This window comes from Chenopodium album, chromosome 15, assembly GCF_948465745.1.
Source record: "Chenopodium album chromosome 15, dcCheAlbu1.1, whole genome shotgun sequence".
NCBI lineage: Eukaryota > Viridiplantae > Streptophyta > Magnoliopsida > Caryophyllales > Amaranthaceae > Chenopodium > Chenopodium album.
Window position 1 is genome coordinate 50,700,902 of NC_137848.1, and position 72,089 is coordinate 50,772,990.

A 72,089-nucleotide genomic window follows, 5' to 3' on the forward strand; every position below is an offset into this window, starting at 1 on the left:
ATACAATATTATTAGATTGGTCCATACTTATAATAGAAAATCTTATTTACCCCCTTTGGCATCTAATTATATACTGGATTTGTAGATCATATTTGACTTTAGCAATCAGTTACGAAGAAGTATTATATAGGGATGTGTCTTGTACGATTGTCTTTGTGAGAATCAATTCCAAAATCCCCTGAATCAAGTAGAAAGCTCTAATCACCTGAACTACCCCTCACTCTCAACTCTTTTGGAATTCATTTGTTACTCTGTGATTTTTTTTGTTGACAAGATTTCTTAAAATATGGGACATACACTCACTCTCCTATTATTAGCAACCTAAAACCATGTTCTAAAATCTCTCCAAATTTTCAAAGCCCAATTCCCACAATTCTATCATTTATCTTACTCTCATAATTGTTCAATCTTTCTTCTTCAATTGTCCATTTTTTCATATTTCTTCTACTACATTCATTAAGAGAGTAGTTTTTTTTTTCAGCAATGAGTTTAAATTGTATTTTTATGTTTATCTAAATTGTGTGTCGCCCTAAAAATTATTAGATATGTAGAGTTTATTTAATTCATAAAATTAAGGGCACAACATTTATTTTAAAACAAGATCTCTAGAATTTTCAGTACTGCATTGTTTTTATCACATCTTCATCAGATTTATAATATGCATTACTCCAACTATGCTGTAGGGTACGTTCTCTTTACCTTAAAAAAATTAGGTTTTAGGTCTAATAAATTTTGATAATAATTGAAACTAAACTAACCCTTGATAATATTTCGCCACAAAGTCAAATTTGATCTAATTTTTAGGTGCAAAAGTACAATGTTGGTGTTGATATTTTGTAACATGCTTTTCTCACAATAAATACTTTTGTTTTTAATTAATTTGCAAGCCTTTTTTTTTTAATGCTTGTCAACCACATTACCAAGTAAATTAGAAGCATATATCGTATTATAATTAATATAGCAAGATCCCACGTAACAATGCCTTTTCGTTCTTAGAAGTAAAAAAAAAAAAATAGTGCATCAATAGTGTTTTGTTACAACATAAAATAGGAAATTAAAGAAGCAATAATAATAAGTACAATGTTTTATGACAAATTTCCAAAATCATTTTTTCCTACTAAGACCCCGTTCTCTTCACCTTATTTTTACTGAACTAAAATTATTTTTACTGAAACAAAATTATATTTGCTGAAGTTAAATTATTTTTACTGAACTTAAATTAATTTTACTAAACTGAAATTATTTTTGCTGAACTGAAATTATTTTTACTGATTTTCTATTATAATTCTTCTTTAAGAAAACTGAATTTTACTGAACTGAACTTATTTTTACTGAACTGAAATTATTTTTACAAAACTGAAATTAATTTTACTGAACTGAACTTATTTTTACTGAACTGAAATTATTTTTACTTAATATTATTTTTTTAAGGTGAAGAAAACAGGGCCTAACATAGAGAATTGGAGAGTGAGAAATTGAAAATTGATGATCGTGATGAATATATTACTAGGAATAATCTTTTGATAAAAGTTGCAATATCTTTAACCATGAGTGATTATATTATGAATCTTAAGACAATGTGACAGCTAATTCGTGAATTAAAAATGGATTGGTAGTTGGTGAAGATCGAATGAAGTTTATAAGAAAATATACTAGTATATCCATCATCACTAGAACATAAGAAAGCTAAAAATAATAATGCAACGCAGTAATAAAACTGAGGGATAAGGTAGTGAATAATATCAATCACAATAATGGTGGGCCTCACTTCACACTCAGGCACCATGCACGTTCATTCACTGATCCTAGCTTTGTTGTTGCTTATAAATACCACCCTTCATTAAACTTCTTCTAGAACTCACAATAACTCTTAGCTTCATTCATTAAAACTTTAGATCAACAATGGATTTGGAGAAGAAATTAGATGTAAGATATGTTGAAGAAAAGATTGAAGATAGTCCTAAGAAGAAGAAGCGTGGTGGGATTCGAACATTGCCTTTCATTCTCGGTGAGTTTCTTAACAATTTCACATACATTACGAGTTACTTCCTCTGTCAACATGACTATTAATTCTGAATGGAAGTTTAAGTAGCAAATGGACACTTTGAATTCTGTTTATAAGTTAACAATCTTCTTTTACTATGTGTGGAATTTTGTAGTCTTGAGTTGGATTTGGATAATTGTTCTTACCATAATTTTAGTTTAACTTGCTAATCTAGAAGGACTTGAAAAAAATGTTGGCTTTTTTTAATGCTAATTTAATACGGCGAATAATTTATTAGTTGTTTATATTTTCCATGTTTCAACTTAAATTCGTCAACTTTTTCGCTATTTTTAAATCTTGCACCGAATACTGAAACTAGTTTCATGTGCACATTAACACGAGTGTTAAATTTTAGCTATGTGGCTAATTCAATTAGTGACAAAAGCTAGTACTAGTAGCATTATTGATTCATAAATGCTAACAGTTGAGTTATTTGTAATTTTGCAGCAAATGAAATATGCGACAGATTTGCTGGAGTTGGATTTCATGCAAATATGATAACATACTTGACCCAACAACTCAACATGCCTCTTGTACAAGCCTCCAATACACTCACCAATTTTGGGGGGACTGCTAGTTTTACTCCTCTTATTGGTGCTTTGATTGCCGACTCTTTTGCTGGCCAATTTTGGACTATTACTATTGGTTCTATCTTCTATCAATTGGTATTTTTTACTCGATCTTCAATCTCATCCTTTTATTTTATCGTCATTTATTTATTAGATACGGAATGATATCTATATGAACTGAGTCGAGAGGTGATACACGTATCTCTGAGAGTGGATTTATAGTCGACTCTCAAAGGACAATCATAAGTAGTTTCCGCCTTTTTGACATATATCTAATATTTTAACAAGTCATATAGTGTGACATATTTTGCACACCCATCTAAGAATTTGTAGTGACAAATCTTTTAAAGTGCACTAGAAAATAAGAAGACTTGCCAGTTATGATGGTATAATAAAGTTCATGTTTTATGTAGAAATTTGTTTTAGCCCTTTGAATTGTGTACACATAGTACAATTTCTAATGTCTCTAATGGTTGCAGGGGATGTTCAGTGTTACCATGACAGCCATTCTTCCGAAACTCCACCCTCCGCCGTGCCCAACACAAGTGAACTGCCAAGAAGCATCAACACAACAACTTTGGGTATTATACATGGCTCTCCTCCTAACAACTATAGGGACGGGTGGCATCCGGCCTTGCGTGGTGACATTCGCAGCCAACCAGTTTGACATGAGCAAGTCCGGCGTTGCAGGGCGCAAGTGGAACTACTTCAACTGGTATTACTTCTTCATGGGACTCGCCACACTAACTGCACTGACTGTTATAGTCTATATCCAGGACAATGTGGGCTGGGGTTGGGGGCTCGGAATCCCAACAATGGCTATGACAATTTCGGTTATAGCCTTTGTGATCGGATATCCGCTTTACCTCAAACATAAGCCTGCAGGAAGCCCTTTGGTTAGAATGTTTCAAGTTGCTGTTGCTGCTTGGAAGAAGAGGAATGCTCCGTTGCCTGCTGACCGTAGTTTGCTGTACCAAAACAAGGAGCTTGATGCTCTTATCTCTACTGATGGAAGACTTCTGCACTCTGAACAGTTCACGTAAGTTTATTATACAAATACCAGGATTATTTTGTTGATCCGAATCACTCTAGAGTCATATAAAGTACAATACTAGCTAAGAAAGTATATAATCACTACAAATCTCGAAATTTTACTAACACACATCAAATGTACTGCCAATAATATTGCAATTTTACAGAAAATCTGGCTGTATGTCCAATCAAAATATTTATGAAGTTTTATGTATATTATAATGGCACATTGCATATGTATGTAAAGTACATATATATTGCCATAACAAAGCTTCATCTTCGTTGAAAACTTACAGTTTAGAGTAATATTGGTCTTTTATCTGTAGGTGGCTCGACAAGGCAGCAATAGTAACAGAAGGAGAAGCAAAAGATTCAAAACCACCAAACTTATGGAGATTATCTACAGTCCATAGAGTGGAAGAGCTGAAATCTATCATCCGGGTGTTACCGATATGGGCAGCTGGAATTCTGCTAGTGACTGCATCATCTCATCAAGGCAGCTTTGTGCTCACACAAGCTCGGACAATGGACCGTCACCTCTCCCCTTCATTTCAAATACCTCCAGCTAGTCTTTCAATATTTAGCATTGGGACCATGCTCATTGGGCTCGTTGTCTATGAACGTGTTTTTGTTCCTTTTGTACGTAGATTCACAGGAAATCCAGTAGGCATATCATGTTTACAGCGGATGGGGATAGGATACGTGATCAACATAGTCGCAACTCTTGTAGCCTCTCTGGTTGAGAAGAAGAGGAAATCAGTTGCTACTCATTACCACCTTTTGGACAGTCCTATGGCTATTATTCCCATCAGTGTCTTTTGGTTAGTCCCACAATATTGCCTCCATGGATTAGCAGAAGTTTTCATGAATGTCGGTCATCTTGAGTTTCTGTACGATCAAGCACCTGAGAGCATGAGAAGCACCGCTGTTGCACTCTATTGCTTAACGACATCAGTAGGAAACTACTTAGGGACGATGGTAGTCTCGATGGTTCATGGTTACACAGGAAAAGAACACAATTGGCTTCCTGATAGGAACATCAACAAGGGAAGGTTGGAGTACTACTTCTTGCTTGTCTCCGGCATACAAGTAATAAATCTCATATATTATGTTATATGTGCATCGTTATACACATATAAGCCTTTGGAGCAGGTCAAAGACTCTGATGAGCAAGGGGAGGATTTATGTACCCATTCTCCATCGTCAAAAGTTTTAGTAGACAAGGATAGCAAAGTTGAACTCTCGAAAGGCAAATAGAATTCGATAAACTAGAAATAGCAGGGTTAAATGTATAATTGATAGAAATGTAATCATATTTCACGCTTAATTAGCACAAAACCTCTGCTTAGTCACCTGCATATAACTAGTTATAGCTTAATAACAAAGCAAATTTGTAAGTTGTGCAAGTATTATTATGATAAATGCATCTTCAACCTACAATATAGTACACCAGAACATGGATCTGTCTACGCACAAAATAGCGCAAACAGAGCAACCTACTTGGAGTTAAGATTTTCCGATTTAGAGAAATATCTGCATTCTTCAACAATCAAATCCAGAATATACACCGCTATCCCTTAACATTCTCTTTTCTTCTTCAACATAATTCTTTCCTCTACTAGTCTGGCCGAGGTCTCTCTTTCTCTTTTCTTTCTGGGCAAAAGTCTTCTTCTCTTTCTGAGTTATAGCAGTTGCAAGCTCTTCTCCATCTGCTAAAGCAGCTCTTGTTTTCTGACGCTCTTTGTATGATTCCTCACTCTCCTGATCTTTTTTCCTATCCTTGCCAGTAGACCAAGTCCAGTCTCGATTTGGATCCTCCTTTGGTGGAGGCACTTTCAGGACAGATAGGCCTCCTTTATAACCATGGCGGCTCAAAGCTTCAAAATCAATTCCACCGCTTTTTCGTTTTGCAGATTTCACTGCATATAAAGAGCTAAACTATGATATATAACAAGCAAATTCAGGAGAAATATTTACTTCGGGAGCTCAGACACAAGGATATGAACTGCTCTAAATCATTTGAGGTTTCCATGATCAGCACAAATCCTCATATTTTATACATTTCTCTGCCTCACATTGACCCTAATGCCATGATTTAGGGTTGTATTCTAGGAAGTTCACTTGAATTTAAGACCATAATTTAGGGTTGTATTCTAGGAAGTTCACTTGAATTCAGTAAAAACCCAGATGATCAATTTCCTTTATATAACATGAAAGAATTTTTCCAGCCATCTCAAAGACACTATCCATATGAGGAAAAAGAACTCTTTCCCCATCTTTTTGAAGCATATTATTTCACACCGATAAACAAAAAAGAATTGAAAACAACAAAAACTTAAGTACCTCCAGAAGGTTTTCGTGATGACTTTGACTTTCCAGGCTCATCCTCAGCCTCTGATTCAGTATCACTAGATGATGATTCGTCATCTGATGATTCATCTTCTTTATCACTCCATGGTCTTTTCATGGTTTTCTGAACCAAGAGGATCCATAAAAAAAATAATAATTAGAACATAAACACACAAACTAACACTGCATTTTTTATAACAAAAACATAAATCACAAATGAGTTGGATGGCATACGTAAAACTACCAAAGAAAATCAAAGTCCTTATGGCACAATAGAAGGTTGCACACATTGACCCAACGTCACCCAACGCATCACTAATAGCTCTACCCTCCCTATTCCACTAAAGCTGCCCTCCACTTCCATAATCCTTATTCAACCGAACCCTCAAATAGCACAACACAAAACTCACTAAAGCTTGCCTCCACTTCCATAATCCTTATTCTACCGAACCCTCAAATAGCACAGCACAAAACTCAGCTTCCCTCATATAGCACGGTATGAAAGCCATATGTTCCTCACCATAGCACAGATGCAATACATCCTCAATTACCATAGCACGGATGCAATACATCCTCAATTACCATAGCACGGATGCAATACATCCTCAATTACCATAGCACGGATGCAATACATCCCTCAATTACCACACAGCACAAAACCCTGACATCCTTGAAATAGCACATCATAAATGCCACAAAATCCTCGGTTAGCTGAGCACAAATGCCCGTCATCCCTCAATTACCACACAGCACAAAACCCCGACATCCCTGAAATAGCACATCATAAATGCCACAAAATCCTCAGTTAGCCGAGCACAAAAGCCCAACATCCCTCAGATAGCACAGCACAAACACCCGACATCCCTCAATCAGCACAACACGAAAACCCGACATCCCTCAAGTAGCACAGCACGAAATCCTGAAATGTCTAAATCCCAACAACACGAAAGCTCAATACTTTCACTTGCAGTTCATTTGGAACCCTCATTTCTCCTTTTATACTCAACAATTCATCATAGATTCTACATACCTTCTAATTTGACAACAAACTCATAGCATCACTCACATTTCAGTTTAAACCCGAAATCCAAAAATCCAAATTGACACTTAGCTTATTCTATCTCCTCTAAAAATCTCATTTTTCCAATTTTCTCATCATAGGAGAATACTTAGATAATACGAAGAACTTGTATAAGTCATAAGAATTCATCCATATCCGTTTTTTTTTTTTAAAAAAAAAATAAAAATAAAAATAAAAATTCATCCATTTCCCCAAAAAAATTAAACTCAATGTAATCTCCAAAAAATTCTATTGATAAAATTTCCCAATACTTTACGAACTAAATCTTACATATTTGAAAAAAAAAAAAAATAATAATAAATAGACTTCAAATTCGTAATTAATTGACATAAAGGCAATAATCGTACAAGTATATAATTGCAACTTTGCAAGAAAAAAGGAAGATTACCTCAACGAAAGAGAGAAGATGAAGATGTCTGATGAGATTTGGAGCGAAGAGTCGCAGATTAGGGTTTTCGATTTGTAGAAATTCGCGGATAGATGGTATACAAAAACGCTGTCATCTGATTGAATCATTATACGACGTCGTTTTTGTCATCACAATCATCTTCTTATGCAAAGACTTCAAATTCAAGTCAACCATTTATGGAGTAATTTAATACTTCCTCCATTTTTGAAAAATTTACCAATTGCAGCCATATAAATCATATATTTTGCCAATTACATTGAAAGTATAAATTTTGCCAATTTCAGCCATTTAAAAAAAATTTCAAATTACATCTCAAAAGTACTAATAACGTGTTAATTGTCTCATTTTTTTCCGATTTGTGTGCCAAAAAATGTTTTCATTAAGGTTTCTTTGATTAAAGGTCAAGACATTACAAGATACTTCAAACAGTCATAAGTAACTATTTACCATTACAAGATATTGATTGTCTCATGATCAACAACATACAAGATTAATATTAACTTATTGATGTACTTTTAATACATTATTAACTACTTTGTTTAAATTATCATATGAGGATCCATGTGAACTCATGGTTACTTCTGTTGCAAAGTTTCTCCAGTTTGCAACCTTCAACCCCATCTCTTTACCATTTTCTGTCTCCATCAACTCTTTCACCACCCTCTCAACATGATCTCTTTTAACTTGTTCACTCATCTTCATACCAATGCCAAGACAATTACAACAATACCAAGAATTAATCAATTGGTCTGAGGCCGATGGACAACAAATCATTGGCACCCCATAACTTATGCTCTCGATTGTCGAATTCCAACCACAATGTGTAAAGAACCCTCCAATGGAAGGATGCGCCAATACTTGCTCTTGGTCACACCAAGTGACTAGCACACCCCTACCATTTATCTCTTCCTTAAATCGATTGAATTCGATAGCACAACTCTTTTCAATGACTTGATCAGATCTCACAATCCATAAAAACTTTGTAAGACTATTTGCAAGCCCCCATGCAAGTTCAATAAATTCTTCTTGGTTTTTTCCAACAAGGGAGCCAAAACTTACATAAAGAACAGATTTAGGCTCTTGAGAATCAAGCCATTTCATATACTCATCACTATTCATAAGGGGTCCAATATTAATGGTATCCTTTTTAGATATATGATGATCCACCATCAAATTAAGGGGTCCAATTGGATAAATGTTAGGATAAATGGTGGAGAGATCTTCTAGAACATCTTGTTCCAAGGCATCAAATGTGTTGATGAGGATGGCTTGAGACTTGAGAGCTCTATTTGCATTTGACATAACAATATTGAGCATCATATGATTCATATCATTTGGGCTCAATGTTCTAATAAAACTTGGCATATCTTTTAAGGATATTCCCTTCAAACTTGGTATCCAATCTATTATTGTCTTTTCAAGATAACCATTTGTCAACCAACTTTTGTCTGAAAAATGACAAAATAATTATCAGATAAGTGTTTAAGCTGTATTGATATTCTTGACCATCATATATAGCCCACAAAAGATAACCTATACAATATAAAACTCTAATAGGTAAACATTCCTAATCTTAGACAATATTACTAAGATATATGGTTTCAAAAAAAAAAAAAAAAAACTAAAAATTAAGATATTTTATTACCTAAATATGAAACCATAAGATCTATATACATATATATATATATATATATATATATATATATATATATATATATAGAATCCTAACAGAAAATAAATTAGAGAACTTTTATAGTTAGGATAAAATTAAGAAAATACGCCTGGAAATCATAAGTATAGGACTTTAACACAAATATGTTAATTCTTTTATTCTTTTCACTTAAATATCACGACTACACATTAATTTAGCTAAAATATGCGAAGCATAACTATGTGTTATGTGACCTTTATTAATCCCTCCCCCCCCCCCCCCTCTTAAGTCAATTATATTATTATTATTATTATTATTATTTATATTATTATTATTTTGTTTGGTAGAAGCCAATTACTACCTCTGATTTTTTTTAGTTGCAACTTTGGGTATTATTCCAAAGTTGCAATTTAAAAAATTGGAGGTAGTATATTATTCTTATTTTCACATTATTACTCTTAATATCATTGTTAAAGTCAAATATCTAATATTTTTTTTTTAATTACAACATTTCCGTAAATGAAAACACTATCGCTCTCATCACATGGTCTTCACTTGTACCATACTCAGTAATTTTGTACTTTTTTTTTTCTTTCCCTTTCCTTACTTTTACATAACTATTCATCCACTAATACTATCACTTTTTTTTAATCATTTACTAGAATAGGTCCCGTGTCATGCACGGTTATTTCACTAAATTTAATAATAAAAGAAAAAATATATTAAAAAATAGCATAGACAAAATACATCTATAGCATATTTATTATTTTATTATTTTGCGTATATAATGACAGAACATGAAATATAACGGAAGAGTCAACTAGAGAAATGAGTATATTAAAACTACATCTACATGTTAGACCATATGAGTGTTTTAAAAATTCAATGATAAATTAGTATAAACTTTTCTTTTTATTAATCAAATAAGTATTTTAAAATTGTGTACTACACTTCATGGGCAGAAATGATAACCCTGTTTTGATATTTAGTCAATTTTTTCCCTAAATTAAAATACTATATGAAAGTATTGGAGATATAAATACAAAGTATTTAATCAAAATATCTTACATGATTACATGTATAGATAAAGTGTTTATAATGTTATGCTATGTTGCTAAACTCCTTTCATATTTTTATTAGGTTTTTCATATTATAATTAGGCGAAAACCAATTAAAGTATTAAAAAAAAAAAAAATCAAAATTCCAATTTGATAATAATTTGTGTAGTACAAATCTTTTATTTTATATAATCATCATTTAAATTATATGAATCAATTGCATGAGAAAAATTATGATGTATTAAACATTTGTCATACAGAGCAATATTTATGGAAAACGAAGTAATAACTAAAAAGAATATATTTACTATAAAAGATACGTATAAAATATTTGAAATAATATTATGATAGTTATATTATACCAAACTTCTCAGAGAAGATTTTAGCAAAAAAGGGAAGGGTTTTTTGGAGGGAAAAAACTACACCAGAAATTGACACGTGTCATTCCTGGTGTCTGTTTTAGTATTATGTTATTGATTGATTGATGATTAATTCCTTAACAAAACTCTACTGCAAAATATTTAACAAATTTAGATTAACTAGATAAAACTATATGCGGTAAAAATGTTTCAAATTAACAATAGCAGTGAAAATTTAATTTTTTTTTTTTTTTTTCAATTCACCTGTCTCCATCCATAGACTCCATTTGACTTATACATGATTTCAATGTTTTTTTTATTTGAAGCATCAATACCTTAAGAAAGTTTATTGTTAATTTTTTTAAAAGCAAACAAGATATCAGAAATGTATGTCTTTAATTTTTTATATAATTATCAATAGCTAGAGTATTGGATTTTGTTTACATTATTTAGGGTCTGCTCACATTTACTAAAGTGAGCTGAACTGAACTGAACTGAATTAAACTAAATAGAGCTTAAATGAATATTTTATAAGAGAAGGAAATTAGGAGCTGAACTGAATTAAACTAAATAGAGCTGAAATGAATATTTTATAAGAGAAGGAAATTAGGAGCTGAACTGAACTAAATAGAGCTGAAATGAATATTTAATAAGAGAAGAAAATTAGGAGCTGAATTGAACTGAACTGATTAGAGCTGAACTGAATTGAAATGAAATTAAGCTGAAGTGAACAGACCCTTAGTTTCTTTTTACTTAGCTTACGTTTGTTTTTATTTCCACATTTGTTCATGCACAATATAACTTCAATTGTTTATGTTATTAATAATTGTGTATCCGTTCAAATTATAAAAGTTAGATTTTAACAAAGCAAACGTTAAGACGAATCTAAATGATAAAGGGGTTTGGGCTGCACACGCCATAAGTGTCCACTTTATAAGTGCTAGGAGGTTTTACCTTAAAACCATATGACAATGAGCTAGAGGAATAGCCCCTTAGCTTTATAAAATTGACACATTTTTTTTTTTTTTTTTAATATGAGATACACATAACATCCTAACACTCCTCTACACTTTTTTAATATGGGACAACACTTTTATGGGCTCATCAAACAATCTCATATGACTACAATATTGAAGTGTTGCAATTAAAAAAAAATGAAAGAAATTTATAATACTTCTAAATGAAACAAATAAGAACATGGGAGACTTAAATAAAGACGGTGATGGATTAGGATAATGATAAGGGTGGTTGTGGTACAGAATAAATTTGGTGCTCGCATTCCAATTTGTTGTTGGTGCAGTACGCGTTGATTGGGGTTGTAATTGTAGGAAGGAAAGCATGTTTGATCTCCAATTGAGAGGGGATTTGAAAATAACCACTTAGAACTAAGCTAAATCTGAATTAAATCAAAGAGTAAGCCGGGTAGGAACATACAAAAAATAAAAAAAAAAAAAAAAAATAGAGGAATTTATCATATTATCGACTTTTATTCGATTCATGCATTGGCCCCTTGTTGCTCCAATTTTGTTCGGACATACTCTACATTCTGAAATTATGTTTAATAATAATCATTTGGAAATTTTGCGAACAACTACCGTAAAAGTTCCAACTTTTGTGAACAACTATCTTTACCTTTTTTTTTTTTTTTTTTTCGAACAACTACCACAAACTTTGTATTTGTTTTGTTACCACTACCAGTTAACGAGGGACGTTTGCTTGCCGTATGTGGGGCCCACCTTTCGTCATTTTTCCTCCAACTATCTCTCCTTTATATTAACGATCTTCCCCCTAATTAGATACTCTTTGTTTCTTTGAATGTTTGTCTTCGAAAAAATTTAGGGCATAGGTGAAATTGCTCACCTAGAGATCGAATTCATGCTATTAGGATTGAAAAATTAGGTCATATTCGTTCATTTTCTTAATCTTTCTTATGATTTCTGGTTAATTATTCATTTATTTGTATATTGAACGAATTAGGGTGGGCCCTACATACGGCAAGGAAACGTCCATCGTTAACTGGTAGTGTTAACAAAACAAATACAAAGTTTGGGGTATTTGTTTGAAAAAAAAATAAATAAAGATAGTTGTTCGCAAAAGTTGGCAAAAGTTGAAACTTTTGCGGTAGTTGTTCGTAAAATTTCCTAATCATTTTTATTTTTGAGAAAGTCGACCACGACATAATAATCAATTGATACCAGCCACAAGCCCACAATAATATATCTATCAAATTGCAAATAATATATCGTAAGATTATAGATAATTGCATCAATTAAATAAACTTAGACCATTAACTTCAAACAAATATATATTGCATCCATTTAGTAAATTACTTTTAGACCATTAAATTGAAACAATGCAAATTAGTGTGAATTATATTACTTGGTAAAATAAGAACTATTAAAAAAAAAACGTAGTACCTTGGAGGGGTATGATACCCTTGTCAAGAAGTTGGCGGCAATGTGAATAAGCTAGAACGCTACAAGCACTAGCAGTCTCAAGAAGCACAGCAGGAATCCCCAATTCTTCAGCCACTCTAAGTGTAAAGCATGACATAGTAACATCACTAATCATACAACTAACTCGCGGTTGTGAGAAATTACTATTACTATTACTATTATTACTACTATCAAGTTTTGTCGCTAGGAGTTCCTTAAGCGGGAGCTCCAGATTGTTAGCGACTATAGAGTTGATGACAGAAAGAAGATCTTTCGGGTCATTGTTTTCTGGAAATGACTCAAATTGAAAGAAGGGATGAGTCTTGTTATCGGAAGAAGAATGGTGATTTTTGAACAAGGTTTGGTGGATGTGGTACGTGTTTATAAAAGTTATGTTAAAATCAAATTTAAAATGGAGGAGGTTAGCAAGTTTTAGCATAGGCCGTATGTGACCTTGTGCTGGAAATGGTATGCAAACAACATGATTTTCCATTATTATAGACTATAGAAATATATGATCTCTTCGAATATTTTTGTGGTGGTGTTTACAATTTTGAAAGTGGAAGCAAAGAAGAGACGTGATATATATATATATATATATATATATATATATATATATATATATATATACGAGTATTTTTTTTCATACTCCCTTAGAATAATTGACACAACATACGTTCCTTCACCAAAAAAAAATAAAAAAAATAAATAAATAAATAAATAAATTTGACACAACATACATACCAATAGTCCAATACACTAGTTTGATCTAAATAAATATAAATAAAAAATTATATAAAAAGTTGATACTATGATCCGTATTATAAAACTTCATATTAATACTTATTTAAAAACATATTTTATGATAAAATTTATTTTAAATACGTTAGTGATTAATTAAAGTAAAAAAAAAAAAGTTCCAAAAACTTTTTCAAAAAAAAAAAAAAAATAGTCAAAGTGTTTACAATTTTAATTGGTTAATATGGAAAGGATAAGTTTACATTTTCTAGACAATAATTGTTTTATTATACTATTCGGAATTTCGGAGTAAGTAGACGTAGGGCTTGTTCATATTTACTGATTGGAGCTGAAGTGAACTGAATATTGCTAAAATGAATATTTTATGAGAGAAGGAAATTAGGAACTGAACTAAATTGATTGGAATTAAATTAAAGTAAACTGAAATTAAGCTGAAGTGAACAGGCCCGTAAACTTAAACCAAATACTCCGTAATTACAAAATATTTAATGCCTAGTAGGAGTAGTAGGTTTTACAATATATAACGTGAATTCTTGAAAAATTGTCTTTTCCAAAATGTTTCCCAACCCCACAACGGCCAACGGTGCTCCTTCACTCCTTGTAAAGTTGTAAACAAGCCATCCTGTTCACACCCGGGTTTTTGCCCTTTTTTTTTTCGAAGGAAATACTAGATAGGAATTTATTACAAATCAACCTCCACTAGTCTCAGAGTTATCACCCGTATCCCATCTAACTACTAGATGTACCGAATTTCCCTTCCGTTAACATGAGAAACCATAAAACTATTTAGAGATTAACTAAGCTTGTCTTAATTGCCTATATCATATCATAGTGAAGAAAATAGGGGAGTAGATCAAACTTGCCTATATCATCATAGAGAAGAAATAATTATGTTTTTACATTAATTTTCCACGTTAAAATATGTAATTACATTATTGTATTTCATTAATAAATGATTTAAGATTATGTTTGTTTATCATCATCTTGCATCTCAAAAATAAATAAATAAATGAAAAATAAAGAGGAGACAGGACCATAATGTCCCATGCAAATAATACTTTAATTTTATGATTAAGGGCTTATTTAGTTTATTTTATTTTTGTTGAGTTGTCTAATGTGATAAGATATGATTTGATTTGGTTTGATATGGTATAATATGATTTGGTTTGATCTGATCTAATTGTCTAATTATCTAATTTGACCAAACTTTGACCTTATGCATATGATAATCTGTAAAGAAGAAACATATCAATTAGGGTCTTGTTCGATTCGTAATAATGTGCATCCTTTTATAATGTAATTTTCATAATTTTTTTCATTACAAAATTTAAGATATTTAACAATAAAAATTATACATTCAATGATGGTCTGAATTTTTTTTTATATTTTTATTTTTTTTAATCTGATTTGATTTGATCTGAACTTTTTTTTTTTTCCTAAAATAAGTAAAAATAAGGTGAACTACACATGACCTAAGTATGCTTTGATTAATAAATTAAAATAAATGTCAATACGTTACAATATATTTCAAATATAATCATAATTAACTATTTTTGAGTTTAACGTAACCTTCCCATGATGGACAACATACAAGATTAAAAATCACTTATTGATTTTAGCTTTTAATACATCATTAACTATGTTGTTCAAATTATCGTACGAGGATCCATGTGAATTCATGGTTACTTGTATTGCAATGTTTCTCCACTTCGCAACCTTCCTCCCTATCTCTATACCATTTTTTGTCTCCATCAACTCTTTTACTACCCTTTGAACATAATCTCTTTTAACTTCTTCGCTCATCTTCATACCAATGCCAAGACGATTACAACAATGCCAAGAATTAGTTGATTGGTCCGCGACCAATGGCCAACAAATCATTGGCACCCCATAACTTATGCTCCCGATTGTTGAATTCCAACCACAATGCGTAAAGAATCCTCTAATAAAAGGGGTCCAATTGGATAAATGTTAGGAGAAATGGTGGAAAGCTCTTCTAAGACATCTTGTTCAAAGGCATCAAATGTGTTGATGAGGATGGCTTGAGACTTGAGAGCTCTATTTGCATTTGACATAACAATATTGAGCATCATATGATTAATATCGTTTGGCTCTATTGTTCTAATAAAAGTTGGCATGTCTTCTAAGGATATACCCTTCAAACTTAGTATCCAATCTATTGGCTTTTCAAGATAACCATTTGTGAGGCAACTTTGGTCTGAAAAATAAACATCAAAATTTTTATTTTTAGGACAAAATAAAAATATCAACTTGGAAATCATGCATAGTTTTGGACTTGAACACAATTCAAATATGTTACTCATTTATTATTATCACTTCATCATAAAGTACAACGACATACTTGTATAGTTGTATTATTTTCGTGGGAAAATGTGACATATATTATATTAGGCTAACGAGGCCTCAAAGAAAATAAATGTTTTGTTCGTTCAAAAGATGTATACGGAGTTTGAGGTGAATATGTATGTTGGGATTTTGTTGTAAGAAATAAAAATCAATGTGCAATTTTGATTTGTTAATAGGGAGGGTGTTGTATCACATGACATATACAATGGTTGTTGTCTTGTCGGTGTTTTTTTTTTTTTTTTTTCCAGTGCGATAATGTCGATCTCCTATAATTATACTCCCTCTGTCCCCAAATGATAGTCTCTTATGGGTAAATTTTAGTCCCAAAATGTTCACCCCATTTGCTTTTTCCAACAACCATAAATATTAATTTTTTACCAAAATTTTCTCCAATTTGCAACAATATTTGTTCAAATTTAACTTTTCCATGTAAATTTTGTTTTCCTATGTACTTTTATTACTTTCTGTTTTTACTTTTTTGCATATCCAATGTCAATTTACTTTTTCAATGTACTTAAACTATTTTTATTTGTGTTTATTAATTTCCGTGAAAAATGCCCATAAGAGACCTTTAAAAGGAGACGGAGGGAGTATAATTATATGACATGCATGGTGTCTACAATTTATATATATATATATTTTTTATTTTATTATTGTAACTCATCACTTAACTAATGTCCTTAGATAACTAATTTATATTGTTGGAATATGTATAAATTGCACCGCTACATAATTGAACTTTTAGACCATTCCCCTTCAAAAAAAAAAAAAAAGCCCTTTTAGACCATTAGATTGTAAACAATAATATAATTCATAAGTAACAGTAAAACAAAAAACAAATTAATTAAGGTGATTAAAATTCAAAACCAAAGTATATTACCTTGAAGGGGTATGATGCCCTTGTGAAGAAGTTGGCGACAATGGAAATAAGCCAAAAGGCTACAAGCACTAGCAGTCTGAAGAAGTACAGCAGGAATCCCCAATTCTTGAGCCACTCTTAAGTGTAAAAGAAGACATACCAACATCGCTAATCATGCAACTAACTCGCGGTTGCAAACAATTACTATTATAATTGTCTAGTTTTGTCACAAGGAGCTCCTTAAGCGGGAGCTCCATTTTGTTAGTGACAATAGAGTTGATGACAGAAAGAATATCTTTTGGATCATCGTCTTCTGGTAAAGACTCAAACCTAAAGAAGGGATGAGTCTTGTTACCAGAAGAACGATGGTGATCTTTGAACAAGGTTTGGTGTATGTGGTGCGTGTTTATGAAAGTTATGCTAAAATCGAATTTAAAACGAAGGAGTTGAGCAAGTTTTAGCATAGGCCTTATGTGACCTTGTGCGGGAAATGGTACACAAACAACATGATTTTCCATTATTAGTAAATTTACTATACTATAGACAATAAAATATATGAACAATATGATATCTTTGATTATTTTTGTAGTGGAGTTTGCAATTTCAGGAGAGAAAGAAGTGAAGCGAGTTGATAGTAGATCTGAACTACTCCGTAGCATTCATTTAGAGCAATAAATTATTGAGCAGGCCCCGGTTAAGATGTTCATCTAGGGGTATTCTGGTCATTTCCAGTTAAAAAGAAGGGGTATTATTGTAATTAGCTCGTGACAGTTAGAGTGAAACTCCTTGACCATAGTTAATGGTTTTACCTAACTGTCTTCGAAATTAGTGAAGATCTTCAATTGTTCTTCTCTGTTGAATTAACTACCTGAACTTCAATCTCAGGCCATGTTTGTTGTTGGGATCCGTCAATGTTTTGATTTGATCATTGGTGGCCCTGTAATTCGGAGTATATTCAAAGCTCAAAGGTAAGCGTTTGAAAAGCTATTGTGTCTGAATTGGTTTGATTTTGCTATTAATGACCCAATTACCCAAAATCATAACCAATTTTCCATATTTTGCTACTACGAGTAAGTACCAAGGAAACAAAATTACACAATTTTGACAGCTGAAGTAAACCACCGCCACAATTGGACAGCCACCGGAGTTAGATTACAAAGGCAAACCAACGCCACAATTGGAGAACCCACAATTGGTTCGAAATAACAAAGCCATCGCTTTGGTTTGCTTTGGTATGCACTGGAAACGCTACGCTGTTTCACGATGAACATTAGAGGATGTTGTAGGAGAGAGGGCAGGACAGTAAACTAGTAAAGAGGAGAGTAAGGGCATCCACAATAAGAGGTTTGTCATTGGGATTGTGGGAACAATTTTGAGGTTTGTTAACAAACCTCTTAGGCCCTGTTGTTTTGAGCTTATGGGTAGAGTAGAGCAGAGCAGAGCAGGGGTCAGTAGAGCAGAACAGATTAAATTTTAGCAGAGCAGATTTCAGGATAGCAGAGCAGAGCCGAGCCGAGCAGAGCAGATTTCAACATTATTATAAATGTTATTATTATTAATGTTGTTGTTGTTGTTGTTGTTGTTGTTGTTGTTGTTGTTGTTGTTGTTGTTGTTGTTGTTGTTGTTATTATTATTATTATTATTATTATTATTACTATTACTATTACTATTATTGCTATTGTTACTATTATTATTATTATTAATACTATTATTAATGTGATTATTATGAATGTTGTTATTATTATTATTATTAGGAAAATTTCACATTTGCTACCACTGAAAGCAGCATGTTTCACATTTGCTATCCATCAAAAATTTTATTTTATTATACTACCACTCAAACACACAAACTTTCATAATAACTACCACTTAACAGATTCTGTCAAAGAATCGTTAAGTGGGTCCCACTGACTTAACTAACTCTATCTAACTCTCTCTCTCTCCCCGTAACTCCTTCCTCCAAAACAAATCAGCAACTTCGCTGCTTCATCAAATGGGAATTAATCCCATGATTCTCACGCATCAAGCCTCAATCACCGAGTAATCCCAACCACTCATCATCATCAATCAACGGCCCAAAATTTAAGCTTCCAAGCCACGCACAAAACAGACCAAGCTACGTGCGGCCGTGGGGGCTGCGAATGCGGCCGCACCTGCTGAGGTTCGAATTAAAGGCGGTGCTGCTGGTGGTGATGCTGCTCGGAGTTGCTTGAGAGGCTGCGTGTGTGGAGGAGTGGCTGGTATTTGCTGCTGCTGCTGGAGGGTGGTGCGGTGGTGTTGCGTGAGGTGGCTGGAGTTGTTGGCGTTGCTGGAAGAGGTAGCTGTTGCGTGGTGGTAATTGTGGTGCGAATTAGAGGTAATTGCAGGTGGCGAAGGTGGTTGTTGGTAGTCGGAGGGTGCTGCTTTGTGTGGGCAGCAGGGGAGGCTGATTTGGTGGGAGGATTGAAGGTGATTTGGCGTTAATTGCAGGTGGGTGCTGCTGCCCTGTTGGTTGTCGTGGTGGTTGAGTGGTGGTGTGTAATTGGAGGTGGCAGCAGCTGGTGGATTTTGCGTGGCTAAGGGAGTTACGGGGGCTTACGGGGGAAGAGAGAGAATGGGAGGAAGGAGTTACGGGGAGAGAGAGGGAGTTAGATAGAGTTAGTTAAGTCAGTGGGACCCACTTAACGATTCTTTGACAGAATCTGTTAAGTGGTAGTTATTATGAAAGTTTGTGTGTTTGAGTGGTAGTATAATAAAATAAAATTTTTGATGGATAGCAAATGTGAAACATGCTGCTTTCAGTGGTAGCAAATGTGAAATTTTCCTTATTATTATTATTATTATTATTTATACTATTATTAATGTTATTATTATTAATGTTGTTGTTGTTATTATTATTACTATTACTATTACTATTACTATTACTATTACAAAGTGTATATATCATTGATTTAGGTGAGTGAAAACATAAATATATGTATACCATATTTAACATATGTTAATAGTAGAAAGATAAAATACAACAGTTTACTTATATTTATTTCACAAAAAATTTAAAATAAAATGATTTAATGAGTAATAATGATTTTACTTATAAATTTGTCTTAATCATATATTTTATACCCTAAATATAATAATGATATACAAAATACTATCTGAAAACAACCTTTTTTTTTTTTTAATTCTTAAATTGTATGGAAAGATTTGAAAAATAATTCAACTCAATGAACTAACAATCAATACCCACATATATATAATGTTTCTACACATTGTGATTCTAATATCAAATCTTTATAAAAGAAATTGTTATTAATTATTATTATTATTTATTTTTTTGAAAGAATTGTTATAATTATTAGAAATTATTAATTAATAATATTATTAAATATTAATTCTTCATAGTTTGAATTATTAAATATTAATAATGATAACTATTATTATTAATTATTATTATGATTAATAAATATTAATTATCATTAATATTAATAATTATGATAATTATTTTATTAATAATTATTATAATTATTTTATTAATAATTATTATAATTTTCAATATAATAAATTATTATCATCAATAGAATATTAATTATTATTTGAAAATAGAGTATAGCAGAGTAGAGCAGTGCAGAGCAGATTTCTTTTGAGCAGAGCAGAGCAGATTTTATTTGAGCAGAGCAGGGCTCAGCAGAGCAGAGCAGAGCCTTATTGTGGGAAGAGCAAAATGAGCAACAGGTTTGTATATACAAACCGGTTCATTTTTCTCCAAATGGCCCACTTTCTCCTTTTTTTTTTAAAAAAAAATTAAATCTTATTAGGGCCTATTTTATTGTTTAGATAAATTTAATGAGTTGTAAGTAGGTCTCATATACCTTTGAACAGTTTGTTTATTGTTGATTAGAGGTTTGTTAAGTGTGGGGTTTGTATGATGATGATGTGGCAAGTAAACAAACCTCTTAGAGGTTTATTCTATTGCTCATGCCCTAACCCACTAACTCCCGTCTGAGTAATTTGAAATAATTTTAACTCAATTGGATACAGACAAAATATACCATGGGTTAAAGTTAGACACTACTCCCTAAAATCGTTAGAATGCACCGTGAAGTAGCTTTAGTAATGCCAGCTAGACGAAAGTGAGCAAAAATATTTGTTTAACTAGCATAGTATCCATGCGATACACGTCTTACAAATCTTATTATTTATATCAATTTCATAAAATTTTAAGATAAAACGATTTAATGAGTAATAATGAATTTATTTACATAGATGTCTTAATCATACATTTTTAACCTCTTAAAATAATGATATCTACTTTATAGACAACTTTTTTATTCTTAAATGGAATGTAAAGTTTTTAAATATAATTCAACTCAATCAATGAACTACTGATAATCAATCCCTACATTAAGTCATTTTTTTTTCTCATTTCTACTTGAGTCACTGGCCACCTCATTTTAAAAATGTTTAAACTCTGTCCATTAACTCAATATATACAACGCTTTTTTTGTGTGACTGGCACGACTGACACACGCCAAAACACGAGTAATCTCTAACCGAGTAACCCCAAACTGACCAAGTGACCCTTGACCGATCGAATAACCCTTGACCAAATAACCCTTAACCGACCGAGTAACCCATGACCAAGTAATCTTGGCCACATGGAATAGCCAACCAGATATGAAACTTTGTGAACTCAATATATGCTTGGAAAAATAATTTCTATTATAAAACAATATAATCATTGTATTAATATTGTATTTCGTATATCATAAATAATGTCATATCTTTTTTCTCTATAACCTCAAAAACACTTGAAATTTAAACATGTAACTTCTAAAAATGGTAATTTTTATATTCACATATAACATGAATATAGTCACATCTTTTTATAGACATTTGATATGTTTATCACAATTTTTTGTATGTGGCCTGCTGTACCGTGCGACAGGGGTTACTCGAGTTACTCGGTCAGGGGTTACTTGAGTTGTCGAGGTTACTCAAGTTACTCGATCAGGGGTTACTCGAGTTACTCCTGACTGAGTAACTCCTCAAGTAACCCCTCAAGTAATCTATGACCGAACCCCTTAAGTAACCCCTAATTGAGTAACCCCTCAAGTTACCCCTAACTCCTTAAATAACCCTTAACTAAATTACTCGAGTATGTAACCCTTGATCGAACTCCTTAAATAATCCTGACCTAGTAACTTGAGTAACCCCTGACCGAGTAACTCGAGTAACTCATGATCGAGTAACCCCTTGAGTAACCCTTCAAGTAACCTTAGAACCGAGTGAACTCCTCGAGTAACCCCTGTCCGAACCCCTCATGTAACCCCTGACCGAGTAACTCGAGTAACCCTTGACTGAATAACTCGGGTAACCTCTAATAAAATAACTTGGGTAACCCCTGCCACACGGTATGGCATGCTGCACCAAAAAGTTGTTGTAGTTTTATTATGTATGTAAATATTAGTTCTCATATTTTTCTTTCCCTTGTGGAGAATAAAAAATATGAAATTCTCTTGTCTCTTCACCTACTAAATTTTATCACATGATAAATCAACCTTATCACCACACACATATTGCATCTTCCACATCCAAAAATTTACACGTCTAAAAATCTGAAAAGCCACTGCTTAGTATAATTCTTTTTTTTCAAAAATTGTAACCTTTAGCTATATACGACCATAGAAGGATGCGTAGGCTTGTCCTTAATTGTTTGATTAATTGTCTTTTTTTTTAATAATAATAATTATTATTATTATTATATGTAATCAATTGATATTTTTATTGCACATACAAGTATATAATAGTAAAAAAAAAAATATATATGTACACAGATATAAGAGAAGTAAAAAAATGCATATTACTCTTACATATCACTCGTGACGACATATACAAAATATACAATGCATTTTCTATGCGACTGGTACACCGTGTGACCTTTTGTAAAAAGAAATAGTAACGCCTATGATACCGACAAGTTAACCCCTATTTTACTAACATATTAGAGTAGCCCCTTATTATACTTATTAAGTAACTCTTAAATAATTAACAAATAAAGTATCCCCTACAACACTCACAGTGTAACCATTATAACACTTACTAATAGGTAAGCCCTATATTTTCCTCAAAAAAAAAAAGTAAGCCCTATATCACTATTTGAGTGACCTCTATAACAATAACTGAGTAACCCTATGGTGGCTGCCCACATTGATGAATAACCAACACAATCAAACTTTGCATACATGTCAATGCAATAGTTTGACTTAGTTTTTATATAATTAAATATCAATAAAAGTTATATTCTTTATAATTATAAAACATTACATCAATATCTATTTAACAACTTAAAATGATAAAATATTAATATATTACATTTATATAAAAAAAAGCAAAATAAATAAACTACAATCAATGTTAATATTATAGATAGTGAAAAAAAAGTCTAACGTGTCAGTTATAATAGAAAGAATTGAGTAAAATTAGTGTCGAACTCTGTATTTAAAAATGAGAATTATAGTTTATAGAGAATTATATATCAATCAACTTTTTTACAATTTGTAGATGTTATGCATGAGTGTGTTGTGACTTTAGTTGTCGAATAAATGGTTTGTTTATAGATTTAGCAAAAGTTTAAAAACTTGTTATAATAATTCAGAGATTTCGCGTTTAGGAGTTCTGTAACAAAATATTATAGCAAATGAATTATATATAGCATGTATAATTTTTTTTTTTTAAAAAAAAAATTAAGTATGATATACCTAAAATCATATGGTAGAAAATTAGTAAAGTCATTATAATTGTATTGCAATTTACATTTATTTTTTTTAGAGAAAACACAATCTACATATTTATACGATTCACAGCATGTCTATTGTTTAAATATAAGCTAGAAAGCGCATTATTATCAAGTTTGATCTTATTAGATTAAAATTGTTATAACTTTTCAATATATTAACTTTGTATAATTTAAATTAATGCAAAATTATATAAGAAAAAAATTAATGGTAAAAAAAAATCCTTTTAAAGCAATCATGAGGGGTATTACAGGAATGGTGTTAGTAGTCATAGGAATAATGTGGGCAGGAAAAAAAAATAGGTTGAAGAAATAACCTGCTCTAATATAGCTGTACGTGTGCTAATAAGGAAACATAAAATATAACATACGGAGTACAAAATAACAAAATATATTTTCCTTGAATTAAGCAATCTAAAGTCAAATGATATGGTGCTGAAAATCCATGAATAATATTAATTGAGAAACAATATTAAGAAAGTCAAGATATTATCTCGGATTATCTTTAATAATAGAATCTTTGACAATTATACATCTTAAAAAAAAAAACCCTAAAACAGGAACACGTGGCAGCCATGGAGCTAGTGTACCCTGTTTTAGTATAATATATAAATAGATAGATAGATAGATAGATTAGATTTCGCTGCGTTTTTATTACAATTCTGCCACTAAATAAACATGGCAAGTTTATCTAGGAGATTAACTTGAATTTTCTCATAATTATTGTTTCATATATTATTCAGATTAAGTTGACTATTACAAAAACATCAGTCCGTCATGATTCATGAATGTACGTAGTAGTTAATTTTACAATATAAAATAAAACTTGTGAATTCATGAAAAATCAATTTTGTCTTGCATGCAAATAATTAACGTATATAAATAAGCGATCTGTTTCACATGTTTGACCTGGATTTTGTCTCTTTTCGACCGTTTGATTATGATTTAATTCTCCATTTTATATTATACGTACCATATTATTAAAAATACTTAAAAAAAAATAAAATTATACGCAAGAATACATTTTTTAATTATTAGAAAAAAAAAAATTCGAAATAAAAATTATATACATTCTCTATTCCATGTTATACGCAAGACATACTTTTTTTAATTAGAAAAGTTTTTGATATACAAAGTATACTTTGTATAAATCAACATTGTAATTAATATTGTTTACATGTGAATATGTGATTTAGATCTATCCTCCTCCTCAAGTCCTCAATATGTGAACTAGTATAAATTCTTAAATGGACTTGGTTCACACTAATTTATTGTGGACCACTAACATTAGAGAAATTATGACTATTTTATTTATAAAAAAAAAGTCACTATGATAAAATGAAGGTCACTATGTTGAAAATAAAAGTCATTTTTGTAATATATAGGCTATAAGAGGTTAAATTTTTTAATGATATATTTTATAAGGTCAATATAAATAATAATGGTCACTATGATAAAAATAGGATCATAACGTCAGACTTCAAGTTCATAATAGTATTAAACATTATACAACTTTTAATAAAGGTTACTATGTTAAAAATAAGGTTACTATGTTAAAAATAAGGGTCACTATGTTCAATGTAATGTCAGTTGCGTGTGTATAAAGCTCGGGTCCACAATAATATTATTGTGGACCAGGTCCACGCAAGTATTTCTGGTGAACTAGATGATGTAACTCCAATCCTATGTACATTATCCATATATATCTTAATAGATTGTACTCCTATTATTAATTTATTATACTCTGTATCATTTCGACTAGATACGTTTGATAATGCATTGCTTTGACCATTAATATATCTTAAATTATGCTTTAACATAATTACCAAAAAAAATATTTTTGAAAATAAAAAATGAGATTAACTCAACAACAATCAAAATAATAATATTTATTATAAATTTATACTACCTATTAAAAAGTGTTTCTAAACAAGCTTAAGTGTCAGGTGACGCTTTTCCTTAATTTATTTAGTTTTTCATTTTGTGTGTTAAGATATGTGAATTAAACAAGTTAAGATTTGAACCCACAATCTTAAGTTTAATAAAAAATAAAGTTTTAACCAACTTCTAAACTATTGCCATACATATTACTTTTTAGTTCTTACTCTTTCAACATATAAGGATTTAGATTATAGAATTTATGCGGTATCTCAGGATGTTGCCCGAGCCTAAAAGCTACAGATCAGAGTAGTTATTAGTAATAAAATGTGTTTAAAGTTAATATAGGAAAAATGTCAAAAGCCAATATAATTATGAGACTGATTATCGACGTATATATTTTGCACTATTGTTAGAATAAGGCCCCGTTTATTTTACCTTATTTTTGCTGAATTGAAATTATTTATACTGAACTGAAATTATTTTTGCTGAACTTAAATTGTTTTTACTCAACTGAATTAATTTTATTGAACTTAAATTATTTTTACTGAACTGAAATTATTTTTACTGATTCTCTATTATATTTTCTTCTTAAAGGTACTAATTTTACTGAAATGAACTTATTTTTATTGATATAAAATTATTTTTGCTAAACTGAATTTATTTTTGTAAGGTGAAGTGAACAGAGCCTAAATAAAACATATTTTATTATAATAAAGGGCTAAAGAGTAATAACAACCCATATTTTTATATTACACGGTACGATAGCATCGATCGTTATAAAGAATTTAATACATGCGTTCTAATAAAGTAAATGCGACACGATTACTCCTTTTATGATGAGGAAAATGCTAAACATTTCTCGCGTGATTAATATGATTTAATTTGAAAGAAGTATGTCATTGACTACGTTCTCTAAATTAACATATGAAGATCCATGTGGACTCATGGTTGCTTCTTTTGCCAAATGCCTCCACTCCATGGCTTTCTTTTTCATCATCTCCTTGCCATTTTCTTCCTCCATCAACTCTTTCACAACCCTCTCAACATCATCTCTTTTCGTGGCTTCACTCATACTTACACCGATGCCTAGATGATTACAACAATACCAACTATTAGTACCTTGCTCGGCGAAAAATGGGCAACAAATCATTGGAACCCCATTGCTTATGCTCTCAATCATCGAATTCCACCCACAATGTGTCACGAACCCTCCTATAGAAGGATGACCTAACACTTTCTCTTGGGCACACCAACTTGTCAATAAGCCTCTTTCCTTAATCTCTTCCACAAATTCAATAAGAAAATGATTATTATTATTATTATTATTATTATTTGACCCACCAAAAACTATATCGGATTTTACAACCCAAAAGAAATTATGATGACTATTTGCAAGGCCCCATGCAAACTCAACAAGTTTTTCTTGGGTCAAAACTACAAGTGTCCCAAAATTTACATACAAAACTGAATTGGGCTCTTTGGAGTCAAGCCATTGGATGTAGTCAACATCTTCCTTAGGGCTAGGCCCAATGGGCCTAATATTCTCATCTATTGGAACTAAGTGGTCCACTAATAAATTAAGTTGGGTAGATATTTGGTGAAATGGATGAGAGATCCTTTAGAACATCTTGCTCTAAAGCATCAAATGAGTTGATGATGATAGCTTGTGAGTTGTGAGCTCTATGCTCACTTGAAATCATATAATTCATCATCTTATCATTTGGGTCTGTGGTCCTAATAGAGGTCGGCATGTCTTTTAATCTTATTCCCTTCAAACTCGGTATCCAATCGATAGTCTTATCAAGGTAGCCATTTGTGAGGTAACTTGAGTCTGTGTATGAAAAATTGAAAACAAAATAAAAAACGCGTATTAGATTATAAGTGGCAAGACTGTAATTAAGTCAAAACCTTTTACATATACCCAGGTGTACAAAGTGCACCTAAAGATGGTTTTTTACTCATTTGATATATTTTTTTTTACTCATTATAAGATTTTAAACGAACAAAAAAAAAAAAAAAAAAAATCAAATGAGTAGATAGTAGATTATACCCTTTGGTGCACCTTGCACTCGGGTGTATATAAAAAAATTTCACAATTCTATAGAAGCAATATACTCCTTCTGTAACATACATAAAGTCCCATTATACTCCGTATATACAGTACTTCATACTGTTGAATTTAGAGAACAATGAAATCAAGTAAAGTACGTAAAACGTCAAAGATCCAATTTATCTAAAGTATACAGCATAACGATAATTAATTATAAATAAAAATTTAAATTAATATGTGATCATGAAAGGAGAATAATATATTTATGTATTCTCTCAATAAGCTACATAGAATTGACTACTTTAATTTTTTCAAAGTTTAGCGGCGATTAATAGTTTGTATATTGGTAATATATGACAATTTATAATCTTCAGAATTCACAAGAGTCTTAGTTGATAATAACAGCAATAATAGCATTATTATCTTCATTCACATATTCAAATCCTACTAGCTAATTAGTCAAAAGTTAACCTACAAGTTGGAGAACCCTCTTTCTACGTAATTAAATTCATTTTTATTTTGTTGGTCAAATATTCAACAAAATAAAGTTATAGGAAAGAATTGACTCATACATACCTTTGAGAGGTATAATGCCCTTGTCTGAAAGCTGACGATGTTGCAAGTAACCCATCATTCCACAACCACTACACGTCTGCAACGCCACGGCCGGAACCCCCATCTCATCGGCCACGTCAAGGGTGAACATCGACATGCCAACATCGGAAACCATGCACGTCACCGGTGGCCTCAAATCGTCCTTAGGCAAACATTGGTAGTAGTCCTTACTACCAAGTTTTAAAAGGAGTTTCTTAAGAGGAGGTCCCAAATGATTATTTAAAATAGAGTTGATCACGGACATGATATCTTTCGGGTTGGTGGTGTTGTTGTCGTCGTCGTTGTCGTCATCGTTACATACAGGTATGGACTCCAATCGAAAGGTAGGACTAGTAATACTTTGATGATAATATTGTTGTGATTGAAATAGGGTTTGGTGACTGTGTAGAGTATTGATGAAGGTAATGTGGAAACCAAATTTAAAATGAAGATTTTAGCTAATTTTAGCATGGGCCTTATATGACCTTGTGATGGAAATGGTATGCAAACTACATGATTTTTTTTTTTTTTTTTTCAGCTAGTTTTTATGTTTTTTGCTTCTATGATAATGATATATATTTATACTTGCTAAGGACTAATGGAGTCTAGTGTAAGGGTAACATTTTTTTTTCTTCCAATGATTGTTATAAAAATGTTAGTGCATTAGTACTAAGTAAGTCAAAAGGTCTAATGTTGACACACTACCTAAGGATTTTAATATTTTATGAATTATGATAGATTGATAGCCATTTTATCTCTACTACTATTTACTAATGTACAAAAACCTTTAATTTCTATTTACTATTTCAATTTGAATAACAACAAAAATGATGTAACTATTTTGCAATGGATGTTTCAAGTATTTTATTTATCCTTTAATCAATTAAACTGTACATTTTTTTTTTTTTAATAATATTCCTAACTAATCAATCAAAACCTCATTCAAGCAATATATTTTTTTTATTTATTATACATGTTAAGAAAACGTGACTTTATTTTATAGGGGATGTTATTTTAAAAATGTATAAAGGTCGGAATTAGAATAAAGGCGGTGACAAAAAAATTCCTCTAAATCGCCCCACTCACCACCAAAAATCCACCCAACCACCCTCGAAATTCTCTCCAACAATAAAAAATAATAATAAAAAAAATCCTAACCTTCTCAAACACCTGACCACCCTAAGATAAGGTGAAGAGGGAGAGTGGGAAGGGAGGGGGGGGGGGGGGGGGGGGGAGGGATTGGGGAAGACATAGCAAGACGAAGGAGGGGAAAAGTAAAAGAATTAGGTCTGTTCTTACAAGACGATTTTCTTTGTTTTTTTTAAAAAAAAAAAAAATAGTCTACAACAAAAACACAATTTTCAAAAGGTGATTTCTAACAAAATTTTTATAATTACATGATTAACTAAGAAAAAATTAAAAAGCATAAAACATTTACATAAACCAACAACTAGCAAAAAACAAATACGCACTCGTAGTCGGCAGAAAAAACGAATTGTAATTTGTAATATAGGAAGTGGAGTAATTGAAATCCAAGCATTAGTGTGTAATCTAATGCAAAGCAAGGTTGATCACAAGTACACAAGGACCATTTATAGAAAGAAGAATGCGACACTTGACCAGCTAGGCAGCTTCACCTCCGCATGGTGGCAAAACAATTTCCTTTTCACAATCACGACTCGACCAGCTTGGCATTCTTAGTAGCTCTGGTTCACAATGAGCACTTTGCTAAATGCCTAATATGTAAGTGCCTCACATTAATAAAAGAAGAGAGAGTTAAAAACTTTACAAGTCAGGGTATAATCCTCCTATTGTCATATGATTTTGGGATGTAACCTCCTTGAAGTTGGGAGTGAACTCTCTCTCTTGGTTACAAGTGCGGCCCAAACACATATTTAACAATGTGCGAACATGTAAGGTCAAATTGGATGTTTTAGTAGCTAGTACCAAATGTATTTGACTATTTGTAGTTTGTATAAACATAGTTTTCTCAAGCAACACATATAAATGTCCTGATGAAATAAGAGGGATTTGAAAACTTCATAAGGTTAAGGTGCTACTTCTTTAGCGTTCTTTAATTGTCATACTCTGCATGGTTTTGACAGTCTGATAGAAAATAGATAGGATCTACGCTACCTCTTTCTTTTATGTACATTTACCTTTTAAATAAACACAAATACTAGTAAATTCCCTATAATCATATTAGGCATTTGTTACAGTTATTATTATTATTTTTTTATTTATTTTTTGACATAAGCCATTTGTTACAGTTAGGCATTAGAACTTCCTCGTCATAAAAAATATAGGGAAGTATTGGTAAAGTCTAGGCATATTATTTTTTTCCTCGCTTTTATATGTTGTTCTACAATAATAAATTACCAATTACGTTGGTTGTCTACGGAGTATTTTTTTTGTTGGCAAAAGCTAATGAGAATTAAAAGTGGAAATATCAGAATAAAACTAACATTAATTACACCGAACGACTCATGATTTTGTCATGTATTCCTAACTCAATACTAATTCAACCAATATAATTATTCCTTATCTAACGTCCCGAGACGCTCGTTAGCAATATCCTTTTTAGTTTGGTTTCTCACAATTCAAAATATATTTTGAATTTAAATGAGTCACCACTTAATCCTTCACAACTTTCAGAATACCCCAATTTATTTTAAAAAAAAAACTGCATATATATACAAAGAAAGTTTACATTAAAAAAAAATTAAATTAATTGCTTCTAGTTTTAAATACTTGTTCGTTTTTAAGCAGACCAAAATTGCAATTTTTTTAATCTTTAAATATAGGAAAATGATAAACATAGCCCTTAGGGCTATGTATAAGGAGCTAAAAAAGGAAATATTAAGGTTAAATTTACATTAATTATACCGATTTACGCGTGATTTTGTCATGAATGCCCAACTTAATTCCATTTTAGAAAGTATATTTAATGCTTATACATAGCCCTTAGAGCTATATATATCATTACCCATAAATATATATACATGTATGCAAGTTTGATTTAAGCACTGTACAAATGCATTCAAAATTCATACATATATGCATTTTTATTTTTTTATACATTTCTTAAGATGATTGTGGTCTTGTGAATTTTTTTTTTAAAGGTACATAAAAGTTGGACAATAATTAAATCTCTTCTTTTAGGCATGTGGAATTTCATGCTTGAGGGGGTAGTATAATCATATAAGATATCGACCTCTCAACCAAAGAGAATATACAAATATTTGCTATTAAGATAAGATTTTTCAAGTGTTCACAACTTCACTTTCTCTTGCTTAATGTGACAGGCAAGCCATTTTTCATCCTTAGTGTCAGTGACAATATGTAATCTGGGCGTTTCTCTTTCCCTAACACATCCACGTCATATTGTTCCAACACACTAGCCACTATAGACTTCATTTGGATATAAGCCATATCCTTACCCAAACAAACCCTTGGCCCGGCATGGAAAACCGGGTACCTAAACGGACTATCCGGCTTAAAAACCCCGTTTTCCAACCACCTTTCAGGCTTAAACTCAGAGCAATCTTTTCCCCAAATACCCTCAATCCGGCCCATTGCAAATATATGGTACATAACAAACCAACCTTTTTTAACCCTCGTCCCATCAGGCAAAACATCATCTTCTAAACACGCTTTTGTATCAACAGGTACGGGTGGATATAATCGTAGCGATTCAGATATCACCGCGTGTAAGTAATGCATTTCTTGTAACTCCTCAAAATCATAGGTACTTCCTATCACTTTCTTGTTTCGAACCCGAATATTATCGATTTCCACCCGAATTTTCTCAACAACATCCGGATTATGTGACAATAACCAAAACAACCAGCTTAAACCCGTGGACGTGGTATCTTTTCCAGCTAATATAACACTTATCACAACATCCCTCAAAAATTTAGTTGAATTTGTAACAAAATTTTGACTATTATCTTCCATAGCATCAATAAAACGGGATAATAAATCATCATATTTGTTACCTTTATTTGACTTTTTCTCCTCCAATCTCAACCGTATGATATCGTCAGCGTACTCGTGTACGGTTACGATTGATTCCATCAATTTATTTTCCGACCCAAAATAAAAAAACCTCTTTATTTTCCACAACATAGGAAGTGCATACAAGAAACGTCCCGAACTAAGTTCCGTGGCATCATTAAAAGCCCGCATAAACTCGGACTCGCTTGAACCGGACCGGTTTAAGCAGCCCGGGTCCACATTAAATGACAACTTACAAACATTATCGAAAGCAAACTGCTCGAGGACGTCTTGTAGGTCCAAAACCCGGTTTGAACCCGAGGCCTCTTCTAATATCGGATTAAGCCAATTAATAATCTCAACTTGAACCGAGTTCAATAGGAAGTTTCTTAAGGAGCGCATGTTAAACGCAAAACTCGCAGTTTTGCGTTGCAAGCGCCACAATAGGCCATCGGCATTAAAAATGCCGGTGCCTAAGAAGTCTTGTAGGATTGTGAGAAACCGGGACCCTTTCGGATAATTCTCAATCCGGATTTTGAGAATGTGTTCGATGTTGGCGGGGTCCGCGGTAAGCACACCATGGATCCCGCCAAAGGAGCGGTAGAATACCGAGGTGTAAGTAGGGATAGTAGACAAAACATCGGTAGTCCATTCGAGAAAACGATGGCGATTACGTAAAAAGACTGGGATCGTACCGAAAATCGGGTAGTTCTTAAAGCCATAAGGGATTGTTTTAGGTTTAAGGAGGATGAAATAAAGTAAAGGAACAAGGAAAAGAGTTGTAATAGAGAGGATAACAAGATTGATTTCCATGGTTTGTTATGCTGTTAGAAAATATTGTGGTAAATAGGGTTGGTGTCATGTATTAGTGTGTAAAATTATATACTTAAATTAGAAAAAATATCTGTCAAAAAAAGATTGAAACCAATTAAAAGATTGTGGGAAATTGTAGTGTTTTTGAATCAAAGTTTAGTGTTTATCGTTTTGGTCTTATTGGAGTAATCAAAATGTATACACTTGGCAATTGCAAATTTGCAATACAAGCAAATGGTCTTGGAAGAAAAGGTAAGTGTTGCTTTTTTTTGGAAATTACAAAAAGTTGAATTGTGTGGAGTAAAAAAAATGTAAGCTTGCATTTTTTATAAGAACGAATAATGTTGTATTATTTTTAATAAAAAGTTATATTCACTAAAATTTCATCTATTGTAATCTGGTTAAAATTGTTGGAAAAAAAAATGAAATAATTACAACAAATTAGCCACTTTAAAAGCTGTGTTGGTAGAGAGAATATTGTAAATATCTTTGATCACCTCACAAAATCTGTTGTTAATAAAGAATCTGAACATGTAACAAAGAAAATGTAATATATTTTCAATTAAACAAAGTGAAAAGAAAACGAAATTTTATAAGTGTAATAGCCATTAGCCCAATAATAAGGTGGAATCGTGGATGAATATAATCATAAGCATAAGAAATCATGCACTTTCACTTTTACAATTCATGCACCATATAAGGTACAACCTATTATAAAATTTCTATTAAAATGAGTGAAAATCATAAAATTTCTATTTCAAATTTTCAACCGATTACAATATGAGCACTGTAATTGTTAATGCAATTAAAAAAATAACTTTATTTATTTCTATTTCAATGAGTGAAAATCACTTGCATTGGTTCGGGCATGTAAGACGGAGACAACATGGTGCCCGGATATGAAGAGTGAAAAAAATGAGATCATAGCTAGAGAGGTTAAACGAGGTAGCTAGAGAGAGACCAAAAATGACTTGGTTGGAAGGAGTTAGTAAGGATATGAAACATATGAATTTGCATGAGAATGAAGTATTTGATCGTAAAAATGGAAGAGGAAGATTTTTGTGGATGACTATATGGAATAATCACTTTTAATTCATGTAACCAATTCCACTTATGAGATTAAAGCTTTGATTGAATGAGTGAAAATAGATTACAATAGATGTTATAAATAAGGTGATTTGAAGACCAAAAATAGATGTTGTGGGCATATACTTTGAGGTGAAGTATATCTTAATATCTTTGTATCAATTACAAGTAAATTCTTTTGAGCTTTTGTAAGTTTCATCAGAGTTAATTAAATACATATTCCATTCTAAAAAATTGATAGAGTATAAAACATATTCCTGGGCCTCAACCAAAAGCTTAAGCTGATGGTTGAGGCCCAAGAATATGTTTTATACTCTATCAAAAATTGTACATAGATTAATTATCTACTATCTTAATATCTTTATATCAAATACAACTATTTTCTGAGCTTTCTTCGTAATTTTCATAAGACAAGATTAATTAATAAATAAGCTTAGAAACTTTGTTGTATCATTATATGATCGCACCAAAAAAAAAAAAAAAAAAAAAAAAAGAAAAGAAAAAAGATAAAAGAGGTTACAATATATGTTAAGCTCATTATATTTGCGATATTGCTTCCTCGGCCCATTAAGTTTGTCTCGCCTTTACTTTAACAGGAAGTCCATCTTTCACCCTTAGAGTTAGTGACATCAAATATTGAGGACATTTCTCCTTTTCTACCATGTCCACATCAAATTGTTCCACCACACAAGCTACTATGGACTTCATTTGTAGATATGCCATCTCCTTCCCTAAACAAATCCTTGGACCCGCATGAAAAACTGGATACTTAAACGGATTCTCCGATTTATAACAACCATTTTCATCTATCCATCGTTCGGGTCGAAACACTAAGCAATCCTTACCCCATATGCTCTCCATTCTCCCCATACCATACGTGCTATACGTGACAAACCAATCCTTCTTAATCTTTGTACCATCAGGAAACACATCATCTTCCAAACATGTTCTAGTATCTATAGGTACTGGAGGGTATAATCGTAGACTCTCAGATAATGCTGCATGTAAGTAATTCATTTCTCTTAGATCATCAAAATCATACATATCCCCGACTTTTTTACTAGCTCTAGTCCGAACCTCACCAATTTCAGACCGAATCTTTGTCAAAACGCTGGGATGGTTGGATAACAACCAAAAAAACCAACTTAATCCCGATGACGTAGTATCCCTCCCAGCTAGGATAATACTTATCACAACATCCCTTAGAAAATTATTACCATCATGTTGTTTACTTATTTCATCGGCAGATATAAAACGTGACAACAAATCTTGGGAATTCATATTACTAATATTTTCTCTTGATATTTCTTCTAACCTCGTCCAAATAATCTTATCAGCAAATCCATGGACGGTCTTAATTGACTCTCTTAACCTCTTTTCTGATCCTATATTACAAAATCTCTTAATTTTCCATATTAAAGGGAGCGCGCACATGAAACGTTGGGCACTAAGTGAAGCGGCATCCTCAAAAGCCCGCATAAATTCGGACTCATCCGACCCGTCACCTGCCAAGCAACCCGGGTCAAAATCAAAGGCCAACTTACAAACATTATCAAAAGCAAACCGCTCGAGAATATCTTGTAAGTCCAGAACCCGGTCAGAACCGGAAGCTTCTTTAAAAATAGGAATAAGCCGTGTTTTAATCTCAAACCTTACACTCTCTAGGACAAAGTTTTTAAGAGAACGTTTATTAAACTCAAAGCTGGCAGTTTTACGTTGATGACGCCAAAGGTGGTCGTCAGAGTTAAATATGCCGGTACCGAGGAAGTCATAAAGTAAAGAGTTGAAGCGAGCGCCTTTAGGGTAGTTGTCGAAACGGGTTTTAAGGAAATGTTCGACGTTAGGAGGGTACGCGGTGATGACACCGTGCACTTTGCCAGGGCGGAAGAAGATGGAGGTGTGTGTGGGGATGGGAGAAAGGATTTCGAAGCTCCAATCGAGAAAACGGTGCCGGTTCAGTAGGAACTCTGGTAAGGTGCCTAGGATAGGGTATGTTTTGAAACCAAGGGGTTGTTTCTTGGTGTTTGGAAGGTGGTATAGTGTGAAATATAGTGAAAAGAGAATGATAGAGAAGAGAGTAAAAGATGGGAATAGAGAAGATAAGGAGGAGATGATTTGCTCCATTATTTGATTTTTGGAAAAAACATGGATGAGGAATTAATAATTAAAGTCTATGATGTTAATATATAAATAATGAACTAAATTTGGAAATAGTGGCAATAAACGCTTGTACGTAGCTTTTGTTGTTTGTTTCTTTTTCTTTTGTTACGAATCCCACAAAGTGATTTTTTTTTTTTTTTCCTTTTTATTAAAAGGCTACAAAATGATGGATATTGATGTAGGGCCTGTTCACATTTATTGAACTGGGCTGAATTGAGCTGATTGGAGCTGAACTGAATTGAACTGAACTGATTGGAGCTGAACTGAATAGAGCTGAAATGAATATTTTATGAGAGAAGGAAATTAGGAGCTGAACTGAAATGAACTAAATTGATTGGAGTTGAACAGAACTGATTAGAGCTGAACTGAACTAAACTGAACTGAAATTAAGCTGAAGTGAACAGGCCCGTAGTTGGAATTCAATTCTAGTTTGATACCTTGATTAGTTGATATGAGGATATCATGAATTGTAACCTTACCTCACCTCAAAATAGCTCAAACAAACTAGCTACTTCGTGTGTTTGAGATCTAATAAGAAGGATTTTAAAATAGGAAGGATGAGAAGTAAGGGTTGAGATCTAATAAGAAGGATTTTAAAATAGGAAGAATGAGAAGTAATCTAAACCATCAAAATCTAATCATCGGACGCTAACAATCAACTCAAATATAATAAGTAATGAAACGTGAGATCCCCAGCTACTGACTTCGATTCTTTTGTCCATGAGCAATACTCAGTATCTGTGTACACCCTCCCCCACTCCTCTGTCAATTTGTCATTGTTTATTTTGCTCCAAATTATTTACAGTTTGCCCCGCCATATCTATATAGCTAGGTTTCTCTCTCCTCTCAATAAGTGAGAATTAAAGTAGAAATCTGCAACTAATAAATTTTGATCTTTTACTTCTACTTTCATATGTCAGAGTAAATCAATTTTAAAAGTTGACAGTGAACACTAATCATTCATATTGCATTCAACGAAATAGTACTATAGTATAGTAGTAAATATGAAAATTAGATAATTGAATATTTCCAAATCTCATATTATCTAATTAATTGTTTCAAATTTATGCACATTTAATTGTAAAAAATCTGTAGATCCAAAATCAAGAAATCTCATCGTGAAATGATGAGTGTAGAATTACAGAGTGAATCATGAGAGGTTTGTAGGTTATCTTGAGTAATTGAGTATGTCATCTTACCGTAAAAAAACAATGCACATTCATGTAATAAATTTTGCATATTTAAACAATAAATTATGCACATTGTGTGAAAAAACTTTGCATATTCAATATATAATTTATGCATATATTTACTTAAGAAAATATGCACATTGGATAATAAAAATATGCACATACAGTTTAAGAAATATACACATTTGATTATGAGGGTTGGATTTTATCATAGCCGTTGGATAAAAATATGAATGGTGAGCATTCCTTCCCATTCTTCTCATTTTAAGACCCTTCTCATTTGACTCTATATATATATATATATATATAGTCACTTGTAAGTTGTCTATGGATAGAGACAGACGTTAATGTAGACGAAATTTAATTTTAAATTTTAGTCACCATTCGAGGTCGAGATTTTTAACAATCATTCACGTTAATTATCTTGTTTGGATTTGAAAAAAATTGTGGCATGAAAACAAAAACGTACATACTTTAATAAAGTAGCTTTGGATTTTATGTTGTCATTGAGAAATATTTTAGATTGAATTGCTTTTGCGGAGTATCAATATGTGTGGATGAAGGCTTGATATGCAAAGCACAAAGCTAAAAATGAGAAAAAGTACTCTCTATAATATAGCTTCTTTAGCCCGTAAGAACCATAAAATAGGTGTAGAAATATGTATATATATGTATAGTATTTGTATAGCTATACTTAGTGCAGTAGTAGTTTTGTTTTTGTCTGTTTCTATCCTTGACAGTAGCCATGAGCTGTATCTTTTGTCTTGTAGTGATCAAGGTATGGAATAGAAACTCATAATGGAGGGTAAGCAAGTTGTTCCTTATGCTGATCCTTATTATTTGGGAAGCTCGGATAACTCAAACACACCATTGGGAACGATTGTCTTCAATGGAAGGAACTATGTCAACTGGAGCAGAAGTGTGAGGATGGCTCTGGGGGCAAAGAACAAGCTTGGATTCATCGAGGGTAAGATAATTAAACCAAATGTATCTTCTGATGATTATAATCAGGGATAAGGAATGATTGCATGATTAGATGTTGGTTATCTGCTAGTGTAACACCACAAATTGCTGAACAAATGTTGACAGTGAACTCGTCTAGAGAGTTTTGGACCGAATTAGCTGAGAGATTTGGGCAGTCAAATGCTCTTGAAATCTATATGCTTAGGAAAGAATTGAATGGGTTGAAACAGAACAACATGAGTGTTTCTGAATATTTTGGGAAGCTTAAGGCTGGATGGGATCAGCTTAGTAGTCTGGAAGGAATGCCTGAATGCACATGTGGTGTTTTCAATAAATGCACATGTAGTGTAATGAAGAAGTTGATGGAATGAGAAGAGAAGAAGAAGGTGATGGATTTTCAGATGGGATTGAATGTTGGTTATGATAACCAGAAAGAAAACATCATAGGCATGGATCCATTGCCTAGTGTTAATAGAGCACATCAGATGGTTTTACAAGTTGAAAAGCAGAATGAGATATCGGGATTGGATGAAATAGGCTCAGAGGCAAGTGCTTTACTAGCCGCTAAACCTTTCCATGAAAATAGGCAGAACAACAATCAGAATCACAGGAATAATTACCAGAATGGTAATTATCAGAGAAGAGAGACCAAGGAAGAAAAAGAAAAGAAGTGGTGTGAAAATTGCAAAATGAAGGGACATACAATAGATGGATGCTTCAAGATTTATGGGTATCCAGATTAGTTTAAGAACAATCCAAAGAGAAAGGCAGGAGTAAAATATGCTGCAAATGTGTCTGGAACAGGACAGTGCATTGAGGATGTTTCTCTTGAATCATTTGAATAAGGACAGTCAAGCAACGGAGAGAAACCAGATTTTGAGATGTTGAATGCAGTGGTGCAGCAGGTAATGAGAGTGATGAATCAGAAGCAGCAAGGTCAGACAAGCAGTTCAAGTAATGCAGTAAGTATGAGCAATTTTGCAAGTATGGTCTCAACCTCAAATGCTTGTGCATTTTATGAGAATGTCGATAAAAGTTGTTGGTTGATAGACTCAGGGGCATCTGATCACATGGCTAGTGATAGTAAACTATTTTGTGACATAAGAAGTTTAAGAAAGCATGTTAGTGTTGGAATACCTGATGGAACAATTAGAAATGTGAAAGAAATGGGAACTGTGAAACTGAGTAAACATATAATTCTTAGAAATGTGTTGCATATACCTGAGTTCAAGCATAATTTACTGTCAGTAAGTAAGTTGATGGAGCAAACAAATTTGAAGGTGATATTCACTGATCATGGGTGTCTATTTCAGGACCCTTCTAGTAGAGAGGTAGTTGGATATGGAAAGAAGAGTGGAGGACTTTACAAGCTAAAGCTGGATAAAAGATCTGGGAGAACTGAAAAAGAAAGAAGTGAAGCAGAGAAGGAGCAGAATAAGGCTAATGTAATGGCTTGTAAGAAAAAAGTTTTGAGTAGTAAATCTAGAGAAAATTTAGATTTATTACATGCAAGATTAGGACATACTTCTTTATCCAAGATGAAACATTTGAGTATTTGTGATTGTAATGGGGTTTCTGAATATTTTTGTGATACATGTTGTTTGGCAAAACACCACAAGTTACCTTTTAATTCAAGTTCTTCAATTGCAAATGCTGTTTTTGATTTGGTTCATATGGATTTGTGGGGACCATATAGAACTAAAAATGTCACGGGAGAAAGTTATTTCCTCACAATCTTGGATGATCATTCAAGAGTGACTTGGACTTATTTGATGTCAAATAAGGAACAGGTTAGACAGGTGCTGCAAATGTTCATTGTATATGTGCAGAATTATTTTAATACTTCTATTAAGGTGATGAGAAGTGACAATGGGACTGAAATATTTCAGTCAGAGTGTTCCATAATAATGAAAGAAATCAAAGGGGTGTTGCAGGAAACCCATAGCAGAATGGAAGAGTTGAAAGAAAACATAGGCATTTGATAGAGACAATAAGGGCAATGAGAATACATGTTGTAGACACCTAAAAATGTCTCCCCGAAATCAAACCCGATGATGAACAACTTTTCATTGTCATTATTGGTCGGGTTGAGTATTTAATCCCGGGAGTGCTTAAAATTCATATTCAATCAAACTCAGTTCATAAAATCAATCCTAATGTTTAGTCAAAGCATAGTCCAATTTTTATTTTGGCCCAAACCTTTTTTATTCATTTCATATTATTTATTATTTTAGCCCAATAAATAAATAATAAACATAAATAGCCCGAAATTATGAAACGACACATAAAAATGCTGAGCGTAATTAGGGTTAAAATGTATCGAGACGTGAAAATGGAAGCAGGATCCGCCGCGTCACGGGAAATGTTGCCGCGCCACGGCATATTTTCCCGTGCCACGGTGCATATACCGTGACACGGGATTGCTCCGTGTTTTCTCCGCGTAATCCTTAAACGTGTTTTATGTTCTATATCTGTTTTCTGTCCCGCGTCACACTATTTTTCCCCGTGTCACGGGATTCTACACCGTGTCGCGGCATTGTTTTTTAGGGTTTTTATCTTTTTAGGGTTCTGTGTGTTCCCTCTGCTCATTTTACCTATAAATACCCCCTCAGTTCTGTTGTTCGGGGTATCAATTTACATTCTCTTCTCTCTTCTATGCTCTAGCCTAAACACTAGCCTACCTTATTCTTCCAAAATACATTCCTTAAGCACTCCAAGGAGTCCGTACTTTACCCGAGGTTCTGTCCTTAAACCAAGGCGTGAAAGGTAGAACTGTTTGAGGGTTTGGCCCCAAATCAACTCTATTTAATTTAATTTTAATTATTGTTTTATTATTTCCTTGAAGTTACTAACTCGTTTATTGTTTTATAGTTGCAAGCAAGCAAAATCAAAGTAAGGAATCATGTTCCTTTTATTTTTATTATTTTTCTAACGATTTTATATTGTTGGATTTATTGTTAAATTACTTCCAATATTAATGTTTGTTCTATTATTTATGATCACAATATTGCATGTTTAAAGAGAATGTTTAATTGAAAATCACGCCTAATAAGATAATTTGGACAACCGGTTTAGGTTCCATTTTAATCTTGTTATAATTCAAGTGATCACGATATTTTATAATTATATGTTGCATTAATATTCAACCAATTTAGCATAATAATAGTTTGGAGCAAATTGAATCTTTGTTTGCATGCCTTTGAGATCGCATGAATCACTTTTCGCTATAAGAATCGAGTAGAGGCCAATACGGGCGAATGTGACTCCATGACTCACTTCGTACCATCATCCCCGATCCTCCTTTCGTGATTCCGAACCATATGGAGTTAGTAATCTCATGGATTATGAATAGGGTGTAACCTTCACGGGTCAATCATTGTTGCCTTTCGTTCTTAATCGTAGTTGCCTTTTATGATCCGTGAACGGTTTACAAGTTCCTTAAAAACTTCTTGGCGGCTCCCTACTTTATTTGTCCCTATTCTTTGATATGAATATGGAAAATCTTACCTCTCTTGGAACCTTCGATATTTAGTAGTTTAATTGTTATTTTAGATTTTGCTTACAAGTTTTTACCTTTCACTTGAAAGGGATTTTCTTGTTTTAAGCGGTTAGGATTTATTTTCTTATTTTAATCTTTTATTTTGATTAGTTTTTGAGTTTAGGAAATTTTATCTTTTAAATAGTTCTATCTTTATTAGAAGTGTGTTTAGGAATTTGGCTAGTTGATTTATCTAGGACTTCTAATGTAATTAGAAATCTTAGTACTTATTTGTAGCCTATATAATGGCATTTAGGCTCTAAATAAAAATCAGTTTTTGTCAATTTGAAATTTATAAAGTTTTACGTAAGCTTGTGCTTGTGTATTCTTGGCCTAGTTTAGGTTTAAAGCTCGTACTGCTTAGCGTTTCTTGACCGAGACTCAAGATTCCAAACCTCTCAACTGCGATTGAAGGTTATATCCATTAAAATCCATATTGGTGTGGCTGCAGTTTGACGAGGGACGAGTTTGATAATTTGTGTCAAAAAACTCAGTTTCGAAGTTCATATTGATCGAGTTGGTTCTCCTTCGTTTCTAAAGATTTTTAGGTGATTCTTCTTTTCAAATTGGTTAATTTTTTGTCTAGTTTTCACTTGAAAAATTTGAGAAATTTTCTAGGAGCATAGCTATTAAACCGGGTTCGTTTTCTACAACTGGTCAAAAATCAACCTAATCTGGCAGTGTTGAGAAAAAAATAAACTTCAATCACTTGGCTGGGAATTTTTTGCTGAATTTTTGGTCGAGTCTTTTAGACAGATAGGGCTAGCAGTATACAAAATTTCATAATTTTTCGAGGTGTTTTCATTGGGTTTTGGTCCTTGTACTTTCGATCAATTTCTGGACTGGTTTTGTGTGTTTAATCATTAACTTAAACACGGTGAATCAAGCTGAATTTGCGGCATTGTTGGATGAGCTCAAGAAGATTAATGCTTGGTTGGATAAGTCGGAAGAATTTACTGCTTTACTCCAGCAAGAACTACATAATCGTGAACCAACTCCGCACATACGCAATCACACAGTTGAGGAGATAAAGCTTGCTGATCTGCCTAGCTTTGATGGTGATGGTGATCCAGACTTATACTTGGATTGGGAGAGGAGAATGGAGCGTATCTTTGCACACAAAAATCTGGATGATCACAAACGTTTTAATCATGCTATCCTCAAGATCACAAGGTATGCTTCCCTTTGGTTTGATTCCATGCAAAATAAACGTGAAATAGAGGGTAAGCCACAACTCTCTACTTGGACAGATTTAAAGGCTAAGATGAAAAACGATTTGTTCCACGATCTTATAAGCAAGACTTATATTTGAAATTAAATTCTTTGACACAAGGATATATGTCGGTTGCTAATTATATCAAAGAATTCGAAAGACTTTATACTGCTTGTGATTGCAAGGATGAAGAGGAACAAAATATTGCAAAATTTGTGATTGGTTTGAATACTTCTCTACGTAATCAAGTTGAAGTACTACCCTTGACTACATTTGATGATGTTTGTATGATTGCTTGCAAGTTATAGAAACAAAAGAAGCCATACCCTTCTTTTAAACCGCAAACCAAAAATTTTGATATTGCTCCTAGTTCACTAGATGCCACGTCTAAGCATGACAAACTTGTGTCTAACTTAAAGCAAGGGCAATCTTCTTTGCCTCAAAGTCAACAAAAGATGAAACAAATTGTTTGTTTTAAGTGTCAGGGTATGGGGCATGGGGCATCTCGCTAAGCAATGTCCAAACAAGGCACTTATTACTAAGGAGGAATACTACACGTTTTTATCTCAAAACGTGGGTGAATCGGAGGTGCTTGAACAACAACACCAACAAGCCTTAGTTAAAGACAAATCGCAAGATGTAACGGATTCTTATTTTTGGCAAAATCAACAGGTTTGCTATGTAGAAAATGAGCCTAAGAGCTTGATTTTTAAGGAGGTCTTTATTAGCCACGCATGATGAGAAAGAAGATGAGCAAAGGTCTAATCTTTTCCATTCTAAGTGCCTAATTAATGGTAAAGTTTGCTCTTTTATAATTGATAGTGGCTCTTGTACAAATTCTTGTGCTTTGTCTATGGTGGATTCGCTTCAATTACCTACAAGAAAGCACCCTCAGTCATACAAATTGAGTTAGTTTAATGATGACAATGGTGTGTGGGTTAAAAAACAAGCTTTGATTGGTTTTAAAGTAGGTGACTATGTGGATCAAATTTGGTGCGATGCCGTCCCAATGACCGCATGTTCTTTCCTTCTTGGACGACCTTGGCAAAGTGATAGACACGTTTTTCACAATGGTAAGACTAATGTCTATTCGGTTCTTATTGGAGACAAACGTTTAGCCTTGCATCCCTTACCTCCTATACGTCCACCTATGCCTAAAGAACAACAAGGAGGCGTTGCTCATGTGTGTTTTAGCTCGTGCCATCATGAGGTACTTGATTGTTCAAAAGATAAGAGAGAACGAAGGGAAAAATTGCTCCAAATGTGCAAAGGAACTAATTTGCAAGAGGGATCGAAAGTGTGGTTGTCCTTAAATGCTCAACGTATGTATATTGATCACAAGAATGGTGAACCAATGGATGAGGGACCGTTTGACATTGTTGAGAAGGTTGGCTATGAAACATTCAAGGTTCTTCTAGGGAATGGAGTTTGTGCTACTCTTCCTTCATCCGATTTGGTACCTTGCTTTGATGATGAAACTTGAGGTTAAGTTTCTTTTCAAGAGGGGGAGTATGATATGGAATAATAATGGAAAATCTTACCTCTCTTGGAACCTTCGATATTTGGTAGTTTAATTGTTATTTTAGATTTTTCTTACAAGTTTTTACCTTTCACTTGAAAGGGATTTTCTTGTTTTAAGCGGTTAGGATTTATTTCCTTATTTTAATCTTTTTCTTTGATTAGTTTTTGAGTTTAGGATTAAGTTTAGGAAATTTTATCTTTTAAATAGTTCTATCTTTATTAGAAGTGTGTTTAGGAATTTGGCTAGTTGATTTATCTAGGACTTCTAATGTAATTAGAAATCTTAGTACTTATTTGTAGCCTATATAATGGCATTTAGGCTCTAAATAAAAATCAGTTTTTGTCAATTTAAAATTTATAAAGTTTTACGTAAGCTTGTGCTTGTGTATTCTTGGCCTAGTTTAGGTTTAAAGCTCATGTTGCTTAGCGTTTCTTGACCGAGACTCAAGATTCCAAACCTCTTAACTACGATTGAAGGTTATATCCATTAAAATCCATATCAATCGTATACGTCAATTCCCACTTCCTATGAGTGCCAAGCATATTCACTACATGCTTAACGTAGGCGCACTTCGCACGAAGCCTACACATGCTAGGTTACCTAAGAATATGTGGGGAGAGTGTGTGCTTGCAGCAACTTATATCATCAACTTACTTCCTAGTGCAGTGTTGAAATGGGAGATACCTTTTAAGAGACTGATGAAGAGAAAGGCAATATATGAGCATCTGAAAGTGATAGGGTGCCTATGTTATGCTAGTAACAAGCATAGAAAAGGGGATAAGTTTGTTGCTAAGGCAACTAGATGTGTTCTGATTGGATATCCTAGTGATCAAAAGGGATACAAAGTATTTGATCTAGGGTCAAAGAAAATATTTGTATCTAGAGATGTAATCTTTAAAGAAAATATTTTTCCTTGTAAACAAAGTGATAAAGAAAATGCTGAAATCCCTAGAAGTATTGACCTAAATTTTGAGACATCGGATGAGATGTCTACTGACAATATTTTGCAAGAAATTCCTTTTAGAGAAGAGAAAGATCAAGGTGAAATTGTGCCTGAAGTGCAACATGAAGTGTTAGAACAAGAGGTTCAGACACTAGAAGAAGACATGAATGAAGAAATGGAAGGTCAAGAGCAGAATGATCATAGAGATTAGGAACAGAAAATAGAACAAGAAGCTTTGAGAAGATCTATAAGAGACAGAAGACCACCTTGAAAATTTAAGGGTTTTGAATGTGATGAAAGGCTGCAACAGTTGAAAGATATAAAACAAGAACCAAGAGATGTCAATCTAGTACATGTTAATCTTAATAACAAGGAGTATTATACACCAGATTACATTGTGTCTCTTAACAATGTGATGAAGATAGATCAACCAAACACATATAGAGAAGCTTCAAAGGATCTAAGATGGGTGAAAGCAATGCAAGAAGTGTTATAGAAAATAGACAACAATGGAACATGGGAGATAGTTGATCTGCCAAAGGGAAAGAAAGCTATTGATAGTAAATGGGTTTATGCTATGAAATTGGATCCAAATGGGAAGATTGTGAGACTGAAAGCAAGGTTAGTAGCCAGAGGAGATAGACAAGTGGCAGGAAAGGATTACAAGGCCATATTTTCACCAGTGGCTAAATTTGCAAGTGTAAGACTCATAATTGCATTATCAACTGCAAGAAACTGGAATTTACATCAATTGGATGTAAATAATGCATTTTTGCATGGATACTTAGAAGAAGAAGTATATTTGAAGATTCCAAAAGGGTATAGGAATGGAACAAAGGATAAAGTTTGCAAATTGAGAAAGAGTTTGTATGGTTTAAAGCAAGCTTCGAGACAATGGAATATTGAGCTCAAATAATTTTTGATAGAAAATGGTTTCAAGTAATGTAGAAGAGATTACTCCTTATTTGTGAGAACAGTGAATGGTAAAACCTGTATCATTTTGGTGTATGTTGATGATTTGATTATCACCGGTGATGATGAAGAAACAATTGCTTCTATGAAAAGAAACTGGATAGTGCCTTTACTATAAAGAATTTGGGATTCTTGAGATACTTCTTGGGAATTGAGATAGCTTGTAACACCCCCAAATCTCCCTCTACGGAAATACTAGTATAATACGTATAATTATACCGTATAGATAGACTTAGGTGTATTACCGCCGCGTGATTACGCAAGGCTACTCAAAATACTTAACTCAATAACAAAACTTGCAGCAAAAACTCAACTTTCTTTTATTAATACTTATAAAAATAGTAACATTGTTATGAGTACTCAAATAAAGACGTAATCAACATTCCTAAACTAGGTAAAGCAAATCCCAGGACTCCCATATGCTCATTCATGACTCCACTTGAAAATAGTCAACACTGCTTACCATTACGGTAAACAGGGCGAACCAAAACAAATAGGAAATATAGATTAGCAAAATATGCTAAGTACAATAAGTGCAAGATAATGTAAACTCAATTTATTTGCAAACATGGTTTAAAAATCAATTCCAATAATTAATCCAATAAATTCCAAACTCATTATTCCAAAACCGATTCCAATGATTCAATATTCAAAATAATAGTTAATAAAACCAATTCCTTTATTAAGAACCAATTTCTTTTAATCCAATTCCTCACCCAAGTGTGCACACCCCCCAAGCTAGTCTCCTTATATTACAAAGCTATTCTTGAGGAAAGACCCGGTCATACAAAGTCCAAGGCCTTATCAATAAACCAAATCCGCATAGTGGGATTACCAACATGCTTATAAAGCATTAATAATAATAATTCAATGGTTCAATAAATCCTTTTAATATTCAATAGTTCCCATATAATTCAAAATCCTTTTAATAATTCCACATACTTTCAAAATCAAAACCTTTTAAATAAATACTTGAGAATAAAATCTCATATTAATAACTTTTCAAAATCAATAACTCTTCCTTGAAAAACCTTTTATTTAATTCAACAAACCTTTTAAAATCAAATCCTTTATTTAAACACCATAAGTAATTCAAACCATTCAAAACATGATTTAAAAATCAATCATTCAAAATTCTTTTATTAAAATCAATACCTTCAAACATAATTTATTTCAAAATCATAATTCAAATCAATTTAATTCAATCACCAATCAAATCATGTAAAACATGTTATTCAAACTAATCACTTCCAAAGGTATCGTACCTTGATCCTTGCTAGAAAAACCACACAAAAAGGACCTCAAGAACCTTGATTCTGAATATCAATCAACAATTCGCACTTTCAAAGTTCAATCACGAATACACCTTGCAAATAACATAACCATAAGGTTATCACAACATAAACTCAAATCTAATGTGCATGGACTATAAAAATCTTTTAAAATAATACTATAATATAAATTATAGCTTTGAAATAGGTATTTGTATTTTGAAAAACTAACCATGAAGAAGATAAAAGAATAGGATTAAAGAGAATTGAATTTTCGTTTGAAAGAATAGGCAGAACTTGCAGAGGTCATAACTCCTTCAATACAACTCCGAATTGGGTGATTCTTGAGCCTAACCTCAAGGATTTTTCGAGAGGAACAATCTTCTGCGAAACACCAATACCCCAAAAACTGACCAGAAGTGCCCAAAAACTGGCTTCAAAGGTATACGGGATAATATTTGTATGAAAAGAGGAGAAGAAAAGTATGAAAAGGTTTAGGGAAAAGAAGAAGAAGAGAGAAGAAGAGAATTGGGTTTTTGGTGTGAAGAATATGAGAGGTATGAAGGGGTATTTATAGGCTAACTCATGCAAGAATTATAGCAAGAGAATGTGGGAAGAATTATGGCAAGTAGGGTTTAAGAGATTACTTGGAGAAGAGAGTAAAGAATTAAGGAAAGTTTGGATATTAAGGTGATTGTGTATAATTGAATATGGAATGTATGTATGTCATGAAAAATAATAGGGAAATTAGAATTACTTGGGGAATAATTAAGAAGAATGAATGGCAAGAAAATATGATGATTAGATATTAAAAAGATGGAGAAATAGAATTAAGAAAAATAAGAGATTTTGAGGAGATAATTAAAAATATAATTTACCAAAATAAGTCACCCAAAAATCCATCATGGTGGCTTTAAATATTTAGGGAATTAATTTGCTTGTTTTAAGGAATTAAAAATAATTGTGTAAATAATATTTATTGTGTAAAATAATTAATTAATAAAATTCCAATTATTCACTAAATAAAATAACTAAGAAAATCAGATTTTCTACACATAGAAAATCCGAAAATCATAGTTAATAATTTAGGAATTTTCGTCCCTTTTAAATAAATAATAAAATATAATTTTGTTTAATTAAAATATCCGAAATATATATAAATAAGCCGGTTTTTTAAATAAAATAAATGGATAATAAATCTTATCCAAAAATAATAATTGAGTTTTAAAATACTTTTGGTGCCAAAATTCAAATATCATTTTGACTCCAAAATTCAAATAGAAAAATAAATTACTTAAAATACCCTTTTTAGAAATTACTAATTAATTAATTAATTAGAAAATACGTTTCAAAAATACGGGGTATTACATAGCTAGAGGTGAAAGGGGTACAATGATCAACCAAAGAAAATATGCTCTAGACATTGTGAGAGATAGTGGAATGGAGGGATGTACACCGTGTACATTTCCTTTTCCAAAGGGAGTAAAGTTATCAATAGAAACGGGAGAATTGCTTGAGGATCCAGAGAGTTATAGGAGATTGGTGGGAAGATTGCTATATTTGAACTTATCTAGACCTGATCTATCCTTCTCAGTTCAACAACTAAGTCAATATTTGAGTTGTCCTAGAAAGCCACATATGCAGGCTGTTCTGCAGGTTGTGAAATACATTAAAGGAACAGTTGATCTAGGATTGTTTTATCCTAGTAACACTGATCATACACTGTCAACCTATAGTGATGCAAACTGGGGAAGTTGTGCTTTTAGTGGAAGATCCTTGACAGGATTTTGTGTATTCTTGGGAGGTGCTTTGGTTTCATGGAAAACGAAGAAGCAAAAGGTAGTCTCAAAATCATCTTGTGAAGCAGAGTTTCAAAGTATGTCACAAACCACAAGTAAGATAGCATGGATAGTTGGTTTATTTGAGGATTTGGGACAGGACTTGCCTCTTCCTGTCACCTTATTTTGTGATAATAAATCAGCAGAATATATTGCGCATAATCCAGCACTCTATGATAGAACAAAGCATCTCAAATTGGCTGGTATTATATTCGAGATAACATTGAAGATGGTACCATTACTACCTGTCATGTTAAATCTTCCCTACAATTGGCTGACATTCTTACTAAATCTCTCCCTGCACATCAACATTGGTTTATATCGTCTAAGTTAGGACTTGCTACTTTGTCCCAAGTCCAACTTGAAGGGGGGTGTAGAAATATGTATATATATGTATAGTATTTGTATAGCTATACTTAGTGCAGGAGTAGTTTTGTTTTTGTTTGTTTCTATCCTAAACAGCAACCATGAGTTGTATCTTTTGTCTTGTAGTGATCAAGGTGTGTATATATATGAGAAGCAGATCTATCTAGGGTTGAGAGCCCCTAAAATTATTCTTCCGCCTCCATTCAGTAGTAAAACATTCTTGTTGAACACACAAAATCAAATATACTATGATTTTCTTCAATAGGTAAATAACGGAGATAAATATCATACAAGATAGTCAACAATAATGATAAGGATATATTATCCTAAAAAGTAGCAAAATTTTGATTATGATCGATTAATCTGGTTAATTAATTTACTTGTACTCCATATTTGATTAATTTACACATACTTGCTGTTTTAAATTTATTTTTCCTTTTTAACTTGATTTAGTTATTTTCTTTCCTATTGCATAGCAATAAGAATTACTACAAGATAGCCAATTAGGTAAGTGTTGCTTTATGCTTTAGTTGGAAATTACAGAAAGTTGTGTGGAGTAATAAAAATGTAAGCTTGCATTTAAAAAAATATGATTTAACATGAAGTGTATGTATTGAGATAGGAATAAATATTGTGATATGATACTATGAGAATATTATCATATGAGATATTATTGTGAAAAGATATATTATTATAAGAACAAATAATGTTGTTATTTTTAATAAGAAGTTTTATCCTCTAAAATTTCATCTATTGTAATCTGGTAAAAATTATTGAAAAAAAATGAAATAAATCATAATTACAACAAATTTGCCACGTTAAAAGCTGTGTTGGTAGAGAGAATATTGTAAATATCTTTGACCTCACAAAATATGTTATTATTAAGAATCTGAACATGTAACAAAGAAAGTATACAAGTAATATATGTCAATTAAACAAAGTGAAAAAAAAAAAATAAATAAATAAAAAGAGAAATCTTATAAGTGTATAGCCAATAGACCAATAATAGGGTGGGATCGTGGATATATATAATCATAAGCATACGATAAAACTTGATTAACTTAAATGAGCATTGTAATTGTTAATGAAATAAAAATAATAATAATAATAACTTTGATTATTTCTGTTTTAATGAGTGAGAATAGATTACAATAGATGTTATAGCTAGGGTGATTTGAAGATCAAACATAGATGTTGTAGCTTCATTCTAGCTTTCGACCGGCATCAAATTGCAATATATGTGCATTATTGCTTCCACGGCCCATTAAAATTGTCTTGCCTTAACTTTAACAGGAAGTCCATCTTTCACCCTTAGAGTTAGTGACATCAAATATTGAGGACATTTCTCTTTTTCTACCATTTCCACGTCAAATTGTTCCACCACACTTGCTATTATCGACTTCATTTGTAGATACGCCATCTCCTTCCCTAAACAAATCCTTGGACCCGCATGAAAAACTGGATACTTAAACGGATTCTCCGGTTTATAACAACCGTTTTCGTCTATCCATCTTTCGGGTCGAAACGTCAAGCAATCTTTACCCCATATGGTTTCCATTCTCCCCATACCATACGTGCTATAAGTGACAATCCAATTCTTCTTAATTGTTGTACCATCAGGAAACACGTCATCTTCCAAACATGCTCTAGTATCTATAGGTATTGGAGGGTATAATCTAGACTCTCAAATAACACTGCATGTAAGTAATTCATTTCTCTTAGATCATCAAAATCATACATATCCCCGATTTGTTTACCAGCTTTAGTCCGAACCTCACCAACTTCTAACCGAATCTTTGTCAAAACATCGGGATGCTTGGATAACAGCCAATAAAACCAACTTAATCCCGAGGATGTTGTATCCCTCCCAGCTAGGATAACACTTGTCACAACATCCCTTAAAAAATTACTATCTTTTTGTTTACTTATTTCATTTGTGGAAATAAAACGTGACAACAAATCTTGAGAATTCATATTACTAATATTTTCTCTTGATATTTCTTCTAACCTCATCCGTATAATCTTTTCAGCAAAATCATGGACGGCAGCACTGTCAAAACGGTTTGACAGTTCGGTTTCGGTTCGGTTTGAAATCGGTTCGGTATTTAATCGGGTCGGCTTGGAATCGGTTTAATTGTCTCACGGGTCGGTTTTGGTTCGGTTTAAATAGTTATCGGTTCGATTCGGTTTCGGTTTATTCTTAAGCGGTTTTAATTCGGTTCGGGTTGTAAACAGTCCGGGTAGTAAACGGTTCGGTGCAGACGGGTTGCGATTTGTTAACAGTGCGGTGTAAACGGTTTTTATCCCGGTTCAAACAGTTTCGGGTTGGAAACGGTTTCGGGTTAGAAACAGTTCGGTTCTTTTTTGGTTCAGTTTATAACTGGTTCGGTTCTTTTTCGGTTCAGTTTATAACTGGTTTGGTTCTTCGATGGTTTAACCACTTTAACGTTATTCATATCGGTTCCATTTCAAGTTTACTAAATTACAGTTCGGGTCAGTTTCGGTTTCAAAAAATAGATTGTTTATCGAGTTGTTTGGATTCGAGCAGTTAAATGGTTTTGGTTTGAAATTTGATAGTACTTGTTAACCTTTTGCGTTCACAAGTTTTATATAAACTCGGCAAGTCGCGAATCATTTCATATTTAGGCATCATATTATAAACAAATTCTCATTGATTTTATAAATACATATTATGTTCTGTTTCAAGTTTAGTCATACTGATCTTACTAGTTTATTACGAAGTAGATTATAAGAGTTAGTGTATTAATGTATTATTGTTTTACAATTAGGTTATTATATGCTTCTTATTTAATAATTTAATCCATTTAATTATATTCCCGTCAAAAAAAAATCCATTTAATTATATAAAAAAGTTTGTAAACGGTTCGATTTAGAAGCGGTTTGGTTCATAAACGGTTCGGTTTACAATCAGTTCGGTTTTTATATGGTTCGGTGCAAACGAGTAGCAGTTTACTAACGGTTCGGTGTAAGCGATCTTTTTGCCAGTTTAAACGGTTTCGGGTTGGAACCGGTTTCGGGTTAGATACGGTTCGGTTCTTTTTCGGTTCGGTTTTCTTTCAGTTCGGTTTATATTTGGTTCGGTTTGTTAACGGGTTCGGTTCTTATACGGTTTAACATTATTCGGGTCGATTCGGTTTCGGGTTTACTAAAATACGGTTCGGGTCGGTTTTCGGTTTCAAAAAAATCGGTTTTTAATCGGTTCGGTTCTCATTTGGGTCGGTCGGTTTCGGGCAGTTAAACGGTTTCGGTTTGAAATTTGACAGCACTAATGGACGGTCTTAATTGATTCCCTTAACCTCTTCTCTGATCCTATATTAAAAAATTTCTTAATTTTCCATATAAAAGGAAGCGCACACAAGAAACGCTCAGCACTAAGCGTACTGGCGTCCTCGAAAGCCCGCATAAATTCGGACTCTCCCGACCCGTCACCCGCCAAACAACCCGGGTCAAAAGCAAAGGCCAACTTACAAATATTATCAAAAGCGAACCGCTCGAGAACATCTTGTAAATCCAAAACCCGGTTTGAACCGGATGCCTCTTTAAAAATCGGAACAAGCCGTGTTTTAATCTCAAACCTTACACTCTCTAGGACAAAGTTCTTAAGGGAACTTTTGTTGAACTCATAACTAATAGTTTTACGTTGATGGAGCCAATGATGACCGTCGGAGTTAAAGATACCGGTACCGAAGAAGTCGTAAAGTAAAGAGATGAAGCGAGTGCCTTTAGGGTAGTTGTCGAAACGGGTTTTGAGGAAATGTTCGACGTTGGGAGGGTACGCGGTGATGACACCGTGCACTTTGCCAGGGCGGAAGAAGACGGAGGTGTGTGTAGGGAGGGGAGAAAGGATTTCGAAGCTATAATCGTGGAAACGGTGCCGGTTTACTAGGAACTGTGGTAAGGTGCCTAGCAAGGGGTATGTTTTGAAGCCAAGTGGTTGTTTCTTGGTGTTTGGAAGGTGGTATAGTGTGAAATAGAAGGAAAAACAAATGATTGAGAAGAGAGTAAAAGATGGGAAGAAAGAAGATAATGTGGTGATGATTTGCTCCATTGTTTTATATTTGGGATATAATGAATAAGAATTTATAATTAAGGTACATAAGTTAGAAGGAATCAATTAAATTTTAAAATTGTGGTAATAAACAGTTGTACGTTGCTTTTTTTGTTTGTTTCTTTTTGTAAAGAAGGCTACTAAATGATTATGTTTTTTATTTTATTTTTTTAATTATTTTATTTTTATTTTTATTTTTATTTTTATTTTTTTATATTATGTTAACAAATCTACAAATGATGAATACTGGTGTAGAGGGAATTCAATTGTCGTTTGATTAATTTAAGATTACCTCAAAGTAGCTCAAACAAAGTGATGAACACCGATGTAGATAATCACTCACTTGTACGTTGTCTTTGTTTGTTCATGTTGAAAAAACTGTAAAAAAAAAGCATACATAATGTAAACGAGATTCAATATTAAATTTAGTCACTATTCGATGCAATGGTCGCGTCTAGATTTTTAACAATCGTTTATCACATTGCTCATCATTTGGGTTTGAAAGAAATTGTGGCATGAAAACAAGAACATGACATGCTTTAATAAAGTAGCTTTGGAGTTTATGGTATAGTGTTGTAAATTTGTAATTGAGAAATATCTTACGAGTAGATTAAATTGCTTTTACGGAGTACCAATATGTGTGAATGCAAGGCTAGATACGCAAAGCACAAAACTAAAATGAGAACAAGTATTCTGGATATTTTAGCTTCTTTAGCCGTAAGAAACGTAAGGCCATGTTCATGCAATTCACCTTAAAAAAAATATTTAATAAAAATAATTTTATTTTAGTAAAGATATGTTTAGTTTAGTAAAAATAAGTTCAGTTTATTAAAATTAATTTCAGTTCAGCAAAAATAATTTCAATTTAGTAAAAATTAGTATTTATAAAGAAGAAATATAATAGAGAATCAGTAAAAATAATTTCGTATCAACAAAAAAAAATTAGTTAAGTAAAATTAATTTCAATGCAGTAAAATAATTTAAGTTTAGCAAAAATAATTTCAATTCAGTAAAAAAAATTCCATTTCAGCAAAAATAAGGTAAATAATAGAGAAAAATATCATACAAGATAGTCAACAATAATGATAAGGATATATTATCCTAATAAGTAGCAAAATTGTGATTATGATTAGAGAATTTTAATCTGCTTAATTTTTTTAACTTGTATTTGATTCATTTACACATAGTTGTTTCAAATTTTATCTTTCCTTTTTAACTTGGTTTAGTTATTTCTTTCCTATTGCATAGCAATAAAAATTACTACAAGATAGCCAGTTAGGTAAGTGTAGCTTTATGCTTTAGTAGGAAATTACAGAAAATTGTGTGGAGTAATAAAAAGGAAAAATTCACTACAATAATCCTACCTTTTGCAAATCTTCTCAAAATAGTCCTATCTTTTAAAAATCTGAAAATCCCACCTTTTAAGGATATCTTCTCAAAATGCTCCAAGTGACCTACAACCTCAAAAACCGATTTTTTACATTAAATTATCAAAATTCACAATTAAATTATAAATTTTTTTTAAAAAACCACCTCTTCACTAACCTACCACCCCCTCCCTCACCCCTGTCGGCGCCCATAATCTCCTACACTCAACTCCGTACCATTTTATCCCTCTAACACTCTCTCTCCTCCCGCGTCGCCAATACCCACCCGAGGTGACGTCGACGATGTCCGTCATGCTTGCCTCATAGCCACCAAGCTCGACCATGGTCTTAGCCTTAGGTTATGGCCTGCAATCTGGTCAATGGGTAGAGATTACGATTACCGAAACTATGCTTGGTGTGATACGATGTCGTTTCAAGATGCTTTTGGAATCGACGCTAGCTGATTTTAACGAGTTGATGAGTGCACTGTGTGAGGTTGGTCGATTGAAGTTCGATTCTCTGATTGTAGCCTGGGTTGCTCGCCATAGGAGGACGGAAGGGGTGGCACGCTGTCTCGTGATGGTTTAAGGGGCGATGAGGGTGGTTGGGTTTTTTTTTTGTTGAGTTGCGTGGTGCCGTGGTGGGTTACGTGGTTGTGTCATGGTGGGATAAGGGAGGAACGAGGGCGAAAGGGAAAAGAGGGGCTTGTCGGCGGGAGTAGTTGCCTGCGCGCCGGCCAAGGGTGGGAAAACAGATTTCGGCGCCAGCGCTGGGGGAGGGCGCTGGGTTGTGGTGGGTCAGTGGGTGGGAGGGGTGGTTGTTTTTTTTAAAAATAAAAATTATTTCTTAATTAATTTTTAATTATTTCATAATTAAGTTTAATTATTGAACAATTTGACATTTGCCACCACTAAAAACACCATGCATATTTCACATTTGCTACCTCTTTATATATATACTAGAGTGTACCCGTGCAAAATGCACGGGATATATAAGAAAAAATATATTTAAAATATGGAAAGTTGATTTTGATGTTGTAACTTATACTTGGGTTGCAATGGTCAGTTTTGGACTAGTCGACTCTATTGAACCCTGCTTAGCTTTGCTCTAGTGAGTATTAATAATCGTATTAATAATGTGCTGACACTTGTTCTGTCGTGCTGACACCATATGATATTCCCTGCTTTGCTTAGAAGCTCAAAAAACAGGGTCTTACTCTTTTATGTCGGTGGCCACGCAATGTAGCTAGCTATTATGGGGTTTACTTTGTCAAAGTTATAGAGGTTACCCGTTTAGTGTTATAGGGGTTACTCGGTTAGTGTCATATGAGTTAGTGTCTTGCTCTAGGAGTTATATACTTTAATCTGTTGCAAATAGTTATTCAGTGAGACCAATTGCGCAAAAACGTGTTGTACATTTTTATTTTTATTTTTGTTTTTGATGATTAGAGAAGTGGAAATTGTTTAGAGGGTAGTCCCTAAAAAAATGTATATAATTGAAGGGTTGGGGATTTAGAGTACTATAGTGAATTGTTGATAAAGGAATTGTATACTCGTGTTAATGCATGACATATATTATACTATATATTAAAAAATACTCGTAAAACAAAGTGAAATGTTACTACGTAATGTTTAAAAAAAAAGTGAAATGTTGGGGATTTTGAGTGTTATAGTGAATTGTTGATAAAGGAACTATATACTCGTGCTAATGTATGTCATATATTATACTACGTACCAAAAAAAAAAAAATAACACAAAGTGAAATGTTAGTAGTAGTTCCTTGAAAAACACATAAAAAGAAAAACAAAAAGGAAATAGTGGATGGGTAGTTATTGATTTTAAAAAAAAAATGCTAAAAAAAAAATAAAAATAAAGTAGTGGGATGGGTAGTTATTTTTTTCTTAAAAAAAAAAAAAAAAAAAAAACCTAAATGCATGAGAGTTGAGTATCGGGGTTTTGGAGCTTTCTCGTTAAAACGTCTCTTAAATTATATATACTTGAGTGTACCCGTGAAAAATGCACGGGATATATAAGAAAAAATATATTTAAAATGTGGAAAGCTGATTTTGATGTTGTAATTTAGACTTGAGTTGTAATAGTCGATTTTGGACTGGTCGGTTCTGTTGAACCCTAATTAGCTCTGTTGTACTGAAAATTAATAATCGTATTAATAATGTGCTGACACCTGCTGTGCTAAAACAGGGTCTTACTCTTTTATGCCGATGGCCACACAATGCTATTATGGGGTTTACTTTTTCAAAGTTATAAAGGTTACCCGTTCAGTGTTATAGGGGTTACTTGTGTTACTCAATTAGTGTCATATGGGTTAGTGTCTTGCTCTAGGAGTTACATACTTTGTTGTGTAGCAAGTAGTTATTCGCTGAGGCCAGTTGTACAAAAACGTGTTGTACATTTTTTTTTTTTTTTGATGATTAAAGAAGTGGAAAATGTTTGGAGGGTAGTCCCTAAAAAATGCTTATAATTGAAGGGTTGGGGATTTAGAGTACTATAGTGAAATGTTGATAAAGGAATTGTATACTCGTGCTAATGCATGACATATATTATACTATGTACCAAAAAAATACTCGTAAAACAAAGTGAAATGTTAGTTTGTAATGTTTAAAAAAAAAGTGAAATGTTGGGGATTTTGAGTGTTATAGTGAATTGTTGATAAAGGAATTGCATACTCGTGCTAATGAATGTCATATGTTATACTACATACAAAAAAAAAAACACACACACACACACACAAAGTGAAATGTTAGTAGTAGTCCCATAAAAATATATAAATAAAAAATAAAAAAAATAGTGAATGGGTAGTTATTGATTTTTTTAAAAAAAATGATAAAAAACTAAAAATAAAGTAGTGGGATTGGTAGTTATTTTTCCATTAAAAAAAAACCTTAATGGCATGAGAGTTGAGCATTGGAGTTTTGGAGGGCTCTCGTTAAAACGACTCTACAATTATATTATACTAGAGTGTACCCGTGCAAAATGCACGGAATATATAAGAAAAAATATATTTAAAATGTGGAAAGTTTATTTTGATGTTGTAATTTAGACTTGAGCTGTAATGGTCGGTTATGGACTGGTCGGTTCTGTTGAACCCTAATTAGCTCTGTTGTACTGAGTATTAATAATTGTATTAATAATGTGGTGACACTTGTTGTGCTATGCTGAAATATGATATTCTATGCTTTGCTGAGAAGCTCAAAAAACAGGGTCTTACTATTTTATGTTGGTGGCCACGCAATGCTATTATGGGGTTTACTTTTTCAAAGTTATAGAGGTTACCCGTTCAGTGTTATAGGGGTTTCTTGTGTTACTCAGTTAGTGTCATATGGGTTAATGTCTTGCTCTAGGAGTTACATAATTTGTTCTGTTGCAAGTAGTTATTCGCTGAGGCCAGTTGCACAAAAACGTGTTGTACATTTTTTTTGTTTTTGATGATTAAAGAAGTGGAAAATATTTGGAGGGTAGTCCCTAAATAAATGCATATAATTGAAGGGTTGGGGATTTAGAGTACTATAGTGAATTGTCGATAAAGGAACTGTATAGTCGTGCTAATGCATGACATATATTATACTATGTACCAAAAAAAATACTCGTAAAACAAAGTGAAATGTTAGTACATAGTGTTTAAAAAAAAAGTGAAATGTTGGGGATTTTGAGTGCTATAGTGAATTGTTGATAAAGGAACTGTATACTCGTGTTAATACATGTCATATGTTATACTACGTACCAAAAAAAAAAAAACACAAAGTGAAATGTTAGTAGTAGTCCCATAAAAATAAAAAAATAAAAAAATAAATAGTGAATGGGAAGTTATTGATTTTTTTTTTAAAAAAAATGATAAAAAATAAATAAATAAATAAAGTAGTGGGATTGGTAGTTATTTTTTCCTAAAAAAAAAGAAAAAAAAATCCTTAAATGTATGAGAGTTGAGCATTGGGGTTTTGGAAGGCTCTCATTAAAAAAACGACTCTACAATTATATTATAGAATATATATATATTACTTTACTACCACCCAAAATCACATAATTAAAATTTCTCTACCACTTCTTTCTCACAAAAAAAAAAAAAAAATTATTATCACTTAACGGAATCCGTTAGGGTTCCATTAAGTTTATTAAAAAAAATTAAAAAAAAAAAAACAGCCACCCCTCAGCAACTTCTAGCCCCCTCCCGTCAGCCACCCTTCCTCTGTTCATTTTAGTTGACACGTTAATTTAGACACACATATTAGACCATCTCCAATAGTGAGATTCAAGTGAGTATTTTTAGGAGAGAGATATTTTTTTTGTAATGTATACTAATAAGTTAGTATCAAAATTTAGCAACTCCAAAAGAAAGTTGCTAAATTTATGTTGGGTTTCGATGAGTCCGACTCACCGCCGAAGAAAACTCGAGCCAAGACCACACTAACAATAATTATAACCATAAAGCATAATTAAATTAAACAACAAGATTAAGAAAGAGATTAATACCTTTGGCGCGTGCTTCGCTCACTAAAAGAGCTCTTACTTCAAAAGCTCTAAGCCTCACTCGCACGAGGACCTCCAACGAAATCCACCAGCAACCCGAGCACTGAAAATGGTCCAATGCTCAGGAGTTAGCTAAACCCGACTTAAACCCGAGTAATTAATCGTGTTCAAAGGTTTTCACAATGGTGATGCCTATTTCAACACTTTATTCAAGTGATTTTCCCAATACCCCAACTTGGGTATTTATAGGGAAAAATAAGAGTAAGATTTGCTCTTCTATAAATGTGGGAGAATTGATTTTCTATTTTATTTTTAAATCAAAATAAAATTAATTATCAAGCTACTAATAAATCAACAAGTGGCATATTCATGAGAGAGGTTAGGTGAGGACCATTTGGAAAGGGGGGGACCAAACTTGCTCCCCACTCCTCTCCCATAGCCAGCCACCTCAAGCCTCAAACATCCAATCCACGTACGCCACGTGGCACCCACACTTGGGCACCAAGGCACACCAAGTGTGGGCTGCTTGCTGCTGACGCACACTCGGCCCAGCAGGCCACGCACAAATGTGCGGGCTGCTTGGCCGTGGCCTGCTACTAGCAAGCCACGCACATATGTGCGGGTTGCTGGCTGTGGCCTGCTAGCATGCCTCGCACATTTGTGCGGGCTGCTGGCCAGACCTGCTGCTAGCAAGCCATGCACATTTGTGCGGGTAGCTGGCCGAGGCTGCTAGCACGCCACACACATTTGTGCGGGCTATTGGCCAAGGCCTGCTAGCATGCCACGCACATATGTGCGGGCTGCTGGCCAGCCTAGCTAGCCAAGGTGCGCTAGCATGCACCAACCAACCTAGGCTCGGCTTGGTGCGCTTCCTAGCCACATTGCTAGGCCATATGCTCCTAGCACTCAGTTTGCTCGGGGCATTCCGATGCTAGGGGTATTTTGGTAATTTTTTTGATTTATTAGTAATTTTCTTGTCTCGTCTTTTATCATTTTCGACTCAACTTTCGACGCTCGGTTTCGACGCTCCAAGCTCGAATTTCAGACGTCTAAATAGTAATTACTCGGGCGACTCATTAATTCTTTCTGAATTAATTCACCGCATCGGTCCGTTAGTTTCTTGGGTGTGACCCGAAGGGTTCAGTCAAGATTAAGCTGTAATATAAATTATACATTAATATTACTGATCGGAAGCGGCCTCCACCCAGGCATTCTGATCACTTGATCTCACTAAATAATTAGCTTTCTAATAATTCCGAACCCTCTATCGGAATAATAAACTTGTTCGAAGGACACCATTCCTTTCAATTTAGATACTCAACTTTGAGTCTCATTTGACAAAAAGTGTGGGCCCCTTGTCAATATTTTAATATTTTTGTAATTTATTTAAGTTTTACCTTTTTTTTTTTAATCTTACAATATCTATACTAATATATTAAAAGGCGTTTAGAGTATTTCCAATGGTTAGTTTTAGGGATTTGCTTGCAATATTTAAGAATTACATATTTGTAGCTCTACCACTGGAGAAGAAAGAAAGCAAGCTGCTTTCAAGCAAGCCCTGCTCAAACAAGCACTGTAGCTAGAAATTTTGTTTCAATTTTATTTTCTATAAAAATTAATTTAATTTTGGGAATATTGGCTTAAAATAAAAATAAAAATAAAAAACTTCAGTGAGATACTACGTATATATGTAGCAGATTGATCTATACTCCATGTTCCCAACACTTTATATTTTATCCAATCCTAATCTTTTTTTTTTTAAATAGTTTTAACATGATATCTTCGTAGCAAGATTTATAGTCCCTTCGTTTTTAAATACTTGTTTCACTTTTCTTTTCTGGCCGTTTTTAAATAATTGCTACATTTTCCTATTTGGATTTTTTTACAATATTCAATTAATTTCTCTCACCTAGTAGACCCAACATAAATCATATTTTATTAAATTCATATTATCTCTACTCCAATTCTCTCTACTACTATTATTTTATATAATTTTTTATTCTTTCACCCACCCCACTATCTCCATATTTTATTACTTTCTCCAATATCTCTTAAAACTCCACGCATAAAGTAATGGAGCAAATATTTAAAAATGGAGGGAGTATATATCATACATTGATTTAAATATTAATATTACACATATATACTTCCTATCTTCTATATATATTTAGTTCAACTACCATAATTTTAAAAAATAAATAAATTATATTTAAATAAAGGGAAGTTAAATAGTTAAACGTATTTGTTAAAAAAAATATACATTAGGTCTTTTTTATAACAGGATTTATATGCATTAGATTAAAACCTTGTATTAAGTTAATATTGTATTGTTTTTCTATCTAATATGTGAAAAAAATATACATAGTATACTATTTCTTGAAAATAAATTATATAATAATTTAATATTATAAAATAAATTATGTTAAAACAAAAATAAGGCTTATACAAGCTTTATTGTTGGTGCAACTTGTAGGTTACTATTGGAGATGCTCTTATAAAAACGTCCATGTGCCACTCAGATCATTTTAAATTACGCCATGTCACTTTACAAACACTTCATGACGACATCACATGCCCAACATCTCTTTATGCCACATCATCATTTAATTAGCCTTAATCGCTACGCCACGTCACCCAAGGAACCCACATTACTACATTACTTCATATAAAAATATAAGGTTAAGGGGATTCGAACACCCAACCATTTTATAACAAAGTTGGCTATTTAACCATCTTAGCCTACTATCATGCATGTTATTAATATGAAAGAGAAATATACATAAGTGTTAACAACATGATTTAATTATTAAAAAAAAAACCATTCAATAATGTAGATTTCAGATTTCAAAATCCTTATAAATAATACCCCAATCGCATGATTACAAAAGTAGTAACCTGGGGCAACGCCCGGGCTATTCACTAGTTTGATATTAAAAAAGAAATGAATTTGGTGGGTCATAAATTGAAAGTGACATTTGTATATTTTAGAGTCTCACTATTGGGAAATTAGACTTCACATGAATTGCTAAATTGAGAAGTGGGTATGGTATCACCATTGGAGGTAAAAAAACAACTCATTTTACATTTCTATACTCAAACTTGAGTCTCACCATTAGAGATGGTCTTAAGGAGAGGAGAGAGAGTGACAGAGAATGATAAAGCAAGTGAGGTAAATAGTAAATACAACTATGCAAGATATAAAACTTACCCAAAAAAAATGTGTCAACTAAAAAAAAACTTCTTGAAAATGAATACGTGTCAATTGAAAAAATGAAGATAAGTATATCCCATTAGAATTTTAGAAAGTTGTACTTGTAGACATACATCATTTGAGATCTTACAGCACCTTTTTTTTTTTTTTTTTTAATGAATCACAGATTAATTAATAAGTGAGCTTGATCATTTTTCGTAAAATCTTGCTATCATTAGTCGATATAATTCGTGTGATATTTGAATTATTGGTTCCCTGGTCCACTAAAATTGTCTTGCCTTTAATTTAACAGGAAGTCCATTTTTCATCCTGAGAGTTAGTGACATCAAATATTGAGGACATTTTTCTTTTTCTACCATTACCACATCAAATTGCTCCACCACACAAGCTACTATCGATTTCATTTGTAGATACGCCATATCCTTCCCTAAGCAAATCCTTGGACCCGCATGAAAAACAGGGTACTTAAAAGGATTCTCTTGTTTGTAACAATTGCTATCCATCTTTCGGGTCGAAACGTCAAGCAATCTTTACCCCATATGGTTTCCATTCTCCCCATACCATACGTGCTATAAGTGACAATCCAATTCTTCTTAATTGTTGTACCATCAGGAAACACGTCATCTTCCAAACATGCTCTAGTATCTATAGGTATTGGAGGGTATAATCTAGACTCTCAAATAACACTGCATGTAAGTAATTCATTTCTCTTAGATCATCAAAATCATACATATCCCCGATTTGTTTACCAGCTTTAGTCCGAACCTCACCAACTTCTAACCGAATCTTTGTCAAAACATCGGGATGCTTGGATAACAGCCAATAAAACCAACTTAATCCCAAGGACGATGTATCCTTCCCAGCTGGAATAGTACTTGTCACAAAATCCCTTAGAAAATTATGTTGTTTACTTATTTCATTGACAGAAATAAAACGTGACAACAAATCTTGGGTATTCACATTACGAATATTTTCTCTTGATGTTTTTTCTAACCTAGTTCGTATAATCTTCTCAGCAAAATCATAGACGATCTTGATTGATTCCCTTAACCTCTTCTCCGATCCTACATTAAAAAATTTCTTAATTTTCCATATTAAAGGGTGCATGTACATGAAACGCCCGACACTAAGCATAGCGGCATCATCAAAAGCCCGCATAAATTCGGACTCGCCCAAACCGTCACCCGCCAAGCAACTCGGGTCAAAATCAAAGGCCAACTTACAAATATTATCAAAAGCAAACCGCTCGAGGACATCTAGTAAATCCAAAACCCGGTCTGAACCGGATGTCTCTTCAAAAATAGGAATAAGCCGTGTTTTAATCTCAAACCTTATACTATCTAGAACAAAGTTCTCAAGGGAACGTTTGCTGAACTCAAAGCTAGCAGTTTTACGTTGATGACGCCAAAGATGATCGTCGGAGTTAAAGATGCCGGTACCGAGGAAGACATGGAGTAAAGAGATGAAGCGAGCGCCTTTAGGGTAGTTGTCGAATCGGGTTTTGAGGAAATGTTTGACGTTAGGAGGGTACGCGGTGAAGACATCTTGCACATTACAGGGGCGGAATAAGACGGAGGTGTGTGTAGGGAGGGGAGAAAGGATTTCGAAGCTCCATTCGAGGAAGCGGTGCCGGTTTGCTAAGAATTGTGGTAAGGTGCCTAGGATAGGGTATTTTTGGAAACCATGAGGTTGTTTTTTGGTGTTTGTATGGTGGTATAGTGTGAAATATAGTGAAAGAAGAATGATAAAGAAGAGAGTAAAATATGCAAAGAAAGAAAATAAGGTAGGATTGATTTGCACCATTATGTTATTTGGATAATAATGAATGAAAAAACTAATTATTAGGTTTTTATAAGTTTATAATCAATTGAATTATTAACCTGGCTTGGACAGAATTTGATTTTTGATTAACTAATTAATTGAGATGTGGTTACGATGGGCAATGACCTCACATCAAATTAGCTTGAAGATACTATGTATACGTTTTATCGAAAATTGTGGAGATAATCCCTTGTACGTTTCTTTTGTTGTTTGGTTTGATTGTTTAGAAAGCTGCTAAGAGACGAACATTAATATAGACGAGATTTGATTCATAAATTTTAGGTATCGCCACGACATCACTTGATGGTCGAAACTCTATTTATCACTCATTTAGACATTTACCACTGATTTACATTGTTTTCTTGTTTGTGTTTGAAAAGAATTGAGCAATGAAAACAAAACATGTAATTGAGGAATAGTTTCAAATGAATTGCTTTTACCAATTTGGTGGGATGTATGGGTTGATTTGCAAAGCAAAAAGCTAAAAATGAAAAAAAAGTATTCTCTAATAGCTTGTATAGCGGTAACATTCGTAAGATTGGTAAATGGAGATAGATATCATCCAAGATAGCTAACAATGAGAATGACAAGGATAATTCATCCTAGTAAGTAGCAAATCAAAATCATGATTATGATTACACAATTGCTTTGCTTAGTTATTTTATTTGAATTACATAGTAGTATCTTTCCTTTCTAAGCTTTATTTAGCTAACGTCTTTCCATGTGTATAGCTATAGATGATAGGCGATTTATCTTTGTAATTAAATGTCACCTAATAAGATAATAATCAACAATTGTGATAAGTAGATAAAATTACTTAATTTTAATCTCATTTACATGCAATAACGAATCCAATAATTCATCTAGTCATCCATACCAATAAATAAACTAGCTCCCGTCAAAAAAATTAAAAAAATAAAATAAAATAAATAAATACTTCCTCCGTTCTGTTAATATTGCAACAATTACCATATTAGGAAGTTTCACAAATATTGCAACAACCCTATTTTTAGAAAGTTTTTTATTTAAAAATTCCACTTTTACCCTTACTCATGTCATCTAAATACCCTTCATTATTACCCCCCATTAACTCTTAATAACACTAACATCACACTAACTTTTCCCACCAGATTTATTTACCACAGTTACCGCACTTCTCTAGAATCTTCATTCTTTATTACATTTACCCATGTTCTTCCCCAAAGCTGGTGCTCATCAATCATCCCCAATTTTCTTTCAAACCCAAATCTAGGGTTCTTGTTCTTCACCAAAATTATCAAAAAAATCCTTTATTTTTTTCCACTATTTTGCTATCTTTTTGTTGTTGTTGTTGCATGCATCGGTATACAAATCAATCTCGTATTTAAGCTCATCAACACTTACTGAAAAAACCAAATCTAGAGTTCTTCAACTACAATTCAATCGAGGCTTCAAATCAAGGTGCTTTTCAATATACTTACTTGATATTGATTTGAATTGTTGTGCCGTTACATGAAATAATTTTCTCCGATTCGATCTGGATTTAAAAATCTATCAATTTCTGTTAATAATGGGTTCAACACTTGAATGGTAGTTTTTGTTCTTCAACTTGTGTAGTTAATCATCTAACATGTGGTTTTATTTTAATCTTTAAAATAATCTAGAACTTGGTTTAATAAATTTTGTTTTTAGAGGCAAGATTATGTTAATTTGATTGTTTGTATAGTGACGGTTGTTGATAATAAAGTTATGGACCACTTTGCATTGAATATCTTAGCTTAATTAGTAGTGTTTGTGCTGATTTCTATTTAAATAAAAAAGAGTTGGTATTTTTCTAAAATAAAAGAAATGAAAAAGCTCGGTGATGATGGAGTATCATTTTCTCATACTTGTAAATGGAGCAAAGATGGTTTAAATTTCGGTTATAAACTAAGAAAAAGACTAGAATTTTTTTTTTAAAAGTAAATAAATTAAAAGGCTTGATGATGATGGAGTATCTTTTTCTCTTTCTACTGTATAAAGAGCTCTTTATCTTAAGTTTATTTGTTTTAGTATGAGGTGGAACGATGGATTATCGGATGAGACCGATTTGGGGTATGTTAGAAGAATGCGGAAGGGAAAACGTCCAAAGTATCCTACTGATACTGATTCATCAGACAAAGATGATGATTGTGTTGAAAGTAGTATGCAACCAATACCATATTGGGAAATACCTTGTCCGTCTGATGAAGAATGGGAGGCTGTAAAAAAAAAAGTGGAAAGGTTACCTCCAATCTTCAAGTGATGAAGGTGAGGTAATTGAAAAGACTGAACCTAGAACACCTCATCCTAGATCACCTCCTCCTCAAAACTCCAATGTTGTTGCTCCAGAAACTCCGGAGGAGATACAGAATGCTGGTAACAGAATCCTGCGTACACGTCCTGGCACTTGTGTCATGGAATCATTCTATAACAATACTTTTACTCTGCCGCAAGTTGCAACTCCCCCTTCAAGTCCTAGTGAATCTGATTCAGATGGAAGTTTACCCCTTCTATCATTCTCTCAGTTCGTCCCTGGTATTGTTCTATACTTTGTACTTCATATACTTATGTAATGATCAACTGTGGTATTGCGGTGTTGCTATATGTTGCTATTGGGGTATAAGTTGCTATTGTGGTTAGTTTGATCATATAACTTGGCATGCTCTTTTCATAACACTTTGAACGTATAAATACACATATCATACATTCGTACGAAGTATTTTCTGTTATGATGTTTACAAAAGTAGGTTTTGATTATGCCTTTACAAAAAGAGTTTGCATAGCACCTTAACTAAAATAGGGTAGTACATTGAAAAGCTAAGTAATTACAAAAAGAGTTTTACTAACTAAACAAATTTTTCAATATGTGCTTCCAAAAAATAAACATGTTTTCCAAATATTTTTTCCTTCAACTCCCAAAATATTGATTTTACCCCGAAGTGCTAATCAGGGCATATTGTCTTCAATGTTGCCTTGTTGAGTAGCAACATTAACCTCAATATGTCCCTCATTAAGGAACGCAGATGCTTGTCCCAATAGATCACATGGCACTTCCAATTGCACTGGCAACAATCCCAACCTTTCAAGCCTCTTCTTTCCTTTATGCGGGTTTTTGTACTTATTTCCGCCATTCACTTGTAGAACTTCAAGCATACAGTGTTGCATGTGCAGCCATGTGTAGTTGAGTGATCTAGCATCAAACTCATTGTGTGCATATGTAACTGCTTTAATCAAATCATCAATACTTCTAGGAAATTCCTTGTACTGTATGGATTGAATAGCTCTGAAAAATCCCAAATCTAAAATATTTAAGTCAGGGTTTTGAGCTGGCTGGTTAACAAGTCTAATGTTGAAACCATCTTTTGTAGCAGCTTCTATGAACTCTTTGTCAGTTGGACTGATATGAGGACGTGCATTATCTTGTTGTATCCAAATGTCTTTGCATGCTCCTATTGGCCATTTTTCTCTGATAGCAGGAAGCATTTCATTGATCAACATTGATCTGATGACATCTTTAGTGACAGATTGTATTGCCTTCATTTCAATTGTTCCCTTTGCTCTGTTTTTTGAACTTCTATGTGCTGCCACACCTTCAACAAAAGGAAAAATCCCTATCTTACCATCCCAAATCTCCTCCCCTTGTTGAGTAATGTGTGGTCTAGCTACACCAGATCCAAACATCACTTTTTCTATAAAATTTTTGCTTTGTGTTGCCTTGTAAGGATCGTCCTCCCAAGGAAAAAGGTAAAACCTTTGCGTCTTGGCACTCATAAAAAACCATTTTTCGTCTATGTGAACCATGTTGTACATTGCACTAAACTTTGGTAGTTCATTCACACAACCTAGTATGACACTTTGCATAATGTATTGAACTCTTGTAATCTTGTGGTGAGGTTTCAATAATGGTTTAATGCTGTTAGAATGTGCTCTAAGTAAACCAGCCCTTAACAACCTATAAACCGTAGAAAAACCCAGCCCTAATGCCTCAGCTAACGACCTTATAGTTGTTCTTTTTTCAATAGGGACAGCACCTAAAACTTCAGGATCAAAACCCAGCCTTTTCCTACCTCTTTGTATCTTTTTACTGCTCACATCGATTACTTGTTCTTTACTTAAATGGTTTTTCGCCCTACACCAAATTCTATGGATTGTTGTTCTGTGTACCTTATATTCTGCTGCTAATTTTTTAATAACACCATCTTGGACAGTTTTCCTCCCATCCCAAACTCTCTTACCTTTTCGACTAAGAATCAATTTTTGAGCTATGTGTTGTCTATCTTTATCAGTCAATTCAAAGGTTTTGACTCCATTTTTTTCTGTTATTACTTCATTTTGTTCCATAACTACTACAAATGGATTTGTTTCGTGATCTACTTCAATATCAATATCATCACTATCAGATTCGGAAGAAAATGGTACCTCACAATCTAGCATCCATTCTTCAAAGGCTTCAGACTGATCCATCTGGTACAACTCCTCAAGCTCATAAAAATCATCCATAATCTTCTTAGGTGCAGTGTGTGATGTGGTTGTATTATCTGGAATTGCAGGTGAAGTGTGTGCAGTGAAGTGAAGACAACTAGATGATGATAAGTGCCTGCGTGTGCTGTGAAGTGGAAAAATGAAGAAGAAGAAATGTACTTTTGACTATTGTAGGTTGAATAAGAATTTATTGAAGTGGAGTTATGAGAGAATGTTCTCTGTAAATTTTTTGGTCCCTTTTATAGTACTCCACCTTTAAATTAAAAGTTGTAAAGATATTGAAAATTTCAAATATTTGGTGGGAGTTTAAAATTTTAAGATGTGAAAATTTGGTGGGGCAAAAAGTTTAAAACTTTCCTCCAAATTTAAGCCACGGTAAAAAGTGGCAGACCCCACATGGGTCTTTTTTTTAACTTTGCTTATTACTTCTTAATCACATGTGCAACTTGCATAGATTTTTTTCTCTCTCTTCACTTTACTTCTTTCTTAAAATTTGTGCCCAAACCCCTTGTTGCAATAAAAACAGAACAGAGGAAGTAAATACTAGCTAGCTTAAATTAAAGACACTATGCTAAACAAAACATTTTCAAACATGAGTCGTTTACTATGTAGTCCATAATGCGGTAATACTTAGTATGTTTCAATTGTTTCATAAATATTGCACAATGAGGGGTTTATACATCTGGATGCACATTCACTTTTTTTTTTTAATTTTTTTTTTTTTTATTATGGGACTGATTGCACATTCAATCTTAAATATCTTTGTTTAATTATGAAAGAGTTAAATTAATAAAAGTAGTTTAAATATTTAAAGTAAATATTTCCATACATATCTCTAAGAAGACGATATGTACCTTTGAAGAATTTGGATGACTTTTATTTTATGTTTAATCTTTTTAATAATCATAGGCATAATAGTTTCTTGATAAAAAAACATGGGAGAAAATACGAAGTTAATTTAATCTATTTGATTGAAAATTAAAAAACTTAGGTGGGAATAATGTTTATGTAAATTGATCCATCTAAGTTGGAGTACATGCGACAATGACAAATAAATGAAGTTGCTTGAACATGCTAGACCGAGAACTTTCATCAATTACCCAAAAAGTTCTCGATCTAGCATGTTCAAGGAAATTACTCCATCTCTTTTTTTTTTTTTTTTTTTTTTCTCATGACACAATTACCTTATTTTATTTGATGAGATCAAGAACTTTCATCAATTACTCAATCAATTACTACCCTCAAGCTTCAACATGCTAGACCGAGAACTTTCATCAATTACTCCATCTTTCTTTTTTTTCTCACGTCATAATTACCTTATTTCATTTGTAAACACCATGCCTAGCTCCTACAAAACCACCTCTAATTACTTATGTTTTTTCAAGTTTAATTTGACTTTTATTACCCCTTTAATATATTACCCCCAATCCAAGCACGACCCTAGGCTTAACCATTTTCCTTAATTATATATTTTTTGCATGTGATTTTCTTTAAATTTGGAAGTCGTTAGATTAAGGGCTTGTTCACATTTACTTAATTTCAGTTCAGTTCAGCTCCAATCAGTTCAATTCAGTTCCAATCAGTTCAGTTCAGCTCAGCTCTTAATTTCCCTCTCTCATAAAATATTCATTTCAGCTTAGTTCAGTTCAGCTCCAATTCAGTTCAGTTCAGCTCCAATCAGTTCAGTTCAATTCAGCTCAATTCAGTAAATGTGAACAGGCCTTAAGTTGGTTAAAATGGTGGTGATGCGTTTTGTTCTTCCTTTCTCCTCCTCGTCTACGATTTTGAGGTCTTCACGGAGGAATCAATGGTGGTAGAAAGTGAAGCCTTTTTGCGGTGGTCGAGAAGTTGATTGACAACGAGATGGTGGTCGTGGTGATATTTGTTTGGGCGGGCAAGGGCCAAGGGCCTGACTTCCCCTGAGTATTTTTGAATTTTTGATTTTAAGTAACATGATGCTTATTTATTGCATATAATAAGTTTTTTTTTTTAATTTTATTTTATAACGGTCAGAAAGAGGGCTAGCCCTCAGTAACCCAGTGATAACAACAATTCAAACATTGAAAAAAAAAGAAAAAATAACTTTAATCTTCTTAATTGCATTCTAGTGCTTCACCCTCTCCGCAACCTTTCCATTAATGACTTGGGCTAGCATGAAGTTAGAGGTTTCGATCTGGATATGGAGAAGGTCCCTCCTCTTGGCTTCATTGAGACCGCCATAGTGCCTTTCAATAGTGCGAGCCTGGTATCTTAAGCACTTGTGTCATCTTCCTTGAGAACCTAAACCCCTTTTCTTTACCTTACCATTCCTAAGTTGACACTAATAGAGCCAGAGGCGGAGCCAGGATTTTTTAGCTACGGGGATCGATGGTTGAATCAATATATAAATATATACCTTATTATTGTAACGATTTTTTTAATCGGAGTTTATGATTTTTTACATAAATAATGTTAATAGCAGATTTACATATATGTTAAAATTGTTGGCAACCTATTTTTCTATATATAAAACTTG

At 33.0% G+C, this 72,089-nt stretch overlaps 6 protein-coding genes and 5 pseudogenes across 7 annotated transcripts; 2 read left to right on the top strand and 9 right to left on the bottom strand.

The window, feature by feature from the left end:
• The first annotated feature begins 1,859 nt into the window (after positions 1 to 1,859).
• On the top strand, positions 1,860 to 5,085 carry LOC145583303 (protein NRT1/ PTR FAMILY 3.1-like). The gene is made up of 4 exons (XM_081640529.1): positions 1,860 to 2,008; positions 2,492 to 2,709; positions 3,093 to 3,652; positions 3,972 to 5,085. The coding sequence occupies exons 1-4, from the start codon at positions 1,903 to 1,905 to the stop codon at positions 4,900 to 4,902; spliced, it is 1,815 nt and encodes a 604-aa protein (XP_081496655.1). The 5' UTR covers positions 1,860 to 1,902; the 3' UTR covers positions 4,903 to 5,085.
• LOC145583304 (uncharacterized) lies at positions 5,044 to 7,622 on the bottom strand. The gene is made up of 3 exons (XM_081640530.1): positions 7,464 to 7,622; positions 5,989 to 6,118; positions 5,044 to 5,564 (listed from the first exon to the last, which is right to left on the bottom strand). The coding sequence occupies exons 2-3, from the start codon at positions 6,110 to 6,112 to the stop codon at positions 5,188 to 5,190; spliced, it is 501 nt and encodes a 166-aa protein (XP_081496656.1). The 5' UTR covers positions 6,113 to 6,118; positions 7,464 to 7,622; the 3' UTR covers positions 5,044 to 5,187.
• Positions 7,623 to 7,855: 233 nt separating this feature from the next.
• LOC145582502 (7-deoxyloganetin glucosyltransferase-like) lies at positions 7,856 to 13,563 on the bottom strand. The gene is made up of 2 exons (XM_081639491.1): positions 12,970 to 13,563; positions 7,856 to 8,932 (listed from the first exon to the last, which is right to left on the bottom strand). The coding sequence occupies exons 1-2, from the start codon at positions 13,478 to 13,480 to the stop codon at positions 7,986 to 7,988; spliced, it is 1,458 nt and encodes a 485-aa protein (XP_081495617.1). The 5' UTR covers positions 13,481 to 13,563; the 3' UTR covers positions 7,856 to 7,985.
• Positions 13,564 to 15,348: 1,785 nt separating this feature from the next.
• Positions 15,349 to 17,490, bottom strand: LOC145581372 (UDP-glycosyltransferase 85A3-like). The gene is made up of 4 exons (XM_081638390.1): positions 17,158 to 17,490; positions 16,994 to 17,069; positions 15,669 to 15,964; positions 15,349 to 15,549 (listed from the first exon to the last, which is right to left on the bottom strand). Exons 1-4 carry the CDS (start codon positions 17,488 to 17,490, stop codon positions 15,349 to 15,351), a joined length of 906 nt encoding a protein of 301 aa, XP_081494516.1.
• An 8,870-nt stretch (positions 17,491 to 26,360) lies between these two features.
• On the bottom strand, positions 26,361 to 28,788 carry LOC145582503 (7-deoxyloganetin glucosyltransferase pseudogene; annotated as a pseudogene). Its single transcript, XR_014099893.1, has 2 exons — positions 28,252 to 28,788; positions 26,361 to 27,456 (listed from the first exon to the last, which is right to left on the bottom strand). The product of XR_014099893.1 is annotated as a 7-deoxyloganetin glucosyltransferase pseudogene (transcript).
• A 2,587-nt stretch (positions 28,789 to 31,375) lies between these two features.
• LOC145582504 (cytochrome P450 CYP94D108 pseudogene) lies at positions 31,376 to 33,216 on the bottom strand (annotated as a pseudogene).
• Positions 33,217 to 34,267: 1,051 nt separating this feature from the next.
• Positions 34,268 to 36,288, bottom strand: LOC145582505 (cytochrome P450 CYP94D108 pseudogene; annotated as a pseudogene).
• Positions 36,289 to 38,312: 2,024 nt separating this feature from the next.
• On the top strand, positions 38,313 to 38,848 carry LOC145581373 (uncharacterized). Its single transcript, XM_081638391.1, has 2 exons — positions 38,313 to 38,481; positions 38,526 to 38,848. The coding sequence occupies exons 1-2, from the start codon at positions 38,313 to 38,315 to the stop codon at positions 38,846 to 38,848; spliced, it is 492 nt and encodes a 163-aa protein (XP_081494517.1).
• Positions 38,849 to 51,061: 12,213 nt separating this feature from the next.
• On the bottom strand, positions 51,062 to 54,417 carry LOC145582506 (cytochrome P450 CYP94D108-like; annotated as a pseudogene).
• A 9,117-nt stretch (positions 54,418 to 63,534) lies between these two features.
• On the bottom strand, positions 63,535 to 65,074 carry LOC145581375 (cytochrome P450 CYP94D108 pseudogene; annotated as a pseudogene).
• Positions 65,075 to 68,038: 2,964 nt separating this feature from the next.
• Positions 68,039 to 69,592, bottom strand: LOC145581376 (uncharacterized). Its single transcript, XM_081638392.1, has one exon. The coding sequence runs from the start codon at positions 69,590 to 69,592 to the stop codon at positions 68,039 to 68,041; it is 1,554 nt and encodes a 517-aa protein (XP_081494518.1).
• Between the last annotated feature and the right edge of the window lie 2,497 nt (positions 69,593 to 72,089).

What these genes read in the sequence shown, in the direction of transcription:
- LOC145581372 (XM_081638390.1), bottom strand. Translation starts at nt 17,490, where the DNA reads ATGGAAAATCATGTTGTTTGTGTACCATTTCCCGCACAAGGTCACATA. An exon ending in GTAATTGTTTGCAACCGCGA is followed by an intron (nt 17,070 to 17,157) that starts GTTAGTTGCATG and finishes GTACTTCTTCAG; the next exon opens with ACTGCTAGTGCTTGTAGCCT. An exon ending in AGGATTCTTTACGCATTGTG is followed by an intron (nt 15,550 to 15,668) that starts GTTGGAATTCAA and finishes ATTGGTATGAAG; the next exon opens with ATGAGCGAAGAAGTTAAAAG.
- LOC145582502 (XM_081639491.1), bottom strand. Translation starts at nt 13,480, where the DNA reads ATGGAAAATCATGTTGTTTGCATACCATTTCCAGCACAAGGTCACATA. An exon ending in GGGTATCATACCCCTCCAAG is followed by an intron (nt 8,933 to 12,969) that starts GTACTACGTTTT and finishes GTCATTTTTCAG; the next exon opens with ACAAAAGTTGGTTGACAAAT.
- LOC145581376 (XM_081638392.1), bottom strand. Translation starts at nt 69,592, where the DNA reads ATGGATGATTTTTATGAGCTTGAGGAGTTGTACCAGATGGATCAGTCT.
- LOC145583303 (XM_081640529.1), top strand. Translation starts at nt 1,903, where the DNA reads ATGGATTTGGAGAAGAAATTAGATGTAAGATATGTTGAAGAAAAGATT. An exon ending in AACATTGCCTTTCATTCTCG is followed by an intron (nt 2,009 to 2,491) that starts GTGAGTTTCTTA and finishes GTAATTTTGCAG; the next exon opens with CAAATGAAATATGCGACAGA. An exon ending in CTGCACTCTGAACAGTTCAC is followed by an intron (nt 3,653 to 3,971) that starts GTAAGTTTATTA and finishes TTTTATCTGTAG; the next exon opens with GTGGCTCGACAAGGCAGCAA.
- LOC145581373 (XM_081638391.1), top strand. Translation starts at nt 38,313, where the DNA reads ATGGAGGGTAAGCAAGTTGTTCCTTATGCTGATCCTTATTATTTGGGA. An exon ending in CAAGCTTGGATTCATCGAGG is followed by an intron (nt 38,482 to 38,525) that starts GTAAGATAATTA and finishes GATTATAATCAG; the next exon opens with GGATAAGGAATGATTGCATG.
- LOC145583304 (XM_081640530.1), bottom strand. Translation starts at nt 6,112, where the DNA reads ATGAAAAGACCATGGAGTGATAAAGAAGATGAATCATCAGATGACGAA. An exon ending in ATCACGAAAACCTTCTGGAG is followed by an intron (nt 5,565 to 5,988) that starts GTACTTAAGTTT and finishes CTTTATATGCAG; the next exon opens with TGAAATCTGCAAAACGAAAA.